At 38.6% G+C, this 65698-nt stretch overlaps 3 protein-coding genes across 3 annotated transcripts; 2 read left to right on the top strand and 1 right to left on the bottom strand.

Moving 5' to 3' along the window:
- Positions 1-10622: 10622 nt before the first annotated feature.
- Positions 10623-48060, bottom strand: LOC103717828 (acyltransferase-like protein At1g54570, chloroplastic). Its single transcript, XM_039116319.1, has 13 exons — positions 47501-48060; positions 47346-47397; positions 43119-43174; positions 39454-39612; positions 39234-39338; positions 34795-34905; positions 30910-31075; positions 23122-23230; positions 22410-22540; positions 21954-22323; positions 21135-21248; positions 14234-14316; positions 10623-14115 (listed from the first exon to the last, which is right to left on the bottom strand). Exons 1-13 carry the CDS (start codon positions 47805-47807, stop codon positions 13830-13832), a joined length of 2049 nt encoding a protein of 682 aa, XP_038972247.1. The 5' UTR covers positions 47808-48060; the 3' UTR covers positions 10623-13829.
- A 7889-nt stretch (positions 48061-55949) lies between these two features.
- LOC103717829 (CASP-like protein 1E1) lies at positions 55950-59018 on the top strand. Its single transcript, XM_008806362.4, has 2 exons — positions 55950-56266; positions 58440-59018. Exons 1-2 carry the CDS (start codon positions 56007-56009, stop codon positions 58777-58779), a joined length of 600 nt encoding a protein of 199 aa, XP_008804584.1. The 5' UTR covers positions 55950-56006; the 3' UTR covers positions 58780-59018.
- A 3767-nt stretch (positions 59019-62785) lies between these two features.
- Positions 62786-63690, top strand: LOC103717840 (transcription factor MTB3-like). Its single transcript, XM_008806375.2, has 2 exons — positions 62786-62962; positions 63325-63690. The coding sequence occupies exons 1-2, from the start codon at positions 62786-62788 to the stop codon at positions 63688-63690; spliced, it is 543 nt and encodes a 180-aa protein (XP_008804597.2).
- The last annotated feature ends 2008 nt before the right edge of the window (positions 63691-65698 follow it).

The following is a 65698-nucleotide window of genomic DNA, read 5'->3' as shown; positions in this document are numbered from 1 at the left end:
TTCTATCCGACAAGTATGATCAGGTTTCCACAAACACAAATAGCCTGACTCTTAGAGACTAGGGACTAACCAGGCATCTAGGTTACCTTTTAAAAGGTGATAGAGGGTATATATATGAACTAGCAAGGCAATCTCAAGACTCTCTTAAGTCCCAGAACAAAGGTATGTACTAGTGTATCACTTGCTGCACTCTGCACTCGCGTCAACCAATGCGGAAAGAGAGAAGGGTGTTTGGTGAAAGGTTCATAATAAATGGTCATCAAACAACAGCACCTATGATTTGCATGGGTATTTTCACATCATTGGCATGACATAACAAATAAGTTGAACTTAATGCTTATGCCTCCAGTTTTTCCCTCCATGCAAATGGAGTACTTTGCTTCTCCAATACACAAACCAACCTAGCCTTGGTAAATTCTGAAACATATATAAAAAAAACAAAGGCGTACCAAAGCATTCAATGTTGCAATTTGCAAATAATGGATAAGGTCTCATGTGTACCAGAACTGTTGCAGCAAGCGATCTAGAATGACCCCTCTTCGAGAGGGTACTCAGAGCTACCTCAGCTGCGGCATGCTCTGCCTGCCTCAGTGTGGAACAGAAGGTCGGGCTCTCAAAAATCTCTCCATTAAAATTAACTGTCGCCTTGAACCTTGGAGCATGATCAGCCCCCTCCCGTATGCATACATAAGATGGCAAGCTGAAACAGCTTCTCTAAGCAAGTTCCTGCAACTGGTTCTTATACATGCCTGCACCCAATAAGCAACAACAAACACCCATAATGTAAATAGTTACCAAGGACTAAGCTCATGTAATAAGAGGAAAAAATATAGTCATTTCAATAACAAACTGTAAAACACTCAAAAGTAACAAGTGGGTGATAGGCTCGCTGCGCCTACCAGATCACGATGGACTCGGAGACCCAATCCACGTTACCTGGTGGCTATGCAACTCGCCGAGTCGAAAGCGTGGGAGCCAACAACAGTTCCAGACCAAGCCATGCATGTGGAAGGGGAGCCACCCACGCAGGAATGGGGAGCGGAACGAAGACTGGGCTCTGCGGCGAAGAAGGCGGAAGCGGAGCACGTTCCGGGGAAGAGTGCATGGCCGAGTCTCTCGGTTACGTGGGACGAGGAAAAAGAATGCGCTCCGAAGCAGAAGGAAGCCAACGTGACGAGACGATAAGTGATGGTGAGGAGCTGACACATGATGGCCCGGTCTTTCGTGTCAAGGGGACGGAAGTATTAATACAGAGAGAATGTCTTAGCTTGGGGAGTAGGGAGATATTGTTATTTTATCTTTCTTTGTTTATTTCCTTGGGGTTACTCTCACCCGAAGAGAGCTGTCCCCTGTTTGCATGGCGGGTCCTTTGTAGTTCACTGTGAATTCCGTAGCTAATGAAGTTCATCTCCACTACTTTCCATTGTCTTTTCCTTCTCTGACTGGGACCTAACATCTGGTATCAGAGCACGAGATATGTCGAATAAGGAAAGGATAAAGCACCTCGAAGTCGAGGTGGGCGCGATGCAGGAGGAGCTTCGTAGTATGGAGGCGCGAGTAGACGGGCGTCTTACAGAGGTCTTGGAGGCCATCCACCACCTTCAGGTTTATGTCCAGCCACCCATGCCACTCGAACAAACCGCATCGCCGCAGGAAGGAGGCTTTGAACGAAGGGAGGAAATCGTCGGAGCCCATAGTCACCCCAGGATGGATTTTCCACGATTCACCGGGGATGATCCCATTGTTTGGCTCGATCGAGCCGAACAATACTTCGACGGCCAAAGCATTCCAGCTAACCGAAGGGTCTCCACGGCCTCGTTCTACCTGGATGAGGAGGCCAACCACTGGTGGCAGTGGCTACATCGAACTTACCAAGACGAAGGAGTTGTAATTACATGGAGGGTGTTCGAGCATGAGCTGTTGGCTCGGTTCGGGCCAAATGAATATATCAATTTCAACGAGAAGCTGTCACGCGTCCAGCAATTCGGGACAGTAAGAGCATACCAGCAGGAGTTTGAGAAGTTGGCGAACCGAGTTAGAGGTTGGCCCCCGGATGCTCTCATCGGCACCTTCGTCGGAGGACTCAAACAGGAGATTGCAAAGGAGGTACGCATGCGGCAGCCCCATTCCCTACGAGAAGCCATCACAGTAGCTCGAATGCGAGAGGAACGGCTGGAGCAAAAGCGGAGAGCCGGCCGGAGCACCGCGTTGCGAGCAGCCGGAGTTCCACGACTACCGAACCCGGCCTCACCTATATTTGCACCACGGCTTCCCGCCCCGGCTCCGATCCTACGCATCTCATGGGAGGAGATGCAGCAACGACGAGAACGCGGACTCTGTTTCAAGTGCAATGAAAAGTTCGCACCTGGGCACAGGTGCAAGACGCCCCAAGCTTACCTGATCGAAGTTGATAGTGGGGGAGGTGATGATGGACCCTGCGAAGGAGGAATCGACCAACATGCCGAAGAGCAAGTGGAAGAGGAGACGCAACCCATGATCTCTCTACATGCATTGATGGGGTGGAGCGGGCCGAAGACGACGCGAGTAGTAGCTCACATCTGGGGACACCCATTAACTATTCTGATAGACAGTGGGTCGACCCATAATTTTCTGAGCGCTCGAATGGCTCAGGTACTCCAGCTTCCTATGGAGTCCATGGAGGAGTTCGGAGTCCGGATTGCGAATGGTGACACGCTCCAATGCCGGGAGAAATTTCGATCGGTGGAGGTGGAACTGCAAGGCAAGAGGTTCTGCGTGACATTTTACCCTTTGCCATTGGTGGGACTGGATGCCGTTCTAGGCGTCCAATGGCTAGCAATGCTAGGCCCGGTACTCTGCGACTAGAGACAACTAACGATGAAGTTCTGGTGGGATGGGCGAGAATGCGAGCTGTTGGGATAACCACCTGCACTTGCCCAGGCTCTACATCCACAGAAGATATCATGAGAAATAAAAAATAAGGTCCAACTATTTGCTATCTTTGTGAAGAAGGGAGACAACTTTCAGGATCCAACCAATGAAGAGGAGCAGGCCCCAGAACTCCGGAAGTTGTTACAACAGTACTCAGCACTGTTTGAAGAACCTCGACGATTGCCACCGGAACGAGCCTTTGTCCACCGAATTACTTTACAAGAAGGGACGTCGGCGATCAACGTGTGACCCTACCGGTATGCTTACTACCAGAAGAACGAGATAGAACGCCAGGTAGCCGACATGTTGGAAGTTGGGATCATCCGTGAAAGCCAGAGCCCTTTTTCCTCCCCTGTGCTTCTAGTGAAGAAGAAAGATGGCTCTTGGAGGTTTTGCACAGACTATCGGGCTCTCAACACCGTCACCATCAAGGACAGGTTTCTCATTCCCACCAATGATGACATGCTCGATGAACTTCATGGAGCACAATACTTCTCCAAGCTTGATCTCAGGTCGGGGTATCACCAGATTCGAGTTCATCCCAAAGATATTCCAAAGACTGCCTTTCGCACCTATAATGGACACTTTGAATATCTGGTTATGCCCTTTGGGATGTGCAACGCACCGTCCACGTTCCAGGCGGCGATGAATGCTATCTTCCGGAGATACCTGCGTAAATTTATCCTAGTCTTCTTCGATGACATCTTGGTGTATAGCGCCACTTGGAAACTACACCTCGAGCACTTGGAAACAACCCTTAGCATTCTCACTGAGCATCAGTTCTTCCTTAAACCTTCCAAGTGCTTGTTCGGGCAACATCAAGTTGAGTATCTTGGTCATGCTGTGTCGGCCAAAGGAGTACAGGTTGATGCCACTAAGATCCAAGCTATGCAGGATTGGCCACGACCCATTTCGGTAACGGAACTCTGGGGATTCCTAGGACTAATAGGATACTACTGGAAGTTTGTTAAAGATTATGGGATCATCGCCGCGCCACTCACTGCGTTGCTAAGGAAGGGTCAGTTCCAATGGAATCCCCAGGCGGAGCAAGCCTTCCACCAACTCAAACGGGCTATGACAACAACTCCAGTGCTAGCCATTCTGGATTTCACAACAACGTTCATAATTGAAGTAGACGCCTCAAATCGTGGGATTGGAGCGGTTCTTACGCAAAACGGGAAGCCAATAGCTTACATGAGCAAGGCACTGGGTGTGGCAAAGAAGGGATGGTCTACATATGCCAAAGAGATGCTAGCGATCATGGAGGCAGTTCGGTTGTGGCGACCGTATGTGCTGGGAAGGAAGTTTCAAATACGCACGGATCAAAAGAGCTTTCGGCACTTTTTAGAGCAGCGAATAAGTACCCCGGAACAGCAGAACTGGGTGGCTCCTCGAATATGAATATGAGATCATCTACAAACCCAGAAAAAATAACACGGCTGCAGATGCTCTCTCACGACTCCCTGAAGAAGCAGCGCTTCACGCCCTCAGTCAACCCATCTTCGACATTTGGGAAGAAATCCGGATTGCTCATCGAGAAGACCCTTATCTGCAACGGAAAAATCAGCAGCTAAGAGCCGAGCCTGATAGCATGAGGAATTACCAATCCAGAGGAGGGATTTTATATTACAAGGGCTGGATCTTAATCCCTCCCGGCTCGCCATTAAGAGTTAAGCTGATGGAGGAGTTTCACAACACCAAAATTGGAGGCCACTCAGGAGTCCTCAGAACTTACAAACGGGTCTCTCAAGCTTTCCATTGGGACTCCATAAAGAAAGACATCCAGAAGTTTGTGGCCGAGTGTGTAGTCTGCCAACAACATAAGTACATAGCCCAGGTACCAGCCGGACTCCTACAACCATTACCAATCCCTTCTCAGGTGTGGGAGGACATTTCAATGGATTTCATAGAAGGCTTACCATGGTCAAAAGGAAAGAATGTGATCTTGGTTGTTGTCGACCGACTCACTAAGTATTCACACTTTTTATCGTTATCCCACCCGTATACCGCAAAGGGGGTAGCTGAGCTATTTGTCAACCAAGTAGGGTGATTGCACAGGATGCCGAGGTCGATAGTCAGTGACAGAGATCCGATATTCATGAGCAACTTTTGGCGTGAATTCATCAAGCTACAGGGAACATCGCTCAACATGAGCTCAGCCTACCAACCTCAATCCGACGGTCAGACGCAGGTAGTTAACCGTTGCGTGGAGCAGTATCTCCGGTGCCTGTGCAACCAATATCCAAAGATGTGGGAACAGCAGTTGGCATGGGCGGAATACTGGTACAATACCATCTTTCATTCTACTGCAGGCATGACCGCATTCCAAGCGTTGTATGGACGAGCACCGCCTATGATCAACCAGTACATGGAAGGGATCTCCGCGGTGGACAAAGTTGATTGAGCGTTAGTTCACCGAGATCAACTGCTAGGAGAGCTAAAGGGAAACTTGGCCCGAGCCCAAGGCCGTATGAAGCAACAAGCCGACCAGAAGAGGAGGGAAGCTGTCTTCACTGAAGGCGAATAGGTATCCTTAAAACTTCCACCATACCGACAACAAACCATATTCCAGCGAGCTCATCAGAAGCTCGCCTAGAAATATTTTGGGCCATATCAAGTTCAGGAGCGAATCGGGCCGGTGGCTTATCGATTAGCATTACCTGCGGAGGCCAAGGTGCATCCGATGTTCCATGTATCGCTTCTCAAACGGAAGATGGGAGAAGGTCAAGCACCCTGCCAAAATCCTCCACCCATCCATGAAGATGGCCAACCGGTGATAGAACCAGTCGCTATCAAAGATTACCGCCGGGTTAAAAAGGGGGGGAAGATCATCAAAGAAGTACTGGTGCAGTGGCGCTCGCTACCAGAAGAAGACGCTAACTGGAAGGAATACCATCAGCTGAAGCAGCGGTACCCAAACGCAAACCTTGAGGATAAGGCTTTAGCTGAAGGGGGGAGGGATGATAGGCTCGCTGCGCCTACCAGATCACGACGGACTCGGAGACCCAATCCACGTTACTTGGTGGCTATGCAACTCGCCGAGTCGAAAGCGTGGGAGCCAACAACAGTTCCAGACCAAGCCATGCACGTGGAAGGGGAGCCACCCACGCAGGAATGGGGAGCGGAACGAAGACTGGGCTCTGCGGCGAAGAAGGCGGAAGCGGAGCACGTTCTGGGGAAGAGTGCATGGCCGAGTCTCTCGGTTACGTGGGACGAGGAGAAAGAATGCGCTCTGAAGCAGAAGGAAGCCAACGTGACGAGACGATAAGTAATGGTGAGGAGCTGACACATGATGGCCCGGTCTTTCGTGTCAAGGGGACGGAAGTATTAATACAGAGAGAATGTCTTGGCTTGGGGAGTAGGGAGATATTGTTATTTTATCTTTCTTTGTTTATTTCCTTGGGGTTACTCTCACCCGAAGAGAGCTGTCCGCTTTTTGCATGGCGGGTCCTTTGTAGTTCACTGTGAATTCCGTAGCTAATGAAGTTCATCTCCACTACTTTCCATTGTCTTTCCCTTCTCTGACTGGGACCTAACAGTGGGCACTACTAAAATTTATTAGTGCAGGATAAAAATAGCATGCAGAAATGGGCAAACAGGCCTTTCAAGCTGTTTCTTATAAGATAAAGAAACTTTAAGGGCTCACAGTTCATCATGAGACTTCAGCAAAAGCTCTGGATAAAGCACTGCAAAGGGAACATGAAGTGAATTCCCACATCAGAAAAACAGCCCCATCGAATAAAGTTCAAAAAGTCGTTTTTTTAGAAATTTAAATAATAATAAAAGGAAAAAAAAAGAAGCAACTTGAACAAAATCTCATCAATCATCCCAAACCGAGTTCCTCCAAGTTCACCAGAAAAAAAAAAAATCCAAATATAGCATTCTCAACCTTGCCAATCAGTCTAAAATGATGCCCAAATAAAAAATTTTGATTAAAAAAAACGTCTTTGAATCAAAGAACCCATCAGGAGATCTCCCGAAACAACGGAAACAATCCAGCAACCCCTCAGATCAGAACTCGAAGAAGAATAAGGAGAGCGGCAAAGGAAAGGGGAAATGGGACCTGACCTCGATAGAAGCCGGCGGATTTCCTCTTGGGAGCTCCCAGAAGATCACCGTGGAGGATTAGAGAATTGAAGGGGGCCGAAGAACGGGTTCAATGGGAGGCAACGGCGGCAAGTGTTGGGCCTCTCTCTGGTGGGGGCCTTTAGTTGCTGGCTCCGGCACTAATGATAAAGGGGGGTAGGCTTTGCCATTTCTACCATCATCTCTCTCTAAAGCTCATAAACACAGACCTTGGAACTAGGTTTCAAAAATTTTGTATTGGAAAATAAAGGGATTTAAAAGGTGATCATTGCTGCTGTAGATAACCTTGTCCACTAAATTCCTTGGAAACAAGTTTAAATTTTGAGTTGTTTACATTAATTTCTGACTAGAGTTTGGCAAGGGACAAGCACAGTGCATGTGAGAGATTGGTAGGAATGGTTTCCATCATAATTAGAAACTATTAATTATTTATATAGTTTGAAAAATAAACACTGAAGTTTAGGAGGTTTACTTCTCTTGCTTAGTTTCTTTTATTTAGACATCCTGGTGCAAAGCCTCACATAAGGAATTTGAGGGTTTGTCTTTAATATCAAATTAATGTACCAACATGAGGGTTACTTGGTTTATTGAGTTATTGTTATTTTATTGGATTCTAATAAGAGTTCTTAATGAGAATAGATTAGATGATTTTTTTTTTTTTTCGGTACAGCAGCGGCTCACACCCATCAGGTATAAATGTGGACAATAAAATCAGAGAACAAATGAATACAAAGAAGCTTCGGCACAAACACGTGGTTCCCCAAATAAAACCTCCTGAATGATGTGCAACAAAGGAGGCAACTCAGTCAGCAGCATAATTTGCTTCTCTGTAAACATGTGTAGCCAGGTAGGAGTTAGACTCCCTCAAAAGTGGAGCAGTAGCCTTTCCGCAGCAGCGCACCTCCGACTCCGAACCCACTGGATCATAGTGGTCGAGTCCTCCTCCAAAGAGGATGCAGTCCGCGCCCACTATCCGTCTTGCATAGGTAACGCCCTCCCATGCAGCTCTGAGGTCGGCGCAAACAACGGATGAATCTTATTTTTCGAGCATAGGTTTTAAAGAAATGACATCTTTTCACTTAAGTCACAGCGAATAAAAGAATAAAAATGTTTTGAGAAGATGGATTGCAGCATGTTTCTTAATTACCAAGAAAAGTTTATTATGTAATTGCATCTAAGGGTGCTAATCGGTTGATTGGATTGAGGTAAGGTAGATCTAACTATTCGGTACAGTCGAATCTGGACCGAACCCATTCTGAGACTAGGGTTTAGGCTTTTGGCTCAAAAACCGTCCATCAAGATTAAGTTGGAGTTGCATCCCCCAACATAAAAAAAAAAAAAAGAAAAGGAAAAAGAGTCAGGTCAGGCTGGGTTTGATTATTAGGTGAGCTTTCATAAAACTCTATTGGTCAGCTATGAATTGCACTTGGATCCCAATTGAGTACCACAATTTATTTGAAGTTAATCTACTTTTTATTTGGTAACTCATTGCTTTCAGATCAAGGCTATTAATTGATATATATTATGTTAGAAAAAAAGGAAGAGGAGAAGAAGAAGCATTTAATAGGGCCAATTCTCTCAACATTTTTGAATGATTTCAAGAAAGAAAGATTCTATTTCCTTTTTTTTGTGAAAAAAAAGGGGACAAATTCTATGTATTACAGATACACTTATAATAAAAAAAGTTATGAGTAAAACTATTAATATATTCGCTATCTATTATACATGTTGTGAACTATCAGTTCTGTTTCACCGAAATCTTATCATGTAATTATGAAAGTTTTTTATGGACACCATGCAGGAGATTAGAATATAAAAGAAAACTATAAATCTAATTAAAAAAGATCGAAGCATATCCTGAGAGTCCTAATTAATTATTGATGATTACTACAGCAATATCTTGTAGAAGAAGAAAGTGTAATAACAGGATAGATCTTCCTCTTCTTCTCCTTTTTTTTTCATTTGACTTTAAATTTTTTTTTAGTAGCTACATGGACGTGCTTTCGATTTTTGATGACCGGTGCATTCTCTTGTTTCTTTCAAAGAGGAAGAACTAAACAGAAAATGATGCACCCATTGTTATCAGACAGTAACATTATTGAAAATAATTTTAATGCATACAATTTACTCTCTTGCTTCTTATTTTTTCCAAGATGACACTTTCTTTAAAGTGACCATTTTTTTTTTTTTTCTGGTGACAGTTAAAGTGTCCCCTTGTTTCTTAGAAGAACTAATACATCAAAATTAAGTGGGCGTAGCCCCATTAATTTTACTAAAATGGTTTAATATATCAACAACTGTAACATGCTGCATGCAGATGAGAATCAGCAGTGCATGGAGCTTCACCAATGCAGTCCCCTCTAGAGCTCACATCATGTAGCCGATGGACGAGAACAAAAGCTAAAGGCTTGATTAAACTGATCCTTTCACAACTGTTTTGCTTGTTTGTAACTTATTAGTTTCTAAAAATATTTCATAAGAAATATTTATTTGCTATGATTGCCTGTGCCTAAAGCATTTTTTACATTAAGTTTCAAGAATATTTTGTAAAATATTTATTTGCTAACTTTTCCTGCCTCTAAAACATTCAGGTTCTTAAACCAGGCGAGTTCCTATAAGGTTGATACAATAAGAGTAATAAAGTTCTAATCAACTCGTTCAACATAAAGCAAACACCTAGATTTATTTACTTGCCAGCATCCAGATCGCCATGCAATACTAAAAATTACATCACAAGACACAGACCAGTCATAGATATTTCAGCTGTTTGGAGAAAATATTCAAGTACAAACTCACTTTGTTCGTTTCACACAAACAACCCACCATACTTCTTGGCAGCCTCACTGCTGTCAATGGTTGTGGTCACGGAGTCTCTCTTCCTTGGCTGATATGTATTTGGCAATGGTGAGTTCCACTGACCTGCGCCAACCACCACACCAGATGAAGTCCTTGCAGATTCCCTGAGGTACTCTGCGGCAGTGCCAGTGTCATTAGTTGTGTGGCTTGGCCGAGCCCACCCCGCTGTGGTGATCAAAGCAGGCTCCTTTGACACATTATCCGCCAAAGATTCATATCTTCCATAGGCTGGCCTGTTCCATCCGTTATTGCTCATGTCATTTGCACCAGCTTCATAGTCACCATAGTTGAACTTCTGACATCGAAAAATACCTGCAGGAAAGCCTGTTGTACCTCCATCACTAGATGCATTCTGGACATTGTCTCCTCCATAGTGGCTTCCACTTTGATAGTTTCCTCCCTTGTTGCGAAAGCCATTCGCGACGGCGCCATCCTTGTGATGGTTGGGGCAGTCAAATATCACCCCAGGCATAGCTCTCCCATCGCTGCCAATGATAACTGTCCTGCAGACATGATCATGATTCACCCCAGCCCTGTTAATATAGGCTGAGTTGCTCCATCCATCTCTGGTTTCAGATCCATCTTCGGCAGTTCCCCAGACCCCGAAGAAGCCCAGCCTGCCCCTTCCATTTGAGCGGCTGTAACCAGCCATTCAGTATTTTCACTCTGAGAATATGATTTGAGCCTGAACTTGAACTCGAACTTCAGCTTTTGCCTCTTCTTATATGCAGGGAGGAGGATTCTTTTCCTTTCGGTGCACCCACTAAAAAAAAGAAGTGGTCTGGAATCAGATTCTTGCTTAAGAGAAGGGCATCATATGAAGTGCAGGACAAGTTCTTTCAACTATCAGATGTGCTGGTAGGCCAGCATAATGTTAGCATTTTCAAGAATCTAGATGGCCTCCCCAAGGGCATAAAGATAAAGTGGCTAGGCTTTTTTCTACATCATAATGCCTAAAAAAGAAGGGAATATGTGACTAAGCTAATTAAGAAAATCCATCTCAGGGCCACAGAACCTTCCCAATTAAATGAACATGCATGAGCAGAACAAAAGTGAGTGGAATTGATCCCCACAACAATCTAGTGGAGAAAGCATTTCTCGTGTAGGAGCTTGGAAAGAAAGCTTCTTTTTATCATCAAAGTGCCAGAACATAAACGAAGATGGATATGGTGTCACCATCTCCATTTTAGAATCACTGTTCTTGGAATGATCAAGCTGAAATTGTTTTCATAATGAGGAGAACAAAGAAAGGACTTCCGTGTGATCTGTTAAGGTCCTTGTTCCTTATTCTGACAGTCTTGCATCTTGATTTCGACAGTTAAATAATTATTTAAAACCATGCAAATGACTGTGATAGCATCACTATTCAAATTCTTTCAGGCAGTCCCCTACTTAGTAAGCTCCTATAATTTACTACTGAAATTTGGAAAACACGCTAACAAATGAGTAATCACCTATAGATCCAAAGGTGCTACCTTGCTTCATAACTTTGTGATAGTGAACATGCTCAGACTGTGCCGGTTCAAAACTTCAAGCACACTAGCTCCTGGAAAATGATGAACTAGTGAGTACCACCTCCCCACTGTGATGTGAGCCAGTTAGGTAAAATGGTGCTAAGGCTCTAGCACATTTAAACTTTTGGATTATTGTTTGACCAAGAGCACTATCTCACAGCCACTATTATTCCTCCAATCAAAAACTTTAACCAAATCTTGACCAAAAACAGAGAAAAGAGAACAAGGAGAACTGCATTCTTGCAGGGAAAAAATGAGCACAATGCTCTCTTGCTCTCTTTAGCAGTCTTAGCTTTAATCTGAGTGGAGAAGGTGAACTGAAAGGACTGAACACAACGTGGTTTTCTAAAAGAAAAGGGCATATTCCATGGTAGAAATGAAAGCAACAGCTGAGAAGCTGTGATTTTTTATATTCCCTATATTGCCATCAAATGTGTCTCAGCTTAGCTGACTCCTAGGAGACAGGACATAGGGGCACCAATGTTAATGAGAGAATAAGCTTCCGCGAGTTTTATAAGAAGATATCCCCTCCACAGGGAGACAGTCAGTTGTTCACACCTAATTCACGAGAAACTGTAATTGCGTATGTTTATCACCCTAACAAAAAAGGAAAAAAAAAATTAGATCTTGCATTCATGCACCTTTTCTTGGTTTCCAGACCTAAAGTGTGCATGAAGAAACAAGAGTGGAATAATAACAAAGGAAACTATGGAACAATAGATATTAAAAAAAATGCTCCAAAGCCACAAAGGTCAGTTAGTTCTCGAAAATATTAAAAGCTTGTAATTGGCCCAATTGTCTGCGCTGCAGATTGCATAATTAGTAGTTAGGAAGGTTAAAAGAGTTCAGGGTTTGGGTACTTCTAAAAATAAGAAAAAAGACAGAAGAAAAAGAGCCGGACTATGTTTCAGTATTGCTACAAGGTATTTTCTAGGCAGCCTTTCTCCTCCCCCTGATCTCCAACCCTTCTAAGGTGGCTTCCTCTTTATTTTGTAAGAGGCCTTTATCTAGAATTGTCCCCAGAGAGAAGGAATGTCTCCAAAGTTAACCTCAAGCATAACAAGGGCAAGATATGAGCTTCCACAGAATATTCTACTACCCTAGTAGAAGTCATATGCTGGTGATGAGATGCTAATTGCCTCACAATGTAGTCATTCCTTTTACATCCTTACCGATGAGGGCACATGCTCTAGTCCTCTAAAGTTTGCAGATCAATTACATTGCAGAAGAGCCAAACCTTTCTCAATCTAAGCTCTAGAGTACAAAGTCTAAAAAGAAAATCTAGAGAAGGATATGTTACGTAAGAGGAGAAGAGTTCTGCAAACCAGCTCATGTAATGTTAGATTTACATCTTATCTGTGGCCAAGTCCATGCAAGACTTCTTAAATGCTATGGTTCTCTTCCACTTGAAGCCTTTCCAAGGAGCCTAATGGTATAAATAAAATATTAGCAACACCTGAGGGTCGCAACCTTAATATGATCTAGTGGGAGGAGCGATAGAAGAAAACTAGGAAAGTTTTCACAAACATAGTAAAAGAAGATTAATATTTTATCACCAAGAGCAAAAGTGAGGGTAGAAAAAACATTCGCATGCTTGCAAAGTTTGTTTTTTTGACACAAAGGCATGTGGTTTAAGCTTGTATCTTAATTTTCAAATTTAGCTTTAGTTTATTTTCTGTTGATTGTTGGTTTTATATTATTTTAATAGGAGAGAACTAGGAAAGTTTTCATAGACATAGTAAACGGAGATTATTATTTCATTACCAAGCGCATTGGCTTTATATTGAAAGAGAGGATAGGAAAAATTGGCAAGTTTGCAAAGCTTGACAGTTGATGCAAAGGCATCTTCTTTAAACTTCTATCTTAATCTTCAAATTTAGATTTAGTTTATTTTCTGTTGGTTGTTGGTTTTCTATTATTTGGCCTTTGTATGTTATAGCCTCCTTGCATATATTTCAGTTGGAAGTTTTGATCTATTTTAGGCAGCTATATATTATGGACTCTAGCCAATTGCACTAAATGCATGATAAACTTTGTTGGGAATAAATGCTAATCTTGTGTATGCATCTAAATGACGCTTACCTAGTATGTGTATGTCCATAGCGAAAAACATAAACTAAAATAAATCAAACCACTTCAGTGTAGGGATAGTGCTAGCGGATTAAAGTGGTATGCTATTCATCTTTAATTCAAAAATAAAAAAGACATCTTCATATTTTTCTTCTTATATATCTCCTAGATTCTCTTTGCTTCATTATCCATTTCTAATTTGCAGTAATCAATGGCATTCCCAATTCTCATATCCAGATTTCCAAGCATATAAACTAATTTCTGATCATGAACAATAGTGAACCTGGATTACAAGGAACAGTCAATTTGTTAAACAATGTCTTAAATGTTAATCAAGCAAAGTCATGGAAGATGCAACTACAGTCTTTTATACAACATAGCATATTTAACTAATCAAGGTTCAAATGTGGGGACTTGATGGTCGCTGCCCCAAGTAACTTGATACAGAGTCCTTGGGATGATACCCCTATAGATATCCTCCTCCCTCTTCTTTAGTAGATAAGATATGATGCGCTCAACCTCAGATTTTACATGCAAATACAAGGCACTTGCTGTCTGTCTGTCTTTCAACAACTCCTTTCCACTTGTTATAATTGGTTTTCCAAATAAATAATAGAACCTGCCAGGTAATTTGGGGCAGACAAAAGGAACAAAGATATCTTGGTTTCTATCATCATTCCTATAAAAAGAGTAACTTCCATGTCAACTATAGCATTGAAAACCAAGATGATACTACAGGAAGAATAATCAACTAAAATAATGTAAAGATGAACATAGATGGGATCATGGGACTCTACCTAATATTTTTGTTCTCATTGAAATCTTTTATTCTATCCTTTACGAAGGGAATGCTCATCATATCATCATAATCCATAAGCAACTGCAACCATTTTATAGACGTACCAAGCAGGAAAACAGTTCATAAATAAATTCACAAGCATGCAAACTAAAACCAAGTAAAGCCCAGTCAAAAAGTAAGCAATGAATGGGACAGCACATAGATCATGGTACATAAATGTTAAAAGGAAACTAATCTGAATTATTTAAGAGAACAATTCTTGAAAAAATAACTTTGGTGCTAACAGCATTTTAATGAGTTTCCCTTATGGGGAGAATTAACAATTCAACATAAAGTTATTTGATTGTTATATGAAGAAAAAGAAATACATTAAAGCATGCCCTTTATTAGTTCCTAAGTATTGGTAGAAACAAAGGATAATATGTAGAGAGCCCCATATGTTTACAGAGGATGGTACAATCATTAGAGGGCACTTCATATTAGAATTTGTAAAGGGCCATGAATCCTTTATATATCCTTATGCCAAAAACGTACTCTCTCTCTCTCTCTGTGTGTGTGTGTGTGTGTATGTCTCTCTGGCACTCTCTTTCATATATACACATACATTTTCACAGATACACTACGTATAAAAAGACACATGTTAAGAAAATGTAATGACAATAAAGCCCTGAAATATTAGCGATTACTCCCAAATCCCCATCAACCTGTAAAAAAATTTAAGCTCCTAACTTTAACGTAATAGTTAATCTTTCCACATTACTAAAAAATTATAAGAAAGTCGAGTATGGACGCCAACATGAGAATTGTTGCTGAGCAGTCATGTGAAACATTGATATCTATACTACAAATGTACATGCATACAAATATGCACATAAATACATAAATTCTGATGGACACAATAGGCTCAAGAGAGAAAGCACAAAGGAAATGAGTGCAAAGGTTTTTCTTTCAGTTGATCACCGCTCAATACATACAAGCAAGAATATAAGAGCCTATAAACAACCATTGAATAGATATGAAAGCAAGAAGATGCAGAAGACCTCTATATAACTGAATTGAACATATGTACCCATCAAAGTCCTTGAGAATCAATAGTATTCCTCAATTGCTTCTCTTTCTTCCCTTGTCTTCCCTCTGTCCGTTTTCTCTTCTTCACTTTGTGAGGTACCAATATGGTATTTCTTTGGTCTTTGCCTTTATTTGGGTGTGTGCGTGTTCCTAGTTACATATATAGAGAGGAGAGCAGCCCACTCTAGTAACCTTCAGTCTAAATGGGACTGTAGTGAGACAAGGGAAGAGAGATTAAGGGGTAAGAGATAGGTAGAGAGACAAGCTAATGGGCTTCTCGATGGGTATCTCATGGTCCTTACGTAGCTATGGTGGACTAGCACTCCTTTCATTGTTTTTTTCTTTTAACTTCTTTGTGATTGGAGTTGTATGCATAAGAACCGAATCATATAAAAAATTAGAATGGAGGTCGCGCACCACCCACTCCGCCGAAACCCTGCGACCCAAGCTCCAAACCACCACTGCCGAAGACGCCCAGGCCTTTCGCGCCCTCCCCACATGATCGGCCGGTAGCTCCAGCACCTATGTGAAAAGGCATTGGATCACCGCCAGTTCCTCCGCCATAATCCGGTGGTTGGTCCACATTTGCCTCTGAGGACCCTGCGCCACCTCCGACCACGAGGGGGTGGTCGCATCCCCTTGCTTGCCCTTCGGGGCCGCTGTCTTCTCCGGCGCACTGGTAGTCTAAGCTGCCATCAGCTCGGCATGCCTGGTGTTCGACCGAAGTCCACACTCAACAGCATGGATATTGATGCAATCGGGTTAGAGCGTGGAATCTATCCAGTCGGGCCCGATGTTGTTCATCATCACTGCCTCTGTGAATTTTGTTTTCTAGCTTTATTTTTCTTCTTTTTGAGAAACTATATCTCTAGCATCATAGTCAAGGTTAATTACCTACAACTAATCATAGTTATTTAGTTAATAGTGGTGTCCTCAGTGTTGTATATTAAGCTCTGGCTCCATGCATAGACTATAAAATTGATGAACTGTCTTCCTTTTCATCTTATACTAGCTTCTTTCTCTCTAGACTTAGTTTAGATATAAAATGCATTTAAATGCTTGAACTTCTATTTTCTTAAACTCATGTTTTGCCTCTCGAGGGCTAGACTTGTCGTAATTGGGTCTTCTGAATGCACAATAAGTCTTGAGTCTGTCAACATTACAAGGATTTAATACTATGGTTTGCACTTAATTGGTCCAAGGAAAATGATCTTACATTGTGATGATGAAAGCATGTGCTCGTAATATTTATTTTAATACTTACTCTTTTCCAAGAAACATGTAGAATGACAAGTTTTTGAGTCAGAACATTGAGACAACCAGATCTCTAGTTTCTACTTAAATCCCTAGTCAATGCATACCTGATCAATTATACAGTCTCTTCAGCAGTCCCCCCCACTGAATATCTGTACACTCAGGTTTCTGCATCTATGATTTTTTCATTGTACTTGTTCTGCTTTCTTCATCCTAATGGCCAGAGGCAGCTGATTGGTCACCCTGCCATCTATTTTCTGAGAGAACAACATGATATAGAAAGGTACCAGACTATCCTGTCACGAGGGCTTTATGTCAATCTCATGATGTCATTTTTCTTTGAGCACCTCATTATTATCTTTGATATGTCTTCCACTACTCATTGTATGTTGTGAGGGCCCGGTTCATTGACCAACCCGCACTTGCTTTGGGCCTGTGGGCCGGCCCGAAGAGGCCAGGCCCAAGGCCACTGTGCCCTGTGGCACGATGAAGGCTCTTCCTCCAATTCTGACGGAAATCGGAGTTATCTAGGGCAATCCGAGCTCGACTCGAAGTCTAGGATCGCACCTATTTAACTCCCCTTCTCCTCTAATTGTCACCACCAAAATCGCCGAGAATCACCGCCGATTCCAAGTTTACTTCTTTGAGTCTCCTCCTTGAACCCTCGCCAGAAACCTTGTCGGAAGCTTCGCCGAATCGAGTAAGTGTTTCTTGTCTTATTCTCCTTCTCTTCAAGGTATTTTAGCCTTGATTCGGGCCGGCAAAATCACCGAAATTTGATCCAAAATAGGAATGCCGTGTTTCCGCTTCTTCCTCCCGTGTTTGCCGAGCCTTGCCGCCTCTGGGACCCTGTGATCTTGCGGTTGTGGGTGAGGAAAACAAACATTGTAAAGGTTGATTAAAGGGTTGATCATGATGATTTCTTTTTCTCCTCTTCTTCGACTGACCACCGTCGCCGGTGGTGCCGCGGCCGAAGGGCTACGCATGGCCGTCGTCATTGAAGGTTGGGCCACCTTGGTGGCTGCTGCTGTCTGATTCAAGAAGAGGAGAGATCGACTCTCTCTTATGTTGGAGATATGGTCCACCGAACTAGTACCGGTAGGCGTACTGGTGCCGAACCGGTCTGCATAGCCAGCACGCGTCTGCACGGTTTCCAACGCGCGGACGTACGTACTGGTGAGTACAATGCGGTACCGGACTTGAGCCGGTGCGAACTGGTCCGGTTTGCATCAGTACGCCTTTGGACGTAACCATTTTCCACAGCCGTACCAGTCCGGTACTGACTGAACCAGCCGGTACGGGCCGGTTTAACATACCATAGTTGGAAAAGAGAGCCTCTCTTCTTTCTCTATCCTCTCTCCTTACTCTCTCTACTTTCTCTCTCTAGAAGCTCTATAGATCTAGTACAAGAACCTGTCAACCTGATTTACGAACCCGAGTTGACCCTTGGAATGAGTTCCTAAACTGCCTTGGTGTCCGGACTGCCTACTGAGCCCATTGATAAACCTTGTTGATTGATCTTGGCCTGATTGAATCCAATTCATTGAGCGAATCGTCTAGATTTGACCTACCTGAAACCACCATACACCCGATCAAGTCTTTCCATATTATTTTATTAAAGTCATCAATTAGAAATTAATTTCACTGTTAATATTTTAAATAGGTATAGCGAAGTCGCCTAGCAAACTCTGACAGTCTAAGACAAAAGAGGTAAGCAAATCTCATATTTCTTACTAGTTTTCAAATTTGTAAGTAAATCTCATACTCCTTCCTAGTTTTCGAATTTTCAAATAAATCTTATACTCTTTACTAGTTTTCGAATTTGTAAGTAAATCTTATGCTCTGTACTAGTTTCGGATTTGTAAGTAAATCTTATATTCCTTACTAGTTTTCGAATTTGTAAGTAAATCTTATACTCTTTACTAGTTTTTGAATTATGAAAAATAGTTCTATGAATGTTTTAATAAAAATAAATTTATTATGAAATATGAATCTGATCATGCCATTTAGTATTTTTCATCTATTTATATGTATGTTTTTTATGAAAAATAATATAAGCTTTCTAAAGGCTCTCAGATAGTAATGTGTGATCCTTTGAAATGAAAAAATCGACATTTGGAGCTAGCATCCATACGAACACTAGCCCCGTTAATGGGTATAAAGTTGGCATACGAAACATAAATTTATGCCAATTACGAACACTAGCCCTGCCACGAGTATGAAGTAACCATAGCACGAATATTTGTGAGCAATATTTTGAACTATCATATGGCTAAATGGCAGAAGAATGATTTATGTATTTATTTGCAAAATAAACTTGGAGCTTTGTTTATGAAATATGAATGATTTATGTATGCATGATTTGCTTTATGACTTGTCTTAATATACTACACTATGAAATACTTATTTTAGAATATCTGTTATTTTTCTTAAATGATGCATTGACATGAAAAAACTTATGCTTGATCCAGTGAGGTAGTAAAAGATTTACTTACTGAGCTGTGTCGCTCATATACCTCTATTTTTCTTTTTCTCTCTTCAGACAAATAGGATCGATAGGAACGAAGGATGGTCTAGGCTTGGAGTTCGCGCTTGCAGATTTGGTGATGTATATAGCAGAGCAGAACTTTAGTTCTTTAATTGATTATAAATTTGTAGTCAGGATTATGGGTTTGATATTTATATTTGGATTTAGACGCTCTGAACCAATATTTTTTTATTTAATGAATAATAAAATTAGATTCCTATTTATTTATTATATGTGTGATGGATTTGAAAGCTAAATGTAATGTTGGCTTCGTGTTATCGTGGATTGTACCCCTCGGTAGCACAACCATGCCATCCTCCAGATCTGGGGCATGACTATACTCAAGGAATGCCGTACCGGTCCGTACCGGCCGGTACGGGCCGGTACGTACCGGTCCGGTCCCTGACCGGTACCGGACACAGATGAAAACCGGTATTTCCGATTTTCTTCTGTGAACCGGCCGGTACGGAGACCGTACCGGCCGGTACCGCTTGGTACCGGCCTCGTACCGGTGCGAACCGGCCGGTTCGCACCGGTACGGTGTTTTTTTTTGGGGGGGGAACCACAGCGCCTCGCTGTGGTTTTTTTTTTTTTTTGATGGGAAAGAAAGTGGTCCGGACCGGTACGGTACCGGTCCGGCCGGCCACCGGTACGCCGATCCGGACCGGTACGGCGGACCTTGACTATACTCTTGCTTCTATCAACCAGCACCTCACTCATCAATTGGTTTTTCACCTTCTCTCTAAGACTACCAATGGTGTAATGTTCTTAGGTCTCCATCTACAAACTTGTATAGGACAAGCAAGGATAGATCCATGGAGGTTCTTTTTGGAGCTATCTATTGTTTCATTTCCTTAGTGGATGACTATATTGAGGTTCCAATTACTCCTAAGCAAGTTTCAAATCTCGTGGGATGAGGATGTCCCAGTGTTCCCAAGGAATAAGATGTGTTGTCCTACCCCGTCCCAACATTTGGGATAGGGGATGTCCCAAGACATGCCAATTGAGATGCTGGGACAATGGTGGGATGGTCCTACCTCGACACTCAGGATGTAGCCCCTCCATGTTTCCCCTAGGACATCCCGCCTAGACTTGAGTCCTTGCTCCTAAGTGCTGCTATCTTGCTTGCAAACCTCAATCCTCTAGAGCACCTTTTGCTACTATTGATGCTTATTCTCCTAGCTTTCAGTCTTTCCTAGGCTAGGTGACCTGTCCCATCTATTATAGTAATAGGAGTGCTGTACATGTGCATACCGTTTGCTATTCTGTAAGTTTACTGAGCACATAAACAAATGTGGCTTCCTTTTTCTATCCCAGACACAATTTTATTGGGATAATCATAATCCTTTTTCTAACATTTCCTTTTCCCTCTAGGTTGTTGTTTCATGAAGTTGGATATTGTGCTGTGTTTCTCTTTCCTATCAATGAATTCCCGTATATGATTCATCATGAGTCAAGAAGTTGAGGCTGGGATTGTTTGTCGACATATAACCATTGTTTATTTATAAAGATGGCCCTGCTATTTTGAACACCTATTTAGTTTATCTCTATAATCAACGACTTCTTGAAATAATTGGAGTTATATACCATAAGATTTAACCTTATATCAACTATTAAGATCAATTGATAGTTGGATGTGTAAAACAATAAAAAATTGAAAGCTGAAAGACTAAGGAACTAATTTTGTTATATAACTTCGTTATACAAATTTCAGAAATACAAGAGAGCTATTAAAAAGAACGGTCGTGCTTGGAAAGCACTCCATATCCTGAAAGTGGTCGTGCTTGGGAGCACTCCCTGTTAGCGGCCTGCAGGCCGTGTTCTTAAATGGCGAAGCCTTAGTGCCCTCCCTCCCTTATGGTCGGTCAAGTTGGTTTCACAAAATAAGATTATGATGTACACATACTGCCTTCACTCAGTTCTATAAATTGAAAGGTTTACTCCATTCTATATATGAAGAGGCTGAGTTAAGATATGCAATAACAATATCAACATTTTTCTTTTATTAAAAACTCCATTGCAATATGAAACAAATTAGTACATAACTTACTTCTCCGATGTCATCTTCTCCAACCACTGCAAATGGTACAATTGTGGCTCCAAATTGAGCAGCCATTCTCACAAACCCAGGTTGAACTGGCCAAAACAGCTTGTATTTTTCACCCTAACAATCATCCACACATCAAAAAGGATAACCACATATAGATCATATGAATTTAACCATGATGAGCTTAATATAGTTTATTCTGAGCACAAGAAAGCCAAAATAAAATTCCCAGGAAAACAAGAAAGAGAATTATTTAGGAAAAAGAAAACAGGTAAACTGAAATTTGGAGCAAACGGATTTAATAGAACAATGCAAATGTACTCATGAGAACAAGAAATTCTCATGGCAATAATCCATGGAGAACCAGCTTAAAGCCCTCTCTTTTCATGATGCGTGTTATAGATGCATCAATTGCTAATATTCACAATATGCCCCAAGGTGCATGATTGTGTAATATTATGTTAAATTGCACAGTGAAAGTAGAGAAATGGTGAATATTGAATCAACAATGCAAAATTCAAGAGAATAAATGTATAATATTAGTCAATTAAAAGCAGTGAACATGAAGAACTGGGATAATTTGTGAGATCTAATATGCATTTATTATTTTTAAGAAATAGTTAATTATAAAAAGGCATATCTTACAATTCAGTTACTTTATTCTTGGTATATATTCAAAATTTCAGGTCCATTTTGATAAACTACAAAGATAGATATTGGATTATGATGAAGGAAATAGTTAAAGCAATAAAAAAAGGAAGACAAAAGGCTTCAAGAGAAAGTACAGAAAATGGTCTACTAAAATGAGAAAGTCCAACAGACCTTTCGATGAAGAGCTTCACGAGAGCCGCCCGGATAAAGAAGAACAAATGCCTTTTCTGATAATAATCTATAGAAGTATTTATCTGAGACAGGTACAGCACCAAATATACTTACAAAATCAAAGAAATCATACTCTTGTGATGAACTTTCAATTTTTTCTTGAAATAGAAGATGGTGGGCTAGGCCACGAAGAACAATTTCTTTTTCCCTTAAGAACTCTGTACAAAGAGGAATCATGTCAAGTCCCATCAACATATGATTACCAACTAACAGAACAGGACCATCATTAGGTACCCCAGAAAGACCCCTCACGATCTTTCCTTCTTGCATGGTTGAAAACATCACTGGACTAGTAGATCGGTACAAATCTCTACATGCAAAAGTCTCAAAATATTATTTATTCACTAGGTAGCACGGAATATGGTCACGACAAATTTGCTGTAATGGAGAGTATACCTGCTCGACTTACTGGCTGCTTCTAGTTCCATCATAGATGGTGGCAGGTAATCAGAGATACGGTCATGTTTTCTTGACCGGCGATACAATTCAGTACATTTAATAATAGTTGATAAATGAATGTCATTTTCCTGCACTAATAAGACGACATCAGGATAAACAAATTCATAAAAGCATCTTAACATTGAAAGGAGAACTGAAGGAGTAATTTTAGCGCATGGCCAAATGTATGTCCTACTCATAGGTTCTAAATATCATCAGTCTGAACAAATGAGTTCCCTCTGAATTCGAAACACTACCTAAGGGGCCATAGACATGGGAGAATAAAAACATGCTTTCTTGCTTACTGTGCTAAGTCACTAACTCTTCCAGATCAAGAAGATTATGTTTGAGGGCTCTTTGCTAGAATGCCTTTTAGGGATGATAAAAGCTCACAAAAGAGAAAATTATATGGAATTGCTTTGAGAATAAGACCTCCTAAATCTTTCCTAAACCATTTAGTTGTCTCCACTCGGCCACTGACAAAAATTAAAGTAAATTCTAGTTAAATTCAGTTAAAAAAAGAAGAAACTTGTAATATATATAGAGTGATTCAATTATTACTGTCGTTATTTTTCTATCATTTTATGAAATTAAAGGCCCTAGAGAGATGCTTCTAATATGATTAGTAAAGCAGCTTAGATCCCAGTGACCAACTATTTTTTTCACCTACCAACAGAAGGCAGTGACCATGATCCTCAAAGTAGCGAACCTTGCAATTGAGTAACAATGTCAGAAGTCTTTTAGCTTCATCTCTACTAGGTAGCAACCTGTCTAAGCAACTGAATACAACAAATGGTTAGTAACTAAAGCATCACATTTTTCAATGTAGAGAGATCTAGTAAACCAACAAAATATCTTATCACTATCCGAAAAATAAGTAGTGTGTCCTGTTGGTTTACTCTAGGTAGTCTATTACCAAAAGTTAGTTCATTCAGATCAGATTATCTGATTTAAATCTGAATTTGGTTCAGATTTTCACAGAAAAAACTGCATAAGGGATCAAATCATCACACAAGGAACATTAGAACATTGTGAAGGTGACTCCTCAAACCTCATTTTGAAGGGAAAAACAAAAGATATGAAAATATGGAGAAATTGGCTTGATTAATTTCTGCAAAGTCAGATAATGTCTACTCTGTTTTCTTGAACAAAGTTGACCTAAGCTAATGTGTAATGTCTGTTATTAGGGATGAAAAGCAGTGAAGAAGAGGAAGATGATCTGGCTAGCTAAGGGAGCAGTCCTATTTTCTTTCACTTTGTTTCCTTTTTATCCTTTGCTTTCCTTCTTTTTCTCTTATTTTCTGTTTTTCTTTCTTTCTCATTTTTTCCTCCTTCATATTAGGCACCAAACCCAATTTTATAACCTCATCTTACACTAACAAAGAGATGGACCACGCACCTCTTTTCTTCAGAAAGATTATGGGTGTCCCTCCCTTAATGGCAGCTTCTGAAGTCTGAAAATTCTTCACATTCTCTGATAAGTTATGGACTTTCCCACAACTTAAACTTGGACAAACAATATCTATCTTTGAATTCTTCTGCATCTAAAACCAATTAATCATGAAATTATTTTATCCGTTAACCATTAATTTACCAAGAAAAAATATTGTTGTCCTTGAAAGAAAAACATGAACCTGTTGCGGCCTTGAGATTGGTGGTTGATAAGACAAAGGATCATAAAGTTCTGTATTTTGAGGTCCTAGATCAATTAGCTAGCCTACCCTAGGTTGTCTTCTCCAGCTGAGTGACCAGAAGAGGAAGAGATTGTAGAGAAGAGGGCTACAAGAGGAAGAGAAAAGAGAGGAGGCAACCATGCATTTCCTCCACTCAATTCCAGTAATTGTTAAGCTTAATATTCATTGTTGACCCTTTCCTTCTCAGCTTAAGCTTTCGAGATCAATTGTTTTGTTGGCAACTTAATATCATATCAGATCCCAGATTTGCTGGAGGTCATAAATTCAAATAACCTCCACTCCAGTTATTTATTTAATTTCCCCTGCTTGCCATCTTGCCACTGGTCTAGACTCCATGTGCATGATCTTGGTCACATGTGATGCACCCATGGTCCACTAAATCGGCCTGAAACGCTTGGTTTGGGTCATACCGAGCCGAACCGGCGTGGAATCGGATCGATTCGACTATGAAAATCGGAACCCACCCCCGAACCGCACGGAACCAGACGGTTCAAAGCGAGATCAAAACAAACCGAGCGGTTCGCACCGTTTCGAACCAGCCCCCACCTTTTTAAGCGACGGGAAGGTCTTGAGAAGGATTCCCAAGCCTTCTCAAGCCTTCCTTCACCGCTTCCTAAAATCACCCCCGCCCTGGCCAAAAATGCACTAATTTCGATGATTCAAGGAAGATCCAACCCAAATCAAGGTACGTTTCTTCTCTCCTACCTGATTTTCTTCTTTTTTTTTTCAAACATCCAAAATGCCGAGAAACTTTCAAAACAAGCAAAGGTCATGCCCAAATTTTTCAATTTTGGCATAATTTCATGATATAATATAGATATATGAATGATCTACACAGTCTCACTACAATCTTTAATTCTCATTATATATATAATTTTTAAATTAAAAAATATATATTCAAATTAAAAATTAAAAAAATAAAATTCAAAACTAACTATAAAAATAGAAACCTATTTAGGAGTATGCAAGCTACTCTCGGCCTAAATTTGGTGTTCATTTATTCATGTATTGATGCGATCATGCGTATAATGGCCTAGGCCTAAATTTAAAAAAAATAAAAAATAAGTAGCCTTTGATGCATATTCACAGGCTTAAAAAATTATATCTAGCATCAATGGTAGGGTTCTACATAAGATTTGTGCTCAAATTAATTTTCTAAAATATTTATATTTATTTTATAAAAATTAGTACTATTTATTACAAAATTCAGAAATATTTTTTGAAGTAGAAATATATTTTTCTGAATTTATGATATTTAAAAATATTAAAACATATAATTAACCATAAAATATGAAAAATTAGTATTATATATTAGATAAGTAAGAAGTATTTTCTAAAGTAGAAAATATATTTTTCAGTGTAACGAAATTTTATTTTTTTAAACAATTAATAAACTGACGTGCTTGATAAACTTGCATAAATGGAACTATTAAGGAAAAAGAAAAGAACCAAGCATGACACTAGTTGGGATTATAGGCAATTACTTCCGGATCGGCACCATTGGAGGTGCAACATAGAGTTCAAGGAAGAAGGAATAAACTAGATTGAAAACAACACCTAACTGGTGGTTATCCCGACGTATCTATGTGTCGAAAATGCCCATAAAAGGTACAACGGTAAGTGAAGAAGCACTTTTTACTAATTTTATAGCAGTGAAGAAGAGGGTTGTCAAGAAGAAGACGGAGGTGGACCACCGAGAGTGGCAGAGCCGCCTTCATATCACTCTAGAAAGTTCAGTTGGAGGCGTCCGCTCTAGATGATGAGACACAGATCAAGTCTGCCATTCGGCGCGAGTCTGCCATGATCAATGCAGCAGGATGACGGTGGCTAGGCATAAGGCTCGATTTGGGCCCTCATACTACGAGTCGAGCTCTGGTTTTATGACCAATAGGGCAGATCCAGAGTTCAAGAGAACCTCCTCAGTTGGAGAGGCTATTAGTAGAGGCGGTGGCCCGTATTGCATCTATGCTGGAAGCTTTTAGCAGTAGAAAGCAATCCTTCAGAGAGATTTCCATCAGGAGCCACAGGGTAGTCTTCAATTCACCGATGAGTTCCAATTCTAATGCATACCACACATGATAGAAATCATGGTGCACAAGCTGACAGAGTCCGCAAAGCGATACGATTGCACTATAGCAGATGGGGCTTCTCGAGGCTTGTTCAGGAGGATAATGATGCAGCTGCAGTATGGACCCTCACAAACGTGAGCGCTAGTATCCATAGACACCACTATATCAGGCTTCCGAGTCGGTATACTGGATCCTATTACCTGCAGGCCACATTGCAGCATATGGATCGCATATAGATTTGGATATAGATATGGGGCGTCTGACGGCATGGTCTTCCGGTGGCTCACTATCCTATGCTAGTTCGGAGCATCTTAGGAGTCAGATTTTGCTGCCAATATATTCGGATGGGCTCTTTCACAGTCATATTAGCAACTAGAAGACACCTCTTAGGGCTAGGCTTCAATGAGAGAACGAGAGTGCTTATAATGTAGAACGCATTTCTTATGAGATGAGCGAACAGGACTACGCCGCTTGGTTAGAGAGGTGGGTTGATGTACCTCCTGATTATGCTAATAATCTAGATATCTATAGAAGCATCGCCACTCAACAAGATTTTAATATTAGTATGCTTGTTGTACTTTAAATATATATAATTAATTAGATCATTTATATTTTTTATCTTACAAATAGATTTAGGATATTTCATATTGCTTTTCAAGCATGCAAGCATTCTAGAAATAGAAATTACACTTAAAGCATTTTATGTTTTGTATCACTTCAAACATGAAGAGGCATCATTTAGGATATATCGGGATCATAGAACATCAAAAAACATCAAATTATATTTAAATCATTAAAAAATAAAAAAATGATTATCATTAGTTCAAACTTAAAAATATTTAAAAAATGGTGGTGCCAGTTCAAACCGGCATGCCATTGCATTTTGTGTGTATTATACCGAATTGGCTGCCGACTGGTATGGGTCCCGATACTAGTTTGGTGGACCTTGGATGCACCATTCAACAAACAGAATTTGCATAATTCAGAAAAAATAATAACAATCTACGAGGTCACATAAGTCCAATAATCTCCAACTTGGTTTCTAGATTTGTTTTTGATAAACCTTAAAAATTTTTTTTTTCAAAATTCTAAAAAAGGTAGCCTTTCAAATACCTCCAATTTTTCCACACAAATTGTTTCCATGTTAAAGAAGGAAAGTAATTATTAAAGTTGAGCAAATCACAGGATATATAGAAAGCATAGATAATGTGCTAATGCGCATAAAATTATCAATCAAGAAATAATATCAAGTTACTAACATAATTTAAGTCTTTTAATTTCCTGTCACCCTTCTTAATGTTTACCAAATATATGTCACATATATAAAATCATGGCCCAGGGCCCACTGCAAGTGAATAAATACATTATTTGAAGTGGGGAGAAATAGTTGTTAATCATGCCAGCATCATACTTTAGCTTTAAATACTTCAGTATCACTGCAACCTGATCCATTAAGGTCCAAACTTATAGGAATTCACAATCAACATACATAGTGACCTATGATCTAATCTCTCGACCAAGGAAAGCCGAACCATGCTGAACCAGGCTGGTTTGGTGCATGACGAAACCGGATTAGCCAGCTACCCAGCATAATTCATCATATAAATCCGGTTCGGCTCCCTATAGTAATCGACTGCTAAAATCCCTTCTTGATCGCAGCTTTGACACACCTCTTATAATGCCCTAAACCCCTAATCTGCATCCACAGTGCTTGATGATGACGTCGCCAGCCGCCCAACAAGGTCTGCCAAACGGTATTGGGATCCATATCGGTCGGGCTCCCAGTACGGTCGGTACCGTACCGAACTGGTAGGACGTGCGGTTCACGAACCGACATCCTTATTTTTTCTGGAGTTCTCAAAAAAAAATAATTAGTATTATCTTTTATACTTTTTCAATGAATTTAAGTCTAACTTTGATATTCTGTTTGAATATCTTTGATGCTTTTTAATGTTTCTATGGTCCTGATCTTAACCTACATGATGTATCTTATTGCTTTAAAATGATACAAATCATAAAATGAACAATATAAAATATCCTCAAATTCACAGTAGTGACGTAAAAATTAAAAAATAATACAATCACATTATATACATTTAAAGTCCAACATCCATACGATATCTAAAATTGGGGCGAGTGCCGATGCCTTTCGTAGATATCCGGATTCATTAGTAATAGTCAGGAGCACATCAACCCCATCCTCTAACCAAGGAGCGTTGTAGTTTTCTACGTTCATCCCATAAGAAATCGCATCGGTTATAAAGGACTTCTTTGAATATCTCACTGAAGCCTCTGCCTCTAAGAGGTATCCTTTGGCTGATAATACAGCTGAGGAGCCCATCCGAATATGCCCGATAGCAAAATTCGACCCATAAGATGCTCCGGATTGTGTAGAGTAGCTAAGCTGCCAAAAAATGCCTCAGATGCACCATATCCATATCTGTATTCGTATGGTCCTGGCTGCTTGTAGATGCCGATAATAGAATTCGGTATACGACTCGAAATCTGATCGTCTATAGATTCCTACTCCACGTGCGAGTTATCTGCAGCTGCATCGTGTCCTCTTAAATGACTTCAGAGCCTGGTTTTCCTATATGCAATTGTATCCTCGCTGGGTTCCACCAGACGTCGTATTGTGGTTTTATCCTGTGTAGTAATGTATAAACTGGGGACTTACTGGTAAATCAAAGACCAACTTGCAACTGTCTCGTAAACAGTGGTCTCCTGTCCTCCCACTCCCTCCCTGCGGAACTGCGGAGATGCTTTCAAATTGCATTGGGAAGGCCTTCTTGGGGCATTCCCAATGCCACCTCATGCCATACCCCACCCAATTCGAAATTGGGTTGACTAGGTGCGAACTGGCCCGGCACCGAATCGATCGGTTCTCACCAGTCCAAGAGCAGTTCCGGCTAGAACCGAATAGGATTATTGAGCCGACCAGTTTCACACCAGGTCGGCTCGATACTGCCTAAGCCAGGCAATTTGGCCCGGTTCGCAGACCCTGATCCCCAAAGCCCTAGGTAGATCTCTCTTCTTGTCTCCCCCTCTCTCTCTACAACAACCTCTTTCTCCTCTCCCCCTCTTTGCCTCTCCCCCTCTCCTTCTTCTCTCTCTCTCCCTGCCTTCCGCTCCCTCTCCCTCCCCAATCTCTCTTCCTCTCTCTCTCTCCTTCCTCTCCCTCTCCCCTTCTCTCCAATTGTCTTCATTTCGGAACAGGGGAGAGTCGAACAAGTGAGGGTTCGAATTTTTTTTATTTTCAAATTTGAACTGAAGTCGGCAAACGATATGTCGACTTCAGTTCAAAATTTGAAAATAAAAAAGGTCCAAAATGAACCGAAACGGCATGGTACTGATATTGTATCGTACCGTATTGCTAGGCAACCAGTACAAGTCCTAGTGTCGGTACAACGAACCTTGCTCCCAACTCTAGGAAGACAATGCTTTACATGATAGCAATTGCATATTTATTTGGAGAGTCTATACTAAATTTATTCTAATTCACAACTCAGAATGAAAGTAACCAAATTAATTCATGAGTTCAAAGTATGCAGCATACCACATGGTAGGAAAAAGGCAATGTCTACAACATCAACATTGGCAAAAAGCAAATGCTCAAACGACAAATGTCAACAAGCCAAAAGTTTGATACAAGGATCCTGCTGTTCAAAACATGCAACTAGCCATGGGCTTCACATGCAACTGATCAAGACCTTAGTCACTAGATTGGAGAGATTATGAAGGAAACTTATGTCACGCCCCCGCCTCCGCGGGCACGTGAGGGGGGAAACACGGGGCTCCTCTACCAGATATTGTCCGGTTCCGGGCTTCACGCAAGCGTCCTTCATTCCTCCTCACGCAAGCGTCCTTCACCCTTCTCCGGTTTTGTTTCCACCCAAAACACGTCTGCAGGATTGGAGACACCCGCCTCATATGCCTAGGCTCTGGAACAGTCTTTCCGATGTGGGACTATTGGCTCACAACTTATAAAAAAGTAAACCATTTTCTCTGAATCTTTTCGTGAAAGATATAGCTGTATTATTGTCATGAAATATCTGCACAGATCTATCAAGCCCATCAACAACCTTATGACCAGTGAGAAATATTTCAACTTGCATATCTAGTAGCCTCACAATGAGCAACATCTTCTGCTTCTATAGTTGATAGTGCTACAGCAGTTTGACCAACCCATAGTTCATAAAATATATGCAGTCTGTGCCACGTTCTCTTTTTTCATCAGTTATTTCTTCTATTGTGCCTCTTAATTCTCTTAGTTCCAATACTCTATTACTTGTATTTTTCGTAATTTAGTTCTTAAATAGACTGCATATAACAGTATATAAATCTAAAAAATGTCCCATAAATGAATTTCTTTCAAAATTAGCATTAAATGACCAAGGATACCGGTGTTAATGAATATAAGGAGCTTTATTTAAGCACGAAACAAAGGCGGAACCATGCTCATCAAGACAGCAGAAAGATGTTCAGTGGACATCAAACAAAACAGAAAACCAGTTATTAAGTGCATATGCATTCAATGCATTCACAAAAAGAGTAGATATCTTTGATGTCTAACATAATATGAACAAGTAGCCAAACTCTAATTTTATTTTACGAATCAGCAGCAAACCATCAAACTGATATGCTGTGCATCATCAGCTTATAAGCGGAATGGCCTAGCAATTGAGGGATACAAACCTGGCAAGCACGAGTACTTCGGCTGTAACTGCATGAAGATGGGAATTAGCATAATAGGAAGCAAACTTAAGTAGCTTTAATTTCCAAGAAAAAGCTTCTTGGGTACTGTATCCAGTAATTTCTGCAAGAAACTCCATCAAATCATCTCCCATTACGGAAAAAATATCTAGCATTGTAGCGAATACAAAAAGTCCAGTGGAATAAATAGCAGTTTAGTTTAACCACACATATGTGTCTGCATTGAACAAATTGCCCCCCAAAGTTTTTACATGTTTCAAAAGAAATTTTCTGGGTTGTTTAATTGGGGTATTTATTTTGAAGTTTACCATTGTCCGTGTCTGAAATCTACATTGAAGGATTCAATTCTTAAATACTTAAACAAACTTTGAAGGTGCCCAATAATGTTAGTTGCTAAAGTCTTTGAGTGTCTGTACCAAGGTTCCGGATTTGAGTCCCACCCTCAGCCCAAATTCGGCCCCCCCCCTAGGATTCCCCCCTCCCTTCTAGTTCTCAAAAGGGAAGAAAAAGAAAAACACTTTTATCCTGTTTTTCCTTGCATTGTAGCCCAACATGCCAATAAATTAAAACACGTTGTGGCCTTTATTAAACCCTCCACAAAAGGCCTAGGCAGATCGTTGGCTTCTAGGCTAAACGACACGTGCTGTGCATGTGAGATGCAACTTCCTATATTAGCTCCACCAACCATGCCATATGAGTGTGCAATGCAGGATGAGCACAAGATAAGCTAGCTAACCATGCATGTGTTAAACCAATTTCATATTTTATTTGGTATTTAATTTTGTAAGGACACATTCGTGTTAGGGTGTGCAAGAAAACCAACCAAACCACAAAACTGACCCCAAACCTATTATTACCGTTTGGTTTGGGTCAGGTTTTTTCATATTTGATCTAGTTTTGGTTACCAGAAAAAATTAGTTTGGTTTCGATTTAAGTTTCCAAAAAACTTAAACCAAACCGACCCGAATTATATTTTTGAAGGTTCTGGTTCAGAGCTGGTTAAGTGCTAGTGCCCAGTTTAGGTGTTCAACATTTAGCAACCTAGTCACCATCCGCAATTTTTTCATGCTCTCCCTGTCCTCCCACTCCACCACTTAGGATCGCCCTTTACACACTCTCCTCACTGGAGCCACCCAAGCTCCATCCCCTCCTCCTCCAAACCCTCGCTCACCAGATGGGGCATTTGATGAGCCTTGAGGCTGGCCGACCTTTGGCCAGCCAAGGGGAGTAGCCACGGATGGGCACGGGCACAGGCCATGCCCAGCGCCTGTGCGCGGCCACGACACCAGCAGCAGCGTGCAGGCATAGCCTGCGTGCCAGACCTCGCTCCGTCAGACAACGGGCGCCAACACACAAGGACCAGCCCGTGCGCACACAGCAACGCGCGCAGGCCCGCCCGGCCACAGCAACAATAGGCCACGACTGGAGCAGCCACAGCACCAGTGGGCGTGGCACCAGCGCGCCCGCCCAGCAGTGCTCGCGCACGCGCCCAGCCAGGCCGTAGCCCAGCGGCCAGCGCGCCTGGCAGGCACGCGCGATGATCGCGCGCACAAGCCCACACACAGCCAGCCCGCACGTGCCCGATGTCCACGCCCGCGCGCGCGAGCGTCTGACAACCATGCGGCCATGCACAATAGCGCGTGCAGCAGACCTTGGGCATGTTGCAACCGCACATAGCAGGAGACCGCGCGCAAGCCTGCGCACAACTAGAGGGCCTCAGCCAGCGGGGCCATGCACCAGTAGGCGCCCATGCACAGGCAGCAGGCGGTCAGCCCGTCAGCACAATCCTAGGCGGACTGGGACTTCTCCCAGCGTGCGTCCAGGCTGCGCGCAACCCAGATGCGCGCCGCATGGCCTTCCCGCCAGTGCAGCAACAAGAGAGTCCTAGCTTGGCCAGGACTCCACGCCCACATCAGCAGATTCCGAACCTAGTGGGATTCCTCTACCAAGCGACCAACCAAAAGAGGAGAGTTCTTCATGGGTGCCATGTGGGAAGGCGCCAACAGCAAGAGAAGCTTCAGCGGGACACATGGCAAGGCTCAACCGGATCCCATGACTTGGTCATCCAGGACACGCGTCCCGAGAGGAGTCCAGACTTAGCAGGGGATCTCCCATGCCAATCGGATCACGCATCCCAGCCAACCAGGATGCGCGTCCCGGGAGCCCGCCTACTATATGTGGAGGATTTGCTAGAGCACACCACAAGGGATCATTCCAAGTTTAGGTCCCTCGTGCGGCCATCTTTGGTGTTTAGATAAACTTGGAAGTTTATCTCTTAGGGTTGGAGTCTTTTCCTTTTGTTGAAGGTCTTAGTCTATTTAAAGAGTCGTTAAGGCCTTTTGTGAGTCATCTTCTAGTCGAGTTTGATCATTGTTTTCTCTTTGTGAGAGTCGGGCGCAAGGCTTGGGAGGCATTGCACCTATTTTCGGTCTTAGGTCTAAAATCTTTGACTTAGGTTATTAAGGGATAAATCAATCTCTCAATAGATTTATTTTTCTGCATTTGTATTTCTTTTTGTTGAGTGGAATTGAATCATTAGTTTGTTTTCATTGTTCATCTCTTGAATTATTGATTTGTCTAGTTTAGGCGTGAGAATGGAGTTCCACGGCTAAATCTAGGATTCCATCGTTGAAAGGAAGCACTTCCTTGAGGCGTTACCTACAAATCGGTCCGAATCACCAAGGGTGCATGCCGTGGAGCGCAAGAAAGGGTCTTAGTGCGGGGTTGGGACCGTAAGCCCCCACTACGTGCTCACGCGCGGGGCAGCGCGCCCACGCCCGTGTGCGCTAGGAAGCGCACCCACGCCCGAGCGCGCTGGCTATGCAGACCGGTTCGACACCCTTACGTACCGGCCCGGTAGGCCACCGCTACGCCTACCGGTATCGGTTCGGCGGACCATGGTGCAAATAGATGATTGAAAACATTTGACTTTTCAATTATCTTTTTTCCACACATAATAGTTTCTTTTGTTTAACAGTTTCTTTTGTTTGAACCCCTTTTCTGATATGACTAGGAAGAGAGAGGATGAAATTTATATGAGAATGAGGACGTATTTTTTCCTAAACTCTTATGCATAAGCCCTTCAATTTGATTTGAACCTAGACAAGAGAATTGGCTTCCCCTACCACAACCCTATTTTAGTCAGGTACATTTCTAAACTTTTTATGTTCTTTTGATGATTGGGTACATTTTTAAAATATTAGGTAAGTCATCCTTTAAATTTGTATGACTTACGAGTTATTGGTTACTATCTAGCGAGCAATTGCTTATAGTGACTATATTCTAACAATCTAAGATAACAACCTAAGGGTAGGGAAAAGCCATGTTACTTTAACATCATTGAAACATGAAAAAAGTAAAAATTTAATTACCATCCATATTGCACCTCAAAAGAAAAAAAGTTAAAAAATCCAAATTATAAAGCCCGATTACTTTCCATATTATACAAAAAAGTCTAAAAAATAGAAAAAGGATTCAAAATTGTGCCACGGAATGATATTGATACACAGGCCCGAACCATGAGTCAATATGGGATAGATTGGTACCAGATAACCCGACAAAAAGCAGTACCACGATCGGTTCCGATATTCCAATGCTTGCTAACAATATTGTTTGTTCATAATCTTCCACAAGAAAATTCCTTGGTTATTGCGTGTTTTGTTATTCATTATATATGATTCACACGACATACTTTTTGCACAATCCACTAGTTTGTTTCCTTAACAAAAGATGGACTTGAACCAAAGTGATTGTATGTTACTAAGTTGAAAGTTTAACAAAGGAGGAACATAAGATATGTAAGAAAGCATTTTCCATACGGCAAGAGGTATAAAATCTAAGAATATCCAATAAAGCAACAAAATGATCATACTAAAATTCGTGGTAGAGGTGACGAATGATTTCTTGAAAGCTTATAAAGTGTCTGTAAAGGGTGGCTCCCATCTCCAATACTATCCAAAGCCATTTTCACCTGATTATCTAATATCAAGAGCAGAAGTAAAAAACATTAGAGGCATATGCAAATTGAATATTAAATGACTATTCAACCATTGTATTCAACAACATATACTCGATCGTAAAATATTACAGTTAAAACAATAGCAAATGTATATATGAGTATGGAAGATTCAAATCGACTTTATCCTCAATAGACATGGCCATAAAATAATATCCAGATGGTTCCATCAAATTATATAATAGAAATCTTGCATAAAATGATCAGTATAAAAACTTATTGGAATAATAACTTGTATGATATGTTAGTTAGCATAGTTTGAGTGTTAGGTGCTAGGCAACAGATATTCGGTGATTCTACTTCAAAACTTCATCTGGTTAGTTTTTAAATGGTTCTACAATATGATTTTAAAGTTTAGTGATTGGTCTCAATGAGGGAAATAGGAAAACCATTAGCAAGATATTTTGTTGTTTTAGATAACTGTTTGCATAGGGAGTTAAAAATATTGATTGAAGTTGTATAACAGTTGTTGAGTGAAGAATGGTATAGAATAGTTTGTTTCTGTGGGTACTAAATAGTATAGGCTATAGATGCTTAATGATTCGAAAGTTTTTGCCTTCATATAAATTTGAGTTTAAGCTGACTTTTGATGTGATAGTATTTTGTTATCAGTGGTATGAGGGGTGTTGCAAATTTATTTCTTTTTACTTTATCTATTTTTCTGTAATAAACATGCAAATGCTATTTCTTTTATTGAATATATTAGTAAATTAGGTTTTGTTTGTGTTTTGGGTGGTTGTTAGCTTTACTATGGAGTGATTGGAAGGTAACTCATGACTAATTTTTTTCCTTTTCTTATTAAGTTTTTCTATTTTCTTAATTGAATGTATGTATCATTTTTTGTCATTTATGTCTTTTGGATTTTGCCATTGCTTGAGTGAGAAATTTATTTTAAACTTCATTATATATTGTTAGGATTGCTTGTTTCTTTATATTTTTAGTAGTTATATGTTTCTTTGATAAATTTGCTAGGTTTTAATTCTTTTATATGAGAAAATGATTATGATGGCTCCGACTCTCTGATTTAAATCACAATGCTTATTGATAGCTACTGATTATAAAACATTATTCTTTGATTTTCGAATGAAGGGATAAGGATGTTCTTTTAGTTCTGACTTTTGGGCTATAATGAACGATTTGTCTTTTTGTTTTAGAAACAATAGTTACTGTTTCTGAGAGATTATATATGGCAGCATACAAAACAAGTTCAATGAAAGAGATTTTCATTTTTTTAATTATTTAGTCCTATTATTTATGTTTTATTCATTCTGTGATTTTGGATTATTGCTTTCACTGGCAGTTTTCTTGGTTAAAAAAAAGGGTTGGTGTTTGTGTGGGTAGAATTGTAGTGTGTTGTATTTCCTTCCTTGGCAGGAAACAACAACTGCAGATGTCCCTTTTCACACGTAAGGAGAATATGATGAAATGGATGTAAGAGAAAACATTTCATGGCAAATTTTTTTATTGGAAAATGATTTGAGAGAAAAGCAATTAAGCCATTTTTTATTGCATCATATATATTTGCAAATGAATTGTGATGCCTGTTTTATATCTTTTTGGTGTTAAGTTAGCTTATTTTTATCTGTCTTTTATTTGTCTATTGCAGTAAATGGTTATTTTTTGATGCATTCTATTCTAGGTTTTGCATGGTGGTCGTACATTTTCATAATTCAGCTATGATTATTTGACTCCTTTTCCCCTATCGCAGAATTGTATAGTTGAGATGATCTTACCTGCTTGCTCCATTACTTAGCTGTGTATATAATATATATATATATATATATATATATATATATATATATATATGTACAGATGAACACACATAAACACCATTATTAGGTAAGAAGCAAGGTCATGGGAGAAATGGAAAAGTAAAAGGGGAGAGAAAAGGAAAAATTGAAGAAGTTGTAAAAGCAAAGAGATAAAGGGAACTAGTAGAAAGAGAAGGTAAAAGAAATTACACATACGTCATGCTAGGCATGATTATTTGTCTCGTTTTCCAGAAGCTTTTGGAGGTTTTCATATTTATTGCTATTAATTATGTTCTTCTTTGACTTTGTAATTTGGGCTCTGCAGTGAGTAGTTTACTAGATGAATTTTGTGCTTATCAGTATGTTGTAGGCAAACATAAGTGGTACAGTATTTGTTGATCCCTTAAAATTGGATATTTTCTTAATTAATTTCTGTTGATCTTTCTGACATTAGTTGTACAATAATTCCTTTTGAGATAGATAGACTAATTTGGCATATTGTTATTTTATTTGTTTTACATTAGTTGTACATTATTTCATATTGCTAGCTTCAAAAATCATAGTAAAAATATTTTTATCAAAAATGACAATTTTTATTCTTTTAGGTGCAGATCATTACAGATGTGCAGATGCAATGACTGTATCTAGAATAGAATGACCATGAATCTCTAATGTTGATGGCACTTTACTTTGAATTTATTAATATTTGTTGTGGATTGGTTGGGGATGGAAATTACAAAATCAACAATTTTGTATCAAAAAAAATGGAAAAATTCTTGAATATGTATTTGATGTTGGTCATATCTATCTGATGGACTTATATGTTTTGTGAGTTTTTAACTTGTTGCTAAATATTATAATAATGCCTTTACTTTTAGATGAGTAAAATGTGCAACATTCTATATATAGAAAAAATAGCAAATAATTTTTAGATAAGAAAATAATCATAATGTCAAAGATATAAGAATGTATAATTACTAATATATTTTCCTATCAAGTGTATCTAAAGTAATAACCAATAAGTTCGGTTGTAGATCTGCCTGAAAGTGCCAGGCTGTTTCTCAAGGTCAAGGATTCATATACATTAGAAAGCTCATGAGGTAAGATAAATACACCATGCCCTAGAATTTTGTCAAAAGCAAGAACTCAAATGTTTAACACACTTTACTGTTCTCAAATTCAATGAATCAAGCAATTAGACATCACACCATAAAATGGATCCTTCTACTGTTGTTACGTATTTTAACAATTTTTAATATGTTTCAACTATTTTATGTCAGTACTAATCAACATTAGGAATCAACAAGAATTTTGGATTAAATAATTAAGAGTTTCCTTATCAACAGCATATGAATGTGGATAACATTAGAAAAGAAGTTAGGAATTAAGAGGAAAAACAAGAGCTTACTAACTTTAGGAGGAAAACAATCTTTGGCTATCATTGCAAAACAGAAAGGCGGACAGATAGAGAGGTGGAGAGAAACAAACAGATAGACAGATAGATAGACAAATAGACGGATAGACAGATAAACAAACAGATAGATGGATAAATAGATAGAAGATATGTAGGCAGGTACATAGATAGATAGACAAATAGATATACAGATGGGTGGATGGATGGATGGATGGACGGACAAACAGATAGATACATCGATAAATTGATTGATAGACTAACAAACAAATAGATAAATAAATAGATAAACAGACAAACAAGCATATATATAGATAGGTAGATAGTTAGACAGATAGATGATGGATGGATGGATAGACAGACTGATAAACAAATAGATAGATAGATAGATAGCTCGATATACAAATAGATAGGTAGAAGGATAGGTAGATAGATAAATAGATAGATAGATAGATAGATAAGTATATGATAGATAGATAGACAGAGATACATAGATAACTAGATAGATAAATAAATTGATAGATAGATAGATAGATAGACAAATAGATAGAAAGAGAGATAGATAGATGGGTAAAAAGATAGACAGTAAAGAGAAGGGCATCCTAGTGCATGAGTCTCCCATCATTACGGGATTTGGGTAAGGTTAGACGCAACTTGACCCCATCATACAAAAAGGCTATTTCTATGTTTTGAACCTATGACATCTAGATCACAATGGAGCAACCTCACCATCGTGCTAAGACCCGCCATCATAGAGAAAGAACATAAAGAAAAATACAAAAAAGAGGAGAATAAAATCTCTTTGGCTATTTTACTAGTCTATTTAGCTGTCAACTGAAGACCTAATAGAGGAACAAATAGATGGATGACCTGGATGTCTTCAATACTAGCTCATATAAACTTGTTTTATTGACAATGCACATTCTATATTTCAAGAAGAACAAAGCCACAAGAATGTATAGATAGCATACAGATTTTGCAGTCATATCATGGGATATAGTAAAATATAAGCACCGACAATAAAAGCAGAGCATAAATTCATATCATCAGATCAGATAGTTTGATTCCCTTATAATATATGACAAAAAAGCAAGATGACCACCAAGAAGATTCAAATTAACCCACTCACCAATATTGATGCTTAGCAGATAGAACACAAAAATATCTAGCTGGCTAGACAAGCCTCTTAAAATTGGAAGCAATGGCTGCAATTGTGACCTGTTGAATGATGTTGCTAACAGGAAAAGAAAGAGAAAATAAGTACCATCCAAAACACTATTAAACTAGATTTACAAACTAACCTGCAACATGTTTGAACACAATATACTTTCAAGAATTTGCTCACTCACCTGGATTAGACAATACTAGTATTAGATCAATATCAGGATTATGAGCAGCGACAGCAAGTGCCAGGCATCCTCCAAGGGAATGGCCCACTAGATAAATTGGCTTATCTTGAGAAATGGAATTCTCAAACCTCACAACATCTTCTACAAATTTTACTAGTCCTTCAAGTTTAAAAAACAACAAGACAAAATATGTCTTAAAAGAGAATAAAGAAACATAATTATGACAAAAGCCAATAACAGGATGAACATAAAAATAATATCCCAAAGTAACAAGTTTAATATTAACTAAAGACATGGTTGAAAAAAAAAGGAATAAAAAAAACTACGCATTACTCATACATAATGCCACCCTGCAGAACCAAAGAACATATCAAAATATAATAGCTTTTAAGATGAATAAACAACAAAACTTGTACCATGACCCAAAGGATCTATATAAGGTCTGCTTTTGTGTTTTTCATAACAATTTCATATTCTTCTTGTAACTTCAGCCCAAGCTTTCACCGCTCCAACTCGACACCAATTTTATTCAAATTCAAATTCCTTACACTACTATAGCTTCGTTTAGTCTTCTAATGCCCAACTTATACTTAAAAAAAATAAATATATGTGGATGCATGGGAAAATTTAAAAATGGATCAATCTGTGGAAGCACTAAGTACTGTTAAGCATCATTCTAGGTTAAATGCTTTCGCAACTAATTTCCAAGAATTTTCTAACCAGATTTTTGAGTTTCCACAAAGTGTAGGTATTTATAAAAACATAAGATTTCAAGACTTTAGAAATACTACTACATTTAAAAATGGGACAAGGCCAAAAATCTGGATTTTGAACTAAAGTTAGGAAATCAACATCTTCTTGTTAAGGAATTTGTATTTTAAGTATTTTTATTAAATTCAAATGGTGGGTATTTCCTGAATTACATGTAATGGCTCAAATGGCATTTAGAAAAATGATATTTAGTAAATAAGTCTATCTCTAGCATGCTGTTTATCTGTCTTTACTCCTATGCCCACTTATTAGTGACTCGGCTTACTTAACTTGTTCATTGACTAGCCACCAAACGACCTACTAGGGCGGGGGAACTAACCTACCCTTGAACTGACCTAGTGGGTCCCACTTCCTAAAATGCCCATGGAAGCATACAAAACAAGGCCAGTTGGGGCTGGTTAGGGAGGATGGAAGAAGAGGGTAGGCTTTTTAGAGAGTGATGAAGGGTAGCTAGGCTAGAGAGGAGGAAGAGAACGAGGAGGATGAGGAGAAGAAGAACATGATGATGATGATGAAAAGCTTAAATAAAGAGTTGATGCTTTATTTGGGATATACAGTAACTTTATGCTTCTAGAGTTTCCGAATCTAAGGTTTGTATCAACTAGAACTATTACAAATAGCATCAGAGCGGACCACACTCATAGCCTATGTGGACTAGGGAACACTGCAGCATGGGCACATTTGGGCCTGACCATAGGCCAATTATGGTATTTGTGATTTATTTTGAATAGAATTGCAATTGGATTTGGATCCTTAAACTATCAAGGATGCCAGAACTTAAATAAAGAGAATCTGTGAGAATCCGTAAGGGCATGTTTTCTGTCCCACGTCGATTATGCACTAAGTAGATCTTGGATACTTATATATCTAAAGAACTCAAATAATACCTTCCAGCTAGCTTTTTAGGTAAGATCCTAGTTTGTTACAATTTTGATTAGTGATTCAATCGCTAGATGTTCAGGTCAGGGTGCATTGCACAGATCTCAAATAAAATATTGGACCGACACCATTCCCATGGTTTTAAGGATAACATTATCCCATTTCATAACGAAAAACAGTAGGTCAATACAAACTAGGATTCTCAAATAGAAGTTTGCATATTTAAAAGATATTAAATCATTTGATCTTCTCAGATTATGTGATTTAATTTTCAATTGCAAGCATAGATTGTTCTGTAGCATCGAATTCTGTACCATTAGAAGATCACAGCTTTGCATAAATATTATACCTAGTCCATTCCCATGGTTTTAAGGATAAAAAGATCTAATTTCATTATGAAAAGCAATAGCCCAATCCAAATTGAAAAAATAAAAGTGAACAACTTACTATCCTGGGTGTATAAACTTGTTAATCTCTTTAACAGATCTCCCAGCACCTATGGAATGAGCCTCAAGGCACCAGTGTACAGCCTACAGCCCACCTCCCTAGGAAGGGTGGAGGACCAACATGGCACTGGATGTCTATCATAAACCATGATACCAATTTATATGACATAGTAATATCATGTACGACAGCATTTGGTGTTGCAAACTATTGTATGGGCTAAAAGACAACAGCACAAAAGCATGTTGTGCTCAGCTTGTTTTGTATCCTTGGCTCTTCATGTAATATTTATAAATTATAATACTAAAGCTTCAACCACTAGTTGTTTGTTTGATCTAATATAATGCAAATTATGCTACTTTGAGTATCAAAATTCTCTAAACAATAATGTTTACATATTTGAGGCATGTCATGTACATAATAAGAAGTGATTCGAAGCACCTTAAATGTAAAGAAAGGATTTGGATGTGTCTCATAGCATGAGATTTGCACATCTTTCAGCATTGTCATGCTCTTTACTTGCATTCAGAGAATCGACCAGCATGTTGCAATGCGCATGCTCTTGACCTGGCCTATGGATGACATAAAGATTTGAATCCTACTCATGAAGAAGATATACTATGCCTCTAGAGTCTGGCTAGCTTCCTTCTATCAACACTTGCATAAAGGTGCTGGTCATACTCATCAAGAGTGCGATAGACTATATAATCGAGACATTAATCTTGTGCACTTAACATATAGACTAGTGTAAGCAGACAAACTCCAGTGGATATTCAAAACTCCATTAGATAATAAAAGTCCCCCTTATCTTCCTAATTAGTTTTTCATCTCGTCACAAGGCAAGAAGACATTCACATATCTATTGTCATGCACCTGACAAGAAAGTACCTTGCCCAAGAAATCAGCTCCAACAACCTCATCTTTATTGAGCTAATGAATGTATCACCATGCAAGTCCTTGGTGAGAATGATTCTCAAAGAAATTATTAGATGCCATACCAAAAAGAAACTATTATTTGTGGTGGAGATTTTAGAGGTAGGTCATCCTTCAAGTTTAAGCTAAGTCAGCCTCGAACCTAGTTTTGCACTGTATGCTAAACATAACAAGGGATAAATGTTGTGAAAGCTGATCAGACAAGTTGTACAAAATTTAAAAATTTAAGTAGTTATTAGTTAACTAATTAAACTTACAAAGCCATATATGTAAATATTACATATATTTCAACCAGCAACAAAATAGTTCATTCCAAGATCAGAATTTTGCAGCACCAACAACTGTAAGTGCACCAAATCGGTATTTACCATAGTACATCATATCGTACCGGTTCGATACCAGTACATGGTATAGAGGGCGTACTGACACTCAGTATGCTGAATCAGCCCCGTACCGACACAATGATAGCATGGCACCAATACAGGGCCGAGTATAGAGACGGCGTACTCTGGTATTTATAGTTGTCATATAAGAAATTTCAATACTTCTTTTGTTATAGCATTTAATAAAAAATTGCAAATCAATCATAAATTTAAACTTAAAGCAAAACTCTAACTTTGTACATAACAAAGAGAGACCTTTAAATGGCGTGCGGTCATAAACAGGTATATGCATGCACCTAACTTCAAAAATCCTGCCATTCAATTTGAATAAGTTAGTATTCTTTTTTTAATAGACATTGCAACAACCAACAGAACTAAAAAAAATTAAAAAGTCAGGCTTATGTTATCATACAACTATATACCAATACATGAAGTGGAAATAAAATAATAGACGTTTTATAAAATTGAACAGAGTTATTAAAGATGCCTAATTTCTATTTTTTGATGATCTATGTAGTACATCATATACCAGAGTTATTGAGTAAATAGTAGAACAAACCACATAATCTTATGTTGTCACATTATATATAGGAGATAGAGATTTTCTCAAGGAGGAAATTGCCATTATCAAGTGTCATACCTCAAATTTCTGTCATAATCTTCATCTGCGCAACAAATATGATCAGGCATGTGATGCAAGATAAATTGGGCATGGTATGAGAGGGGCGTAGGTCAAGATCCGTTGTACCGACCATACCGATGTACCAATGGGCACCGATACCGGTACAGTACCAGTACCATACCGAACCGAACCGGTACTATACCGGTTCGGCTGGTTCGGGCCAAAAGCCAAAAAAAAATTTGAGGTTGGTACGAGCCGGTCGGTACAGGCCGGTACCGGTTTGGTACGGATCGATACAGGCCAGTACAACCGATAGCAGATCGGTACGGGTTGGTACCGGCCGGGACCGACTGGTACGGATTGCGAATAGTCGGAACCGAAAAATATAGCTGTACCGTACCGGTTCCGTCCGGTACCGGTACGTACCGGCCCATACCGATCGGTACGGCAGACCACGGCGTAGATGGACCTAGGACAGGGATCTATTTAGAGCTAGGATTGATTAGATTGCTTATTGCCTTAGACCTGTATATGGGCTAGCAATGATCTTTGGAGATTAAGGGTGCAAACAAAAAGTCAGAAAAACATGGCTTGGGATTCTTGTGATGGAAAAGCAAAGATGAAAAAGGTTCTAAAACATTTTTGGCTGAAGATGAGGGTCTGGAGTTGATGTACAAAAGAAAATCAAAGTAGTATATGTTAAAATCTAGATATAGAGATCACATAACAAAAAATCAAAGATATAGAAAAGAGATCAAGAAGAGAGTGACAAAGAGACAGACAAACAAAGAGAGAGAGAGATGGAGGGGATAGGAAGAACCGAAGAACCAAACTTGGTCATGAAAATTCTTTCATTTATTCAAATATTCTATGTATAGTAATTTATCATCCAACCCTAATATGTCCTTCCATAATCTCTTTGTAACTTGCTCAGCAAGTAATCTATAGCTCTTGAGAATCAAGTAACAGTTTCTATCTAGAACCTCAAAATCTTTTCTAAAAATGCAAATATTTTGAAATCCGGCATAATCCTATACAAAAAAAGGCCTAAAACAGCTCAAAGCCAAAACCTAATGACTATGACTTCCGCAACCCAGTATATACCTTATGCAGGAATCACATACCACTTCTATTTAAATAGGACTCTAAAACCTAGCAGAAGAATTATCTATTCTGATCTTTTTTTAAAAATAAAACAAAAATCTGGAGTTGACTAAATTGTTATTTGCTATAAGCATGTAGGGTTTGACTAGGTGTGGCAATTCATCCCTGATCTGCAGAACTTGCAGCTTGATGATGTTTTGTTAATGAAATTCCAAGTTTACTAACAAGAAAGAAGCGGTAAGCCCTCTAATCATGAAATTTAGGAAAAAATCAGCATTTAACCCTCTTCCATAAAGGTTAAAGTATCAGTATGGTATGGTACCATATTGGCACATCTTACACCTTTTGATGCCAACACCTCAAACATGAGTTGATGTACTATATGGCAGAATTATCAAGGAGCGCAGTATACACGTTCCTTACTAGTATAGTATAGTATCTACCATACATGCCAAAACTTAAATTCTTGCTATCCTTCTTTCTGTGGCCTCTAACGGATAGTAATTTGGGTGAGTCATGCCTTCATCAAAACATCAAAAATGTCTTAATATACAAAATGTCAAAAAAAAGAGATCTATTTAATGCTAAAATGCCCATCAAAATTGATGTTCGATTTGAATAGAGTCTTATAACTCAATCTAAAAGGCTAATTTGGGGTAACTGGAATCACTTAATCGAAAGCCCCATTTGGCTCTTTAAGTGCCCCTCTTTCTAGTTGAACACAATGGGAAAGGTTTGGGTGGACAACATTAATATTCTATCTAGTGGTTGATCAAATGCAAATAATTAAATCCACAGGCTGATTTGGGTGTTCAGAATCAACTATAGCCCAAAATCCTCTCTCTCTAGATATATATATATATAAGTGTCATCTAGCATGGCAAAAGACAATAGATAATTTCAAGATTTTATCAGGAAGGTTCCCTTTCAGACATCTCTATTGTGGTTAATCCAGATTCACAAACCTCTCCTCTTCTTCACCGTATATCATGCATGGATGGAAGGCATGGTAGATTATGCATACTATTTGCTTCATGGTAAGATTTGTCTTCTTTGCTCTTCTTTTCCCTAACCTTTCTTCTAGTTTTCTCTTGCTACCTTCCTTCACCAATTACCTCTCTGGTCCTAATTATCACTTCTTTATCTTCTTATCCGTGGAGTTGTAGATCTCTACATAAACAGTCTTGGATTCAGCTTAGATACCAATGAGTCACCCATTTTACCTTTTGTTTGCAACTCATGAACCTCAGTCATTGCTTTGTTTAAAATATTTTCCAGCCTATTTATCCGTGGACTTGTTGCAATCAGTTTCACATTTCCATCATATTCAAAATAAATTCCTTGCAATTTCTTTTGCTATTTTTGTTGCTAAGTATTTAAATATCTAGGAGATTATTGACCATACTTTTTACTTTAATCTCACCCTAATGTTGTTCAAAGTTATTAGCATCCATTCATGTAAGAAAAATGTCAAAATAGCATATGCATACATTCCCAAGTTTTTCATATGAAATCATTAGAGCAGGTTCCTTTCTTCTTATCTTCCCTTCTTCAACCTCCTAAACAACATCCTTGAATATCATTCATGTGTAGAGATGGGCATCGGGCCGTGCCGGGCCCGGCCCGGCCCAGGCCCACTGGGCCACAGACCAAATGGGCCATGCCTGGCACGGCCTGCTTAACCTAAAGGCTAAGCCCGGCACGGCCCTAGGCCCGTGGGGTGGCGGGCCATGCCGGGCCCGGCACGGCCCGTCTGTCCAAAAACAAATAGCTGTTATGGGTGGCCCATAACGGCTATTTTTTTGGCCCATAATGGCTATTTGTGGCTTTTTACCCATTTTGCCCCTCCCAACAGCCATAAAACGGCTAATTTGAGGGGTATTTTGGAAAAAAAATTAGAGTCCTATAAAATAGCCGTTCCGAGCTAGCCCGCGGGCCGTGCCGTGCTTGGCCCACGAATCGTGCCAGCCCAAACCCTTATAGGCCGTACCGGACTCGGCCCGCGGGTCAGAAATCCTTAACCCAGCCCGGCCCTCTTTTATGAGCCGTGCCTAGCACGGCCCGTTACTATAGCAGCGGGCCGTGCCAGGCACGGCCCAATGCCCACCCCTATCCATGTGGAGCTCGCATGAAAATTTTCATAAAGAGTGATACAAGAATTGAACTTTGAACCCCAAACAGCTTGGATATAATGGAGAGCTTAATGAATAACATGACTCTTCAGTAGAAGGATGAATAAATATTCTTGGGAAATATTTCTTAAAAATCTAACAGTAGATATTAAACCTTCCCCTTAAATTCAAGAATCAAAATTACATCCACATTCAGCGAGCAAGAAGAATAGACAAGTAAGCATTGAAGTTTCCAAACATCAGATTGAATCTTCTGGTGACAAATATCAACTACCTTCAACTTATTGAAAGCATCAAATTGAGCAAAAATCACACGAAGACTTAACAAGAAGTGAGTAGTCCAACTCTAGACAAAATATCTGCCAAAGTTAATCGAACAACAAGAAACACATTCCAAAGTGTCACAAGAATTTAAATCCATATTCAGTGAATATAAAAACCATAAGCAAGAATTAAACAAAGAACTTAAAAATTGCCAAGGGCATAATATATAATCTTCTTCCAGCATCCATCAATCCGCTTCAAAATTCTTGAAAGCGTTACAACATAAACAGATAGCACCCAAAAACTTAAAATTTGAAAAGGAAACATTAAAGGAAAGGAAAAGAAAAATCCGATGCATACCTTCCGAGAGCTTTATGATGCATAAAGAGCCCCAAGCCGTTGCCATCCACACCTACAAACCCCAACATCCCATATAAAACCCAAATTCACATGCATATGTTTCAAAAAGAAGAGATTTTTTTTTTATCTTGAACGAGGACAAAGATCACGAGTACCGGGCAAGAAGAGAAGCAAAGGGGCGTTTTTTATCGGCGGCCCGCCGTCGACGGGGCAGAACCAGCGGAGGGGGCCCTGGTCGAATTCCAGCAGATCACCCACCGCTTGGAGGTAGTCGTGAAGGCTTCCGGCGTTCCGGTATCCGTCATCGTACAACGCCTCAAGGCCTTCATGGCTCGCATTGATCCTCCTTCCCCTGCCGAGCCATTGGTTCCTGCGATGGAGGAGGCGGCGAAGGGAAAGAGGAGGAGATCGGGATGGGAGGAGAGATGGGCAGAGAGTAATAAGAGGGAGGGAGGAGGCCATGGTCGCTGGGCTCGAGCTAGGCTTCCCCGACTCCTTTGGAATGGTTTCTTTGGAGAAATCTGTATTCGTTCCTTTTGTTCTTTGACAGGGGGTTTCTTGGAATCATGCCTCCGGGAAGGCCTCCGCGGAGGATTCACGGGAATAATGGATTCCGTTGGAGATGATGACGCCGTGGGGAAAGTGAGAGGGCGTGGATGGTGTGAGGGTGCAGGCGGACATTTTCTTCCGAGGTTTTTTTTTTTGGGGAATTTGCTTCGCGGTCTTGTTCCAGCGGGGTCTTTTGAGGGACGGGAAAGTAATTTCCCGTTTTTTTTTTCCTGGGAGGTTTAAAGCCGACGCAGCGGGAACTGGGGAGGCACCAGTCACGCGAGGAAGGTGAGAAAGGATGGATTTTTTTTTTCTTTTTCTCTAAAATAGGTATTTCATGTACGAATTTATTTAATAAAAATAAAAAAATAAAAAATTACAAAGTGTCCGAAAATGCTTCCCTCTTCGGCCCATATGATGCCTCTGAAATGACTAACTATGTAAGCAGCCACTCAATCTGCAGCTCCAATAATCTCTCTAAATATATACTTAGTCTGAAAGATCATTTTATCCTTTATCATCATCCAAATATTTCAAAGCAGATGATGAGCCACACCACCAGGTGGGTTGGGACTCAGTTTTACTCGGAAAACATTCCCGAAAAATCTGCTTCTATTTTACTTTCATGTTTTTTAGAAAAATCTAAGAAGAAAAAAAAATTACGGTGGAATAATTTTTTATTTTTTGAACAAAATTCTTTAAAAAAAATATAAAAACGTCAACGATGAGTCGATGACCAACAGGCACCTTATTTTATTAATAGTTTGTTTCTTTAAAAAAATTAACAAACTTAGAAAACTTATAACTAGCTTTCAAAATAACTTTTTTCTATGAGAAACCTTTATTTTTCCTTCTCATTATCTTGCAAATTTTGCTTCTAATCCGCATTCACAGCTTGGCTGCTGATTTGCATATACGATATGTGTTTATATATAATCTTGCTTAGATATATAGTTTGAAAGAAGAGGGTAGTAAAATGTTCAACCAATAGAGGATGTACATAAGATGACAGTCAATCCAAAGGATGAATCGCAGTAAAATATGTAATGAGCAACCATGATTCTCTATCTTATATAAAAAGTTTATTCATTATGTAACTGTTTAGACAACATCTTGATGCTTGGGAATCATTGTACATATGGTGGCTATACAGTATGACTAGATAGTAACTCCAAAACCTTGAGCTAAGATCTAAAGCTAGTAATTGAGCAGATGGCAAGTAAAAATGATGTTCGATGTACCGAAGTGAATCAGTACAGTATAGAAAAAGCTAATCAACCCAGTCCAAAGACATTCTCAAAGTGCAAAGGACCGTGTTATAGGCCGATTAGAGGGGGATGGCCAAATCAAACTATTATAGGATAGGCCGAATGGAGGCTAGCAACAAGTTGAGACTAATTGGGTATGATTATCGATTTGATATGCGGTATAAAGTTTAGCCATTTTGATGAATATGTGTAGCGGAAGGATGGGTAGTGCAATTATCAAAATTACTAAAAGTGGAGGCCAAACATGGACTGTTATGGAGAGTGGGCAGTTGCTATGTTGTTTGCTTTTTAATATAAATAAGTGAATTCTACTCTGAAAAAAGAACCTTTTGGGCATATCAATGAATCCAATTTATCTTTAATTATCTTTGCCTTACCTTTAGTTTATCTTGCTCATAGTTTACTAGTAGGACTCTACTTTACCCTTAGGTGTAGCAGTAGCAATATATCTCTTCGATCATAGCCTCCACTATATCCTATCCAATTCTATTCATCTTCTTTCATAGTAGGCGAAGTGGTGGTAGCAAAAAAAGTTATTAAAAGTCAAGGCATCTGGAACCACGTTGCTCTCATTATCTTTCTATAATCATCCTATTTTTGGCTAATCCAACGTTGATGGAACGTTGGTGCATGTACCCCTAGCCATGAGACATGTTAAATAAGCTTTCTGACATACCCGTATTCAGCTGCTCGAAAAATAGCAACCTAATATTTGCATTCCAACTTATAAGAAATTGTTCCTCTCCTATACAGTAAGATATTTATTCCAAAGATAGAAATGCATGAATAACACAAGAACATCATAAGAGAAGTTACACAAATTAACATCCAGACCTCCTGAAAATAAAAAAACTAGGTTCTCACTGTATCCAAGGGATTTCTTGAGGAAAAGTAGCAGCACTTTTATTCTAAATATTGTAACCTGCCCTGGTGGCATTGTTCCCTGGTGCCTATTTTGTGACTTCTATATATGCAGGTAATGTCGGACAAAATCCTAATGAAAACGTTATGCTCAACAAATCTTAAAGCTTTACTCAAAACTCTTCACTTGTGATGTTTCTTTCCAAATATGTGTAATTTATTTACTTTAATAATTTTTATTTTTATCGAAGAGTTTCACATCTTATAGGGTGCTTCTTTTCCAAACAGTTCAATTAAGTGCACAAATCTATCACCTGATTTAATGGTTCTTTTACAGAGCTGCCTACCTGAAGCACACCTTTATATAGAATGGTGATTAATCTTCTAAATTGCTTCAATAAGGATCACAGCAATGGTAGGAATAATTCCGGGTTGCAGGAAAAAAGGGCATTTAGCAAGACTATTATATTGGTAAATGCTTAAGTTGAGGCAACAGGTGATGGCTGCTGACCTCCAAAAGTGCATTTAACAATTAAAAAAAAAGTTTTTTATACACAAATTTTCAACATATTAAATATTGCAATACTACTTTGTCTAACAAATCCCTTGAACCTATGTCCAGTGAATAATGCACTTCTGTATAAATACTACAACAGTATGAAATTTAAAAATGATATACATATACATACGAAATGAGGAATTAAATGAAGAATATGCTGCACAAGTTGCTTGATGATATTTTTGTCACCAAAGCACAACCATACTCGAAATGTGGGTCAAATTCATGGTAATAGTGGAGAAAAACTATTAAATGATTTCTCCAAGCTGTTTGTGTTGGAATTTTTCATAAGGTGGGCTTCCATTGATTATAAACTGATTTTATTTTGATTTATAACATAATACAGACTAAATTGTCGTCTAAATAAATATTTAAGGAGTCCATAATTATTGTGATCATATGATTATTTTGGGTTTTATTGTCTCAGTCGTGTGATGTAGTGAATATTATTGTAGGCCTAATTCAGTTAATGAGCTCTATAATGGGTAGACCCATTAGCATCACTAACTAATCTAGGTCCTTACTCCACTTCTATATATATTTATTTGTAGAAAAAATCCTAAGGCATCAAGATCATTACATTCTTAGGGGGTGCCTATTCTATTGAGGAGACATGCATCAAGAAAGAGGAGAGAAAGATCAACCCCATTTTTGTACTTTTTTCTTCCATAGAATATTGCTGCAACCATCATCAATGGCTGATCAGGGCTCTTAAAGTATACTTCAATCTTTTCTGGTTTGATTTATGACTTTTCTTTGTGTTCTACTCTCCTGGATGGTGACCATGAAAATCCCACAACTCGTTGTAAAACTCAGAAGGGCCATCCAATTGCAACCAATAATAGTAGATAAATAATATGACCAATGAACATTTGATTTTAGCATACATGAGAAACACAAGAATAAAACATGACATCAATGTGATAGAATATTACTTGTAAAATTTATCATACCAATTTCCATAAAGTGGTCCCTTGAAACAAGACCACAGAACCATAGGAGTCAAAATAACCTATCCGATAGAACTATCAAGAAGAAACTCAAGTATATGTTAATATGCAAAACAACATGAAAGGGATAGGAACTTGAGAATCTGTGTCATAACAAGTAATAGGTACCTCTATTAATTATAAAATAGGCCAACAATTCATGCTTTGCAGATTAGGGATAAATAGGAATCTGTAAACAAGTACTCTAACTCATAATAGCCAATTCAAACACAAGTGTTACAAGCAGCTAGAAATGGTAATAAATCAAGTAATAGGAACCTACATAAACACAAATAAACCAACAATCCAGCCATTATACATAAGAAATAGGAACCTGGGAGCCTATGCCAATAACAAGTAGTAGGCACCTACCATTTGGACAGTAATAGGAATATGTGAACAAACATCATAACTCACAATAGCCTATTCAAACTTAGGCATCACAAAGCAACTAAAGGCCTGTTCGAATGATTGGGCTGAAAATTCTATAGGATTCGTAGGTTGAGCCAGTACAGTTATCAAAATTATAGGATTACATGCCGGGCTAAGACTATATTCATAAACACCCAGGAGTACTCTTGGAGTGAGCCAACCCGAATGCTATAGCTTGGTTGCCAAATACTACTGCAATGGGCCATCTAATGACTACAGCCTCCGTGAATAATACTTGCATGAAAACATAATCAACCATGATCTAGGTCACATTTAAATATATGTACATAGAAAACTACAAATAACATAGTAGCTGTCATATTGCTTCAGTTGAATCGAGTTTCATTAATTTATCTCCTGAATATTGAACATCAAGCTACGAATGTCGTTAGCTACTGCAACTGATCTGCACCCTCATATTGCTGTATTTGTTCATATCATCGATACATCTTTTCTTAGCTCAAGTTATCAAACCTTGCTGAGAATGGCATGTCAATGATTAGAGCACAGATAAACACAGCTCTGATGTAACTTGAATGCAAAATCTTTTCGCATTTTAATGATGAATTGCTAAGAACCTCCATGGGAGCGAAGGATCACCCAAGAATAACATAGATTGATATAGAATGTTTTACCATGTATATATGTTATTTGCGACCTCAATTAAAACCCTAGATGAGCCGATATGATGCATGTAGGTAAATTAAATCTGCTAGAACTAAACTCGTCTAGCACATAGATCAAGCACCAATTATTGACCATACCACCTATAATTTTCTTATAATAACTAATTTGGTTGGCCTAGCCTATGGCACGACACCAGACTAAGCAAATCCATCTAGAAATCAAAACATTTTAGGCTTGTATTGATCACACAAAACAGGATGAGTCCATAAGCCTCTTACCCATCAGAAAATCCACTCACCATTGTTGATTAACCTGTTTGCTGCTGCGAGTGCCCAATACTGGTACAATGCGCCATCCAACAACTATGGTCTCCATGCATAATACATGCATGAAAACATAATCAACCATGGTTTCTAACACATTTAAATGCATATACATTGAAAACTATAAATAGCATACTAATTGTCACATGTCCCCGGCCCCTCAAGTCAATCTAGTTTCAATAATATGTCTCTTGAATATTGAATATCAAGCAAGGAATGTTGTTAGGTACTTCAATTATATAATTTGCATTCTCATATTCTTGTATTTGTCAAATCATTGATACATCTTTTCTGAGCTCAAGTTATCAAACTCTACAAAAGATGACCCATATCAATGATTAGAGCCAACATGAAGACAGCTCCAATGTAACTTAAATGCAAAGTCTCTTCACATTTTAATGGTGAATTGCTAAGAAACTCCAAAGGAGTGAAGGAAAGATCACCCAATAGAAACATAGATATAGATTTTTTTACATTGTATATATAGGTATATGTGGCCTCTATTAACACACTAAGGACTCCTTTGGTTTGTGAAAAAAAAAATTCTCGCTAAAATATTTTTTTTGAGAAGCTGATGCCTAGGTATATGATGTCTCGGAAAGTGATTTTTGCATATTTGGTTGGTAGAGCATTTACTTTCCTAAGAAAGTTGTGTAAAATACATATTATACCGTTAAAAAAAAAAGTCCTTACCACATTCTATCTAAAAGCTTAAGGGTATTTTGAAAAAAAAATATCTCAATTTTTGGTAGGTGGGAATTAGACTTTTCCATATTCCGTATGAATTTTTTTCTCATGAAATATGAAAATCTTATTCCTACAAAAACTCTATTTTTTTTTGCGGCATTACTATATTTTTTCCATTGACCATATTTTTTTCTTTCCTCTTCCTGTAAATCAAAAGAGTTCTAGGATGTTGTAAATAGAAGTTGGACGACTGAACACCACACATGTAGGGCTCGTTTGGTTCACGGGAAGCATTTTTCCTCCTAGGAATATGATTCTTGGGAAGCAAATTTATAGGAAGAAGATGCCTAGAAAGTACTTTTGGCATATTTGGTTTACCATGGAAAAGTGACAAATTTCCAAAGTGCTTATGTTTGGTTGACCATCTACTTTCCTGGAAAAGTTATGTATAATTCCTATTATACCCTTAATAAAAATTGGATCTTTAATGCTTTTTTAATGCTAAAGGGTCGTTTTGGAAAAAAAATAAAAATGGAGTAATTTCCGTCTCATGGGAAAGTAACTTTCCCATGTTTCTCATGAGAAAGACATTTCCATGAAATATGGGAATCATATTCCCATGGGAATCCAACTTTTCCGTCTTTCTTCTTTGAAAACTCCAACCAAACAAGAGACATCTCATTACTTTTCCGTTGACCATACTATTCCCCCTTCTTTTTCTGCAAACCAAACGAGTCCGTAGGTAAATTAAATCCACTACAACTCATCTATAGTTTTGTTGTCATAGCTAATTTGGCTGGCTTTCCCTATGGCCGAATCCAGTCACCAATCGGAACATTGAAGGCTCGTATAGATCTACGCCTAACATGCACTCACTAACACGTTAAATGCTGGACCAGTCCACGCCTCTTTACTCCCCATCCAACGCCCAAATCTGCGCCCATTCATAGTTGCCCCCTTTGTAGTTGGCTATGCTCACTACCCCGTGAGGATAACTCAATTAATGCCTTTTCTCAGCTGACAACATGTAATAATGCACTCATTCTTCTCTAAAGAGTGTGTGACCTAACCTATAAACAAAAATAATTAAATTCTCGTCAGTTGTGCAGTTCTAACTAGCTTGCATCTAATTCATTTGGAAGAACAAAATGCTACATGAATTCTTTTTTACTTCTCAAAAATATCGTGTATCTATGTTATAGAAATTTTCTGTCACGAGGTATGGATCATTTCTCTGATGCTACATATAGATATATGCTTGCATGTATTTAGTATGGAGAAGCTCTCTCTCATAGTATTGTATATAGTTTAGAGAAATTATAATTAGTTTATTAAATTTAATTATGATCTCTATTTTATATTAATTTGATTAAATGGGTTAGGCATGTTATTATTATTACTACTGTTCTAATTGTTCTAAAATATGTATTTTAATATTCTTGTAATTTGGAAATTATAATGGGGCAAATTATTAAATTTGTTTCATATATATTCTCACCTCATCAATGGAGATTATTTGTTGGCCCTGTCGACTTATAATCTAAGAAACTGGTTTCGTCACTAAGCCACATGTGATTAGAATAGTATTATCTATTATCTGGTAGACTGGTACTTTGTGCATCATATATCTGACCCATGCCACTAGGTTACATGGTCATAGCGTGATTTTGGGTCTCTAGTATTAGTTTACGAAAATAAGAATAATAATACATTTCAAAAGAGATATATATATATTATTTAAAAATTAATTTATTTCAAGTTAGTATTTTGCTATTTAATTATTTAATTGGCATACTTAGACCCCACTTTGTTGTGTTATATTGTTTACTGGGCTAGTGTAGCTTATTATTCTATCTATTTCTATTTTTCAGATCCTGACCAATGATTGCTTGGGACTTGGGCGAGTGTGCTATCTTCTGAAGATATTCGTGATTATTTGGATTTCTAGTTTAGCTTAGTTAGACTAGTTTAGTTTAGTTTGAGCATTTTATTCGATTTGAATTATAATAATTAATTAGCATATTTTGACTTATGTTGCTTCGAAATAATTGATTATGAGAATGATTTGTTTTAGTTCATGATTAAATTAATTTTTAAGAATTGAAGAATTATTATTGTTTTAAGATTATAATATGATCTGTAGGCTTGCATGCTTATATGGTCCGCCATATAGGTATGCGGCGTCTGTTATGCTCTTAGTTTGAGGCGTGACAGCAGGTTGATGGAATAATGGACGGTAAGCTTACCCCAAAGCCAAAGGTGATCCATTCTCTTTTAACTCTAATGTACAAATAGACTTCTATGCATGCCTTCATTATAGAAGAGCTCTCCTCTCTCTCTCTCACACACACACACAAACACGCACAATGGAGTCCAGGGTGAAGCCTGGTTTAGATGGAACTCAAGGGACAAGGAACCAAGTGAAGGAAGACGGGGTTGGAACGCCGAGAACGGTGAGGATATGCGACGCGGTCCTCCGTCTCGTCGCCCTTGCAGCAACACTCATAGCAGCGGCCGTGATCGGCACGGCGAGGCAGACAAAGACGGTGAACATCCAGGTGTCTCCGACTCTCCCGCCGTTGCCCCTCACGGTGGCGGCCAAAACAGCTTATTCCTCCGCGTTTGTGTAAGCCACTTCTGCTTCAAAGTCCATATCATCATGCTTGCATGCCATTCTCTATTATTTAGACCTTAGATCTTAATTAGAGGATTTGTTCATTCATTTCAAGCTCTTTGCGTGGTGCAACCCTCAAAACAAAAAGGTTTTGACAAATAATGTCACGGTAGATAGTGTTAAAATAATAATAATGATAATAATTTATTGTCTTCAAAAAAGAATGAGGAGAGTGAGTCTTAAGGATATCTTTAAAGTTCTTAGAAAACCGGCAGAAGGCTTATAATGAAGAAAGTTACTGAAAAAAATTCAGATATCAATCACGTTTTGCAACAAAACCCAGTAAATTTGGAACCGAGATCTCGCATCTAATCATGATTTTGCAGAAATATAGAAAAACAGAATTGAAAAAATAATTGAATCCTTTATCTATCTTTATTTATGTTGGTTTTTTCTCTTTACAGCATTTTAAAAAATGAACTTTTTATATGAGTGCTCTTTTCATTTAATTGTGACGGAGTCTCTCTTAAATATTTACTAAAGTGTTTAAAATGAACATATAAAATATAAATATAAAATATAAGTATTTAAAATATTTATTTATTTTCTTTACACTTTATATTTATAAAGTTCATTTACTAAAATGAACTTTGTATGTTGCTGTTATTCTGAGTTTTCAATATTTAAAGCAACGAGTCCATGTTACATAGTACGTAGTTGCTATTTAAAAGCTAGTGAAAATTATATACTATTGCCTCTCAATTCCCATGTGGAATTCTGCATGTCGAATTAAATACCAACTACTTTCTCCTTATCTAACCTCAACTAATGCCATCTTCACTGATTCAGTATTTCCCTTTGTTCCACGCCAAATTAAATGCCAACTACTTTTTATCACCTCAATTAATACCATCTTTCTCCATCTCTATCTCTATTATATCTCTCTACTACTAGAATGTGAATTATTAGGGTTTGACAAATGGACTCCATCCTAGAGTTGGACCGCACTTAATTTATTTAATATTATATGCAACCTAAATGGAATCCATACTCGTGCACTCAAATGGGTTAGATGTGAGGTTGCATGCAATGTACGTAATTTGTAACTCCATGCAGCAACTACACTAATGCACTTATTATGTTTAATGTCACGAGAGGAATAAGAGGAGAAGCAAATAATCAAATTAGGAGCAAATGGAATCAATTGAGAGGAACAAAATAAATCTCTAAAAGAAATTTATATTGATGCACAGATTTTTTTTCTTCCAGTCTATTGGAGAGAACCCTATGATTTATAATGGATATGATCACCATCATATGCAAGAATATTACTTCTTAACAAATCATGCAAGATAAGAATTTTTTCACTAATACACATCATTTTAAGGCTGACGCTGGCCATGAGAAATCCATAGGTAAGTAGGCATGTAACTCAGTCTTCTCATGTAATTATTGCCAAACCCGAATCCAAACCTATATATATATATATATATATATATATATATATATATATATATATATATATATATATATATATATATATATATATATATATATATATATATATATATATATATATATATATATATATATATATTGAGTTTGATATATAAAATTGAACCATCACGTTCACAATTAGATTATCCAAGTCTTAATTTATATGTCCAGGATCTCATCAACTTTTAAAAATCTTGCCTTTTGCTTCTTATGGGAGGTGGAATTCATGGCAATTTTCACTTTTAAATTGGACTTGAGCCATTCATGAGGCATGGATTTGTTTGTTTGTTTTTTTTTTTTTGTATGAGGCATGAGTTAGGAGTGGCACTCTACCATTACCCTTCATTTGTGAATTAAGGGCCTTATATATTGCCCTAGTCTGCAACTTATGTTACCATACTACATTCCTCCTTTTCTTTTGAAAAGGACAATGAAATCCAGTTCCTTAGTTCTTGAATTAAGACAACTCTGTGGCCCCGGCTGGTCCCTAGCTAAATTGTCTTGCATATGCCCTGCCCACACCTTGTGGCAACTGACTTGTCTTGTCTACCCTCAAACAACATACAGCTGATCTTTGTGTTTGATAATATGTCATGTGTTCCTGGCTTGTGAGGCTGGCTTACATGAAGCAGTCTGACAATTTGAGAGAAGTAGCAACTTATTATCAAACTTATTTCTCTACTTACAGATACTTTCTCATAGCCAATGTGATCGCATGCGTGTATTCTGCTATCTCATTAGCGACATCGACCGTAAAGAGGGATAGCAAAAGTAACATTGGATTATCGTTATCCATCATCGACATAGCAATGGTGGCTCTCCTCTTCTCAGGCAATGGAGCTGCGCTGACCTTCGGATTGTTGGGCAAGCATGGCAACTCGCATGTGCAATGGCAAAAGGTATGCAATGTGTTCGGGAAGTTCTGTCTCGATGTCGCAGTTTCTAGCATGGTGTCATTGCTTGGATCTGTGGCCTATGTGCTTCTAGTCCTGCTTGCTTTAGTTAGCCTACATAAGAGATCTCCATAAGATGGAGAAAAGAAATGTTGTAGTTCTATATGATGTATGTGATCATGGATAATAAACAAACTATCTCTATGTCCTCCAGCCTGTGTATGCCAAAGATTGAGTAGGGCAACTTACTGACATCAGTTTGATGCCCTCATGTTAATTAGGCTCAACATTACCCAAGCTGTGAAACTTGTCCACATAGCAAGGCTGTGAGCTCCTTTCTACAATAACGTATTCAACTTTGGAATGTTGTCCTTCTTGATTTGATGATGCCCTTTATTTATTTTATCAGTTTTCTTCTGAGGAAGAAAAATCTCATGAGTGTTCCCAATGTTTCTCTTCTCTAGAGTGATCGGCATAATTGGTTAGCAATCGAGCGCAATTGGGATCTGATACAATGCAATTGAGCACACTCAGAAGGCACAATTGGGCATATTAATGGATTCGCCTGGTCCCATGAATGCTCACTCACTGTGCAACTAATGGGGGCATCAAATTGGATGAGTTGGGATCCTCGGTGGTGCATGTTTTGCACTATAAAGAGCTATAGTGACTTCAGGAGCCACCACATCATCCCATTGTGGAGATGGATGGCACGGTGTGATGTGCGTTGGGTGCCAGAAAATCATCCATCTCCACACTGAATTGACAAGGCGGCTATCGAGAGATATATGACCCTCTATGCGGCAAAACATGCACCTTAGAGGATCCAAACTCTGGGTTGAACCATCTAATTCAATGCCTCAATTAGACAACCTAAGAAGGTCCAAAATAGGTGAGAAAGCTATGTTCTCATTGCTTGAGTCAATCTTCACGGAGCGGTATATAACTATCTCGAAGTTTTGAGACCCAAGCCAAGCCAAATCTTAAATTTTAAATACTACAAAATTACCAATCATTTCTATCACAAGCAATTGTAATCATTACGTTTAGCTAAATGCATCATAAATATTGAAGCAAAACCTCATTTACTAAATATTGGGGTCTTACAATAAGTCTCCACAGAAGATGGATCAATGATCCAAAGGCTCTTGAAATAAAATATCTTTGCCAATTCCTTACGTCGTCTCTTTTCTCAAGTACCACTAGTCTTCTATTCTTGGATCACATTGTAAAACTTCCTGATTCCACATTCCCATGCCTTCGACTGAAAAAAGAAAAATCAACTATTTCAAAAACAGGGTCCATTATTCACTTGACTCATTTAATATTTTTCTTTTTGTTCTTTCCCTACTTTTCTACAATCATTTGTTCGCTTTTTGTTATCTCAGTAGCAGGGATCCCACCAAAAAATCAAATAACATTATAAAAAATTATGTTATTTGTTATTTTAGCCGTTGATTGATTCTTTTCTGGATAAAAACATGAAAAACTTATAATGTTTTCTAAGAAAAAGAAATCTTTTATAAGGAGTAACATCATTTGTGCTGTTATGATGGAATAGAAGAATGTAACAGAAAATTAAGGCCATAATTTCTCCAATCTCAGAAACTGATGAATTTCTCAAAACAAACATTATTGGTTTAATAAGCAGTGAAGTAGTTTTATGGCAGCCATTGTTATATACTTCATTTTAATATAATTGCAAGGAAGTAATAATAGCTCTAAGTATATCATAAAGCGAACTCTCAGGTGTTGTGGAATTGATCATAACATTCTACCATCCCTATCTTCTTCTTTTTTAAAGATATTTTTATAAATATATACTTCTTGTTAAATGCATCCCTCTTGTTTAAAATCCACTGACTCTTTCTCTGTTTAAGAAAACCCTCCCACTTCCCCTGTTTCAACCGTCAAGCCATTCTCTCATCCTCCTCTTCCTCTTTCCACCTTACCTTGCCAATGTTTGTTTTCCTTCCCTCAACTCTCTTCCTATCACTCTACCCATGCCCACTTCACATCTCACTTCTCTAGCCCTTCTCTACTAAAATTAGCATCCCAGTGCCCAAGACTCCTTGTCACTATGGAATCTAGAGAATTCGCTAGATATATACAGCCTTATCTTTGCATGCCGAAACGTTATTTCTGTGTTTCAAACTTGTGACCCCCAGATCATAATGGAGCTAGCAATCTTACCATTACACCAAGACCCATCCTCGTTTTAGATCTCCACTAATTCAAACCAAATCTTGTAAAGAGAACACAGGTCAGTATAGATACATGGCAAACAAGTTTTAAATGATTTATTATATATGTTTTATAAGATGGTGCAGTAAATAGGAGATACATAGGTATAGAGCTTTTACAAGAAGAAAAGATGAAAAGGTACGTTGATTTGGACTAGGGAGCGAAAATTTTTGGTTAGAGGTAAAACAAGCCCTTTTACATTAGATAGTATTAGTATAATTTTAGAAGTTACATAACAACCTATATCACCCATAATATATTTTTTTTATTAGCGTGATCCCATATCAATCTATAATTTTTTTTGTTAGCACGATTTTATTAGAGTGATTTTAGAGATCACATGACAATATATATCATTTATAATATTTTTCTTTGTTAGCATAATCATATATTAACCTATATTAGTTTTCTTGTATGGAGTCTGTATACGAGTATATATAACTCTTGAGATGTACCGAATATGATGAAACAGAGAAGTAAAATCACTTTTCTCTTTCTTTTTTCTCTTGTTTTTATCTTTCTCTGCAAATATTTTAACAAAAAGTAACAAATCAAAAGAGCCTTCTGCTATCCTACCTGGAGACACTCGATGCACTATAATAGGTTTGTTTTAAGGTACCCGCTCCCATTCGTCTTACAAAACTTCCTTGAGAGAAGGAAGAACAATATGCCATCATCTCAATATTTATTTAACTTCTTTTTCACCGCTACCGTTTGGTGTTATGCGAGATAGCAGTTAGTTCTTCTAGTCGATCTCAACCTTCCAACCATAACATGTGAACTATTGAGATAAAAAAAATTAATGAAATGTATAGAATGTTCGGTCTTTCTTTGATCGGATTCTAACACACGGCTTGACCATTAGCATTTAATTTTTAGTTCTCCACATACTTATGCAAGATTTTTGCACACACACTTATAATTATCTTGTACATACTTATAATAATTTTTGTGCACAATTATACTATCCTCGTACATATTTACCTCTGTGCATAACACAGTTATTTGTAACTGCATATATATTGAGATTTAATTGTGTGAAGTTGCTAGGGGCTGAAAATTAAAGAAGCTTTGAAACTTGGGATTGTTTGTAAAAATTGTAGTATGGTCGATAAAAAAAAGGGCTACTAAATACACCTTTCCTTTCGTATGCAATGCACTTGCAAAGACCGTGTTATGATGTTACTTTGGCCTTTATTTTTAGCCTTGGCCTGTAAATGTTGCTCGACATCAAATTGAGCTGTCTTTGAGTTATTGTCCTAGATTACCACCATTTTCTTATCCATCTCGGAGATGGATGGCAGACAAATGGCTATTACTCATCTCTCGTGTGCATCATGTTTGATACTAAACGTGATCGCTTAAATTCTCGAGAAAGCGACAATCATCCATCTTCGAGATGAATGACGTGGCAGCTATCTAAAGTTGTACAATCTTCTACGACCGCCAAACGAGAGGTTGCATGAATCCAAAAAGAGCTCCATAGTGCCTCTTCTTAGTCTAATCAATGTTGTGTTTTTTGAGATAAAAAACCATTTAAGGGACTATAAATCTTAAAAAAAAGGTAATAGTTAACTACATGAGGAATCAAAACAGGCTAATGATGCACCCTTAATAGGCCCTGCACGTTCAGGCATTCTCCTTGCTTTTCTAGGCAAAATATGTCATCAGAGACCATGGGACTAGGTTTCCTTAACAGGCATCGCACCCTCGGACCACCATCATCACCTCTTTCCAACTTAAAGAGACTCTATCATACCGTGACAAACCCTCTCGTCTCTCCCTTTCTAACCCCATCCAATTAAAGAGTTAGTAGTAGGAAGTTTCACCACCTTGTAGGTGTGAGTGCCAAGAGTTGTTGAGATTGCAGTCTTGCAGAGAGCCATAAGAAGAAGCAATGGAAGGGGACTTCCCTGAGGCTACCTTAACCAATTTGCTGGAGGCCAGCTCTCAGAGAGAGAAGGCATCGATGAGCAGCAAGAACAATGTGCTCTACGTCGAGCGCAACCGAAGGGAGAAGATGAACGACTTCTACACCATGTTGCAGTCCATGGTTCCCAATCTCTTCCCTAAGGTTGAGCCACACTCTCTCTTTTTTTTTCTTTTGCTATCATTTGGTTATAATTAGAAGTATTTCCTTTTTTTCCCCTTATCTTTGTAGTTGTTCTTAGGTTCTTTACGTTGCATGAAAAGATCAGCTTTTCTCCTTGCATTTTGAGTAACTTGCACAAATATATAACCTCAGCTATTACTTGTGTTATAAAGTAAAGATAAATATGACAGTGTTAATATTCCTTCGCTTTTGTTACACTTATGTCTGAAAACTGTCATTCTTCTGCTGAAATTTCTCTGGTTGTATAACCAACTAGCGTTCATTTCAATTGAATCTTGAGGATCGATTACAGGAATGACACCTCAATGGGAATCAAAATGCAGGCAACAAGAGCAAGGATCGTCGGCGAAACTATAGCGTACATTAAAGCTCTCGAAGAAGAGATCATAACACTTGATGCAGAGAAGGTGGCAAGAGAAGCGTCGAGCAGATCCACCGCATTACGAATCACCCGAAGCAGTTCCTCTGTCGATGTTACCGTCTCCGGCAACGTAGCATTCTTTGGAGTATGCCTTGTGTCTCGGCCGAGGCTGGTGACACAAGTGCTGGAGGTGTTTGAGAAGCACAAGGCTGAGGTCTTGTCCTCCACTGCTGCATGCCATGATGGAAATGCCACCATAACGGTCACTGCAACGGTGGCGGAGCAAGAGGCTGTGGAGAGGATTAAAGGAGACCTCATGATCATATAATCCTAAGACTAGCTTCCACACCTGTGCTTCTTTCTCTTTTTTTTTCAAAAAAAAAAAGAAAAAACAGATGCATCTAGTTTGGGACTAAGGCTTAGTTGAGTTGAGTTGTAGTCTTGTAGACACAAATGCATGGGAATGGAAGAACAACAATATGATAGTATATATGCATATATTGGAAAAGGAAACGATATGAAAAGAATACGGTTTTAGTCTTTCATGGACTGATGAGGAGAAACATTTACTCCGTTGTTCTCAAAAGAGTCAAAGTTGATGTCAGTGTCTGGAGCTGAAAATACTGATCGAGCTTCCTTTTGGATCGGTTCCAACCTACTCTCTCTCTATATATGGATGTCACGCGTTTTCCAAAAGAAGGGGATGGTTACTAAGTTCAGAAGGGTCTAAGCGTTGAGCACTGTCAGGTTTTTGCGGCGCATGAGGTTCTTCTTAGTTGTTTAGAGGCCAACTGCACTATCTTCGTCTCAGCCCCATATCAAAGATTTATGATTTGAAAATTTTTAAATTTTGAATTCTGTATTCCAGATTTCGAATTTTAAACTTTGAATTTTGAATAGCATATATTTGGAATTGATCTTAAAGACGCATTTGTTATTTCTTTCAATCTTTGCATCATCCTATTTGTAATACATGATTACCACTTCATAACATTGAGATAGGAATTTTTTTTCATGATATTTTCTTTTCACATATTCTTCTTTCGATATGGTATCAAAAATTTTCAAATCCGATATCCTAATACTTTCATTGATGGCTTATGGGCCAGGAATAGGAGCCGGAGCTAGATAAGCAAGGATTGCCTCCACAACCGGCCAATTTTGTAGCTAGCAAGGCTAGGATCGATGCAGGGCAAAAGTTAGAGAGCAATATTCCACGCATCCTTCCAGCTGATCAGCTATAGCTACATGACTCACCATATGACTTTTTGTCCGAAACATCCTCTTAGTGAGTGCTTATAACCCGGAATGCATTCCTTATGGGATGAATATATAAAACTACAACGCCACTAAGTTACAAGGATGGGCTGATGTGCTTCCTGATTATGTTAATGATTCAGATATCTACGAGATGCATCGCCGCTTGACAAGATTTTAGATATTGGTATGTATGTTGTACTTTAAATATATATAATTAACTATATTATTTTATATTTTTTATCTCATTACTTGATTTGAGGATATTTCATGTTGCTTCTTGTAGCATGCAACATCTCACTAATTATTTTATATTTTGTATCATTTTAAAACAACAAGATGCATCATTTAGGTTAAACCAGGATCATATAAACATTAAAAAATATTTAAAAAAATTAAATTAGTCTTAAAATCATTGAAAAAAATTGATTATCAATTACTCGAAAAACTCAAAAAAAATGTGCTGGTATGGAACCGGCATGCCCAAGTGTACAGTGTGTCGGCGTGATATCAGTTCAGTACTGTATCGATCCATCCGCCGATCGGTATAGGTTTCGATATCAGTTCGGCGAACCTTGATGACATAGAATTCTTCATATAATTGTAATTATTCTAATTACATATCATGCTCTCCTCTTTGCTCATCTTGAGAAAAAATAATTTTCAGGACCTTCTCCATTTTTTTTTTGGTATATACCGGAGCCTCTCACAAGTTTTACTACTCAAGTAATGCTTGTTGATAACAAATGGTGACAAACACACTTTTTCAGAGCAGAGTTCATAATAAAACCATCCCACTAGGATAACAACTTGTCTAAGGATTTCATTAATTTGTACCAATAAAGAATACTTTGCCATTAAGTTGGAAGTTGAAACACAACTATTTTATATAATCAAATTGGAATCTAATAGTATTAGATCATTTATCAATTAGCTTTAGTTCTTTAGAAGAAATCAATTCGAATCTATTTTTGGATGGGAGCAAAAGCTATTCCCACTACAAAAAAACTCATCTTTTTCGGTGTTTTTTATAACTTTTACCGACGCTTATAAGCGTCGGCTAAAGTACCGGCGATGCT

Source organism: Phoenix dactylifera, unplaced genomic scaffold (genome assembly GCF_009389715.1).
Source record: "Phoenix dactylifera cultivar Barhee BC4 unplaced genomic scaffold, palm_55x_up_171113_PBpolish2nd_filt_p 000077F, whole genome shotgun sequence".
Classification (NCBI taxonomy): Eukaryota; Viridiplantae; Streptophyta; class Magnoliopsida; order Arecales; family Arecaceae; genus Phoenix; species Phoenix dactylifera.
This window is presented reverse-complemented; position numbering and strand designations above follow the sequence as displayed.

Bases quoted from the DNA above. Each gene is read 5' to 3' on its own strand.
- LOC103717840 (XM_008806375.2), top strand. From the start codon at position 62,786: ATGGAAGGGGACTTCCCTGAGGCTACCTTAACCAATTTGCTGGAGGCC. The intron at 62,963-63,324 runs GTTGAGCCACAC...ATCAAAATGCAG, and splicing joins TTCCCAATCTCTTCCCTAAG to GCAACAAGAGCAAGGATCGT.
- LOC103717828 (XM_039116319.1), bottom strand. From the start codon at position 47,807: ATGGCCTCCTCCCTCCCTCTTATTACTCTCTGCCCATCTCTCCTCCCA. The intron at 14,317-21,134 runs GTAAGTTATGTA...AAATGGTTGCAG, and splicing joins GAGAAGATGACATCGGAGAA to TTGCTTATGGATTATGATGA. The intron at 14,116-14,233 runs GTAGAGTCCCAT...CTCTTTTTATAG, and splicing joins AATGAGAACAAAAATATTAG to GAATGATGATAGAAACCAAG.
- LOC103717829 (XM_008806362.4), top strand. From the start codon at position 56,007: ATGGAGTCCAGGGTGAAGCCTGGTTTAGATGGAACTCAAGGGACAAGG. The intron at 56,267-58,439 runs GTAAGCCACTTC...CTCTACTTACAG, and splicing joins GCTTATTCCTCCGCGTTTGT to ATACTTTCTCATAGCCAATG.